Source organism: Oryza brachyantha, unplaced genomic scaffold, assembly GCF_000231095.2.
Source record: "Oryza brachyantha unplaced genomic scaffold, ObraRS2 ChrUN-Ctg66, whole genome shotgun sequence".
NCBI classification, from domain to species: domain Eukaryota; kingdom Viridiplantae; phylum Streptophyta; class Magnoliopsida; order Poales; family Poaceae; genus Oryza; species Oryza brachyantha.
In genome coordinates, this window is record NW_024427266.1 from 1 (window position 1) to 59948 (window position 59948).

General features: G+C 39.5%; 4 protein-coding genes across 4 annotated transcripts; all 4 read right to left on the reverse strand.

Moving 5' to 3' along the window:
• Nucleotides 1-4763: 4763 nt before the first annotated feature.
• Nucleotides 4764-16470, reverse strand: LOC121056699. Its single transcript, XM_040529964.1, has 6 exons — nucleotides 16191-16470; nucleotides 15987-16101; nucleotides 8477-8662; nucleotides 7430-7707; nucleotides 5991-6205; nucleotides 4764-5537 (listed from the first exon to the last, which is right to left on the reverse strand). The coding sequence occupies exons 1-6, from the start codon at nucleotides 16468-16470 to the stop codon at nucleotides 4956-4958; spliced, it is 1656 nt and encodes a 551-aa protein (XP_040385898.1). The 3' UTR covers nucleotides 4764-4955.
• Nucleotides 16471-19561: 3091 nt separating this feature from the next.
• LOC121056702 lies at nucleotides 19562-22510 on the reverse strand. The gene is made up of 3 exons (XM_040529967.1): nucleotides 22240-22510; nucleotides 20790-21004; nucleotides 19562-20335 (listed from the first exon to the last, which is right to left on the reverse strand). The coding sequence occupies exons 1-3, from the start codon at nucleotides 22508-22510 to the stop codon at nucleotides 19754-19756; spliced, it is 1068 nt and encodes a 355-aa protein (XP_040385901.1). The 3' UTR covers nucleotides 19562-19753.
• A 9737-nt stretch (nucleotides 22511-32247) lies between these two features.
• LOC121056700 lies at nucleotides 32248-38950 on the reverse strand. The gene is made up of 6 exons (XM_040529965.1): nucleotides 38671-38950; nucleotides 38470-38581; nucleotides 35962-36078; nucleotides 34915-35192; nucleotides 33476-33690; nucleotides 32248-33021 (listed from the first exon to the last, which is right to left on the reverse strand). The coding sequence occupies exons 1-6, from the start codon at nucleotides 38948-38950 to the stop codon at nucleotides 32440-32442; spliced, it is 1584 nt and encodes a 527-aa protein (XP_040385899.1). The 3' UTR covers nucleotides 32248-32439.
• A 3104-nt stretch (nucleotides 38951-42054) lies between these two features.
• On the reverse strand, nucleotides 42055-53769 carry LOC121056701. Its single transcript, XM_040529966.1, has 6 exons — nucleotides 53490-53769; nucleotides 53286-53400; nucleotides 45778-45963; nucleotides 44732-45009; nucleotides 43282-43496; nucleotides 42055-42828 (listed from the first exon to the last, which is right to left on the reverse strand). The coding sequence occupies exons 1-6, from the start codon at nucleotides 53767-53769 to the stop codon at nucleotides 42247-42249; spliced, it is 1656 nt and encodes a 551-aa protein (XP_040385900.1). The 3' UTR covers nucleotides 42055-42246.
• Nucleotides 53770-59948: the final 6179 nt, after the last annotated feature.

Genomic DNA, 59948 nt, shown 5'->3' on the forward strand with positions numbered 1-59948 from the left:
ATATATAAGAGAAACAAATAAGGAAGGAAAATAGGAAAAATGCGAATAGGTGTTTTTTTATACTAGAACTCACCAAATCACCTATTGGGAAATGGAACTGTAGTCTCCCGAGGGCACTCTTTCTCGATCTCGAAAACAGACATTAGGTTAGGACCATCAAGCTGTAAGTGCCTTATTGTATTCGTTAATCGTGATTCAGGTGAGGTGTAAAGACGTTAAATCATATTCGTTTTTTATCGCATCGTTTCATGCAGGGTTTCACTTATCGCGGAGGCCCTCCAAACCGCTCATGCGCAAAATAAGACAATAGATTTTAGCTATATAGTAGTTAATTTCATTATTTATAATATTAAATAGCTATTAAAAATAAGACAATATTTTATCTTTTATCATTTATCAGCAAAAGAAAAACAATTCTGGTAATTATAGATAAAACCTTTTATATCTATGTTATTAGTGATTCAAATATTAATACTACAAAATAGACTATGATGAAAGACCATGCATGATAAGAGTTAAAATTCAATTATGGTTGTTGTTGTAAGTTACTCCGTCTGTCCCTAAATGTTTGACGCCATTGACTTTTTTATACACGTTTGGTCAATCATCTTATTCAATTTTTTTAAATATGTAAGCTATAAATAAAATGATATAAAAATATTTAATAATTTTGAATTTTTAAATAAGACGAATGGTTATAAAAATATCAACGGCGTCAAGTATTTAGGAACGGAGGCATAACAAGCAGACGTGGAAAGTTAATTAGCCAAAAAAAAAAGACTTGTGGGTTACATGACACGCGGACACAGTGGAGTAAACGGGAGAGCAATATTTCTTCCAACCTTAAAAAGCTGATTAGACGAGTTTCAAATAAAAAAGGAACTGATTAGACAAGCGGCCAACACACTAGTATGATAATTCAAAAATAAATACATAAATGCAATTAAAATTATGACTAAGCTGCCTCAGATCGCAGCTCAGCTTCATAGGCGATGAAATGGTGTCCAAATGGAGGTGTCCTATAATGTAACCACGTCGAGATGACATGCTCAGTTGCATATCCAGTTGAACGTGAATTTCAATAAACATATGTACAGAAATGAGACACTTTTAACGTAAAATGAATGAAACGCGGTCATTGACTCGTGGGCTCATAGATAATGGGATCTAATTATCGACGAACGCGTCAACGGTTAAGCCAGAAAATCTTAATCCAATAAAATGGAGGTGCATGTCAAGTAGGCAGGATTCTCATTTTTTTTTTACAGGGCAGGATTCTCAAGTTGTGTTTTGATTCCAAGTCAGATGTTTGATCAGATGTCAGAAGGGGTTTTTAGATACAAATAAAACAACAAATTACAGATTCCGCCAAGAAACTGCGTGACGAATTTTTTGAGACTAATTAATTTATTATGAGCACATGTTGGTCACTGTAGCACTTATGGCTAATCATGGTCTAATTAGACTCAAAAGATTCGTCTCACAATTTCTGTCATAACTGTGCAATTAGTTTTTTTACATCTATTTTAATGCTTTATTTATGTGTCCAAAGATTAGATGTGATGTTTTTAGGAAAAGATTTTAGGAACTGAACAGGGCTGGACGCAAACAAAGCAACATCACGCATTGGTGTTTCAGATAGCACCTAGGACGCGAGACAGAAGGGATAGATGCAACCGTATACTATTGTTCGAACGTACAAAGTACCCCAACGATGTACTGCTTATTAACTAATTTTGGAGAATCATGTGGACTCTTGCTTTAATTAATCAGCAGGTAATCAATAAACAAGGCAGCCACTTGCATATATAGAGTGAGAAATTTCACTGAAATTATGAGATTGGTTATGGCCATGTCGGTCTATGATTAAGTGTGTGCTTAACATGAGAGCTGATTTTAAATTTTAGAATTTGGTTTTGGATTAACTTTAGAGTTTGTTTTTGTCAGTTTGGTTGTCCAGCTCTGTTTTTATAGTTGCTAAATAAAAGTACAAACAAAAAGATCTATGGCTGCTTTAGTCTCGTTTTCTTGTCACCAGGAGGAATAGAGGAATTAGAGAACTGATTGGCGCAGAGCCATAAATTGTCACGTTAAAATTTAGGTATGCCACAATTGTTTAGGTAGTTCTTTGGATGGTTGCTACAACTATGACAAGTCATACTTCATTAACTAATTGGTCAATGCAGCCTACACTTTAGTTTTACTTTAAATCATGAGACTACTCAAGTCTCAAACATGGAATATTGGAGTAGGTTGTAGTTTTGTCATCCAGGATTTGAACTCAAGACCTTTGTCTTTGATACTATGTTAAGTTGCATGCATCGATCAATATAAAAGCATAAAAATACGGGCAGTTCACTTTATACACTCCAACGTATCCTAGTTAAGATGTGATTAATTGTCACGCAGTTGGTTATAAAAAACAGTGTACATACTAGTGCCGCACAAGATTTTCAAGATTTTTAATATAATAACTTTTATACCAAATATACCGTTTAGAAACTCAAAAAACGTACATCTATAATCGATAAACGACAATTAGAAAATATCGTTGCTACTACACAACATGCTCATTCGGACGATCGAGCAGCTAGCTATGGTCCAAGTTTGTGGGCTGATATCATATTGCAATTGATAATAGACACAAATGGATGGGATGTTATTGATGTTAAATTGGGAGTTCATTGCCTGGGAATCTGTAACAGTGCCAATGCCTTCTTTGAGCAAGTTCAATAGTATAGCAAATTACTAGCTCTAATTTATCTATAGTCAATCTAATTGTCAATTAATACAATAGTTATCTACAAAACATCAATTCATGGTCCCACATGTCATACACATATTTTGTCTTGGAGTCCACGTACAGCTAGCTATAAATTAGTAGCTCACATCTCTTCTCTCTCTACTCTTATCTCTCTAAATTATGCTTATAGTATGCTATTGTACCTGCTCTTAATCGTACTCCATTATTCTGGACATGACAGTGTTACATACAATTAAGCATGTGCCGGCACAGCATGATATTGCCGCCATTTGTCAACCGATCATGTGGAAAAACATGCAGGCATTGGTCGTGAAAAACCAGCGAATAGCCATCGCCATTTTGAAATGCACGAATTTTGGGCCAATAGGGATCAATATGGACCTTTGCAATAAACCTCGTGTGTTAAATCTGTAGCCCTATATTAAGTGAATCTAGACGCACACACTGACCATATACACCAATCAGTTGATGAATCTAGATAAAATCATAAATTCTTAAAATATGGAATGGAGTAAGTACTAGTTTAAATCTACGATGTTGTCAGCGTTTTGTCAAATTTTTTGCATTTCTATGAATTTAATCCTCAACACACCTGCTTTCTAGTATTAATCAAGTAAAAGTTTGTACGTCAGTTTGACAGTTGCTATGCTATATATGCTTTTGAGGTCCTGTTATTTATTAGGTCAGTAACCGGTATGAAAAACATAGCAGTAAATTAATATATTATTAATTAATTATTAGATATAAAAAATCAAAATTGATTTTAAAGAATTTTTATAAAAATTTTTAGTAAAAAAAATATACTTATTTTGTGTGCACGAAAAACAAGAGAATTTAGGTTACGAACGGCATGAATAGCCTTTAATATTAATATATAAAAAATACATATGCTACTCTAGAAATGTGTGGTATGCTCGAACACAGGAACACCTATCAAATTAGCCTTTAAAAAACTACAGGTAATCTCCTATCAGATCTCCCAAAAGAGAGAAAGGTCATGGCACTCTAATGAATAATGCCCACATTCTTCACCTAAAAGTTGCACCATGATTAATGATTATTAGTAGATCAGTGCTCATGGTTATTCCTTCATGTCCATCATATATCGTTGTGGCTCATCAAGGTGGACTAATCAACAAATTAACACCCATGCCTAATTGTCTAGGGCAATATGGGGTGTCTCACATGGATATATCTGGCACTATCTGCACTGCCACTTTACACTCCAGCTGATGACAGGGTTAGTACATGTTCAGCTGCCGTCGCTGTTTCGTTGCAAAGTTTACACTCCAATATCGTAGTGGTGGGGCCTCTCTCGTTAGCCGCCTCTTCACGCAGCGCGGATCATCGTTATTCGCCATTGAAAATTTATCGGTTCTCTTATTTGTCTCCCATGCATTGTCTAATACTACTTTCATATTTTTTATATGATACCATTAAAGTTTGGTCTATATTTGACCACTTAACTAAATAAACCAAATTTTAACACAAAACTAGTTCACCCGCGGTACCATCAGCGCCTATCTGTAGCCTCCGGTCTTTAATAGATAACGATAGCGATGACCATTTTGTTTTTGCCACAAAAGGCAAAAAGATGAGCAAATCATAAACATAGCCCTACTAGGGAAAAGATGAGCTCCCAATTATATATAACTAATACACAGATTTATGAAGTGCTTATTGCACCAAAAAAAACTTTTACAATAGTTTCCTATATATGAATGGTAGATATGAATGGTAGGTGACTAAATAAAATTGATGTTCCGTTTAATTTCCTAGAGTGATTTGGGTATTACACTAATTTTAAATTTATACATTTTACATTGGCGTAGAAAAGAATTTCATTTGTTTTTATATTAGTATAGATAGTTTTGTCAAAGTACTTGTTTGTTTCATGATATTTACTCTCTTAATCTCAGCTTTACATACGGGGAAATGATAACACGTGTTCAGTAACTATGGCGTCAAAAACAAACGCTATCAAAAAAACTGCCCTGTAACCACTTACATTCAATTTCGGCATGACAGCTAGCTTAAAAGTTTAATTATTTACACCACCGAGTTTAGCATAAGCTACAAGATCTGTGAAAAATATTCCCAATAGCGTATAATTCTAATTCATCTCAAAGTTGTTAATTTACAAACAACTTTCACCCGCATCTTGTAAAAAGACTCTCAGTAGAGTATAATTCTAACCCATCAACAAGGTTGACCAAACAACTTTCACCCGCATCTTGTAAATACCACAGCTAATCTCGTCCTCATTAGAGCCTCTAGTGAATGGGGTGAACTTCAAACTGCGACTGACGACATGATTCTGATGAATATTATGGGCATGGATATTCAATATCAACATCTCTTTTCTGGACACTGCTACGACACGTCGCAGCAGCTGCACGACTCTGTCATCACCAACTGCGTTTGCAGAACCGACATCACTGTCATACAGTACAATATCATTCGGAACATCTGTTGTGCAAGCCGTAATTTTCCCATGAAAAACTTCAGAATCTGACAGAATCTTGATCTCAACAGTGCCCTCCAGTGCTTCCTTAACACAAGCAGTTACAAGTTCCACCTCACTGAGCCTACTCTCCAAGGTTTCAGTCACAATCTTAAACCGACGAGTGTAGACTTTCATTTCAAGCAATCCTTTACTAAATTCCTTGTCATTGCACTCTTCATTCTCCTTAATCTTCAAATTTATCTCAAAAAATATTTCACCATAAAAAACAATTCCTCTAGTTGGTCCTGTGAGAATTATATCTTCATTCTACAAGAAAAATTACACAAGACGTTAGCCATATGTCACACTAATGATATATATAAAATAAATGATAATTATCCATAGAATATAATAGTATTGTTATTATTTATTAACCACCTTAAACCTGCACGCAGATTCATATTAAATTGATTTGCTAGCAACCTAGGCAAGAATTTGGACTGAGCTCATCAAAATTCACACAATCATTTAATTGCAATAATTGTATATGATGACATGATCAATCAAATTAAAATATAATAACATGACTTAATATTTGAATACATAAAAAAAGTAGGTATTTGTGTTTTGTTTGAAACTAGTCCAAGTCATGCATATAGACAACTCAAATGTAGCTAGGTTTAGTATGCCTTTAACTGTACATAACTGTAAAGAAATTAGTTCGATGTATTATGTGAAATAGGAGAGATTAATAGTGTGAAGAGATACTCTTTAAAATACCTCTGACTGGATAACTTGGCAATTGTTCCTATTGCGCCGGAAGATGGTGATGCAGTTAAAATCTAATCCATCTCTGACTATCACAGTCCCATATAGATTGATAGGGTAGCCAACATCTGATGATTTTACTTTCAGAGATATTACATTTAACGAGCTAGTCAAAATGTGATCCTCTGGGATAATTGCGTCTGTAAAACGCATTGGACCATATTGCGCTGACAAAATTGAAAATGGAGTTAGTTTGCAACAGGGAAGAATAGTGTGTTAACAAAAGTATACGTTTGATAATGTCTCTAGAGGACAAAAGTTTTCATAAGGTAAACAGGGTTGTCCCTATCTTTTGAGCTGTTACGGAAATACAATTATGAAAATTATTTTAGTTGTTTCAGAAACAAAATTATTGCAGTTGAGAAAGTATCTGGCTACTTTTTAATCTTATATATACTTCAGAAAATCCAACCATACACCTGTCCATTTGCTAAATAAGATCTATGAGGTCAGAGAGAGTATATGTTCATTAGCATACTGCATGGGATATTTTACAACTAGGGAGAAACTGAACTAAATCCATCGCAATATCTGCTCATCTTAGCAAAACCTAAACAGTATGAGCTGTCTAATTCTTCATATAACAGCTTACCTGTGTTTGGCTTGGACCTGCCCGAAATGAGAAAATTGATCATTTGCATCTCATCCACAGGAGGCAAACTACAATTTATCTGCTTGGTACCCCCCCCCCCCAATGGCCCCATCATCCCTGACATCGCATGATCTCCCTCCTCATCCACCACCCTGGCTCAAGGACACTAACATTTCAGGCCCCCACACCTAAATGTCACTCACCGTCGGTGTCTAGCCCGTCCAGTGCAAGGTCTCCAAAGAGATATAATTTACTGCCAATTTGCATTTTGCAATCACTGGAAAAACAAGACCCTAGCTGCTGGTGGTACTAGCACTGACTATCTATGCCAAAAGTGACAAACAGTCCTTTTGGGCAGTGTGGCAAGTTATCAATTGCAAGATAAGGAGTGGCGAATGATCAAGAGCCACTGTGAAGAGTGGCACATGATCAAATTTCTCCAGTCAGTGAGGATCCCATCTAGTGAATTTTAAGGTAGTTTGCTCCACTAAAAACATCTCCCAAATAGATACATGATAAGATATGAATCGGATATCTTTGATAGAAGGTGAGCAAATCATTTTTTCTGTGCTTATTGCATTGTTTCCTGTTCATGTGCCTGAAACTATTGGCCTGCCTTCACTCCACGTGTTTGATTGGATTATCAAAATCATGTGCATAGTGGGTGTGCGTTGATTTATGGAATATTGCTAGAGATGAGCGTAATCTTGCAGTGTGCTAGAAAAAAAATTGCAGTGTATTGATAACAACAATATGATAGACTGGAGTAATAGATTGTTGATGTGGCCATGACACATACTCTCCTTGTCAAGGTCGAAGATGGTGAGGTTTCGGAAGCAGGCGCACGTGTAGTAGCTGATCCCTGTCTTGGGGTCATGCTCCCAATACTGGGAAGCCAGAGCACTACTCCTCGCCCACCTCTCCTTCATCTTCGGCGTGTCCCGATAACTCGTCGGCCTCGGCCACCGGGGCTTCAAGCTCTGCTCCCGTCGCTTCTGTTTCGCTGCTTCCGCCGCCGCCTCCTCGTCGTCCTCCTCCACAAACAATGGCAAATCGAAGACATCCTCCACGGTGGTTCTTCAAAACCTAATCCATATGTATATATATTAATAAAATTCATATGTATTTATACTAATAAAATTGAAACATATCGGAAAGTCGACGGATGGGAACGAAAAGGCTGGAGAAAGGAATTATTTATATCAAAATAGCAGCAATAGTCTCCCACCTCTTCCTCCTACACCGCCGCCACCGAGCTTGTGGTTGGGGTTAGGGAGCTCGTGGTTGGGGTTAGGGACTTAGGGCCTGTTTGGGGGAGCTGGAAATTCTGAGAAGCTAGCCGGAGATTCTGGAAACTTGAGATTCTAAAAAGTTGAGAGGGCTCTGTTTGGGGGAGCTTCTGAGAATTTGTTGGCTAGTGTCCTGAGAGGCTGAATTGTCTGAAATACCCTGAAGTAGATGGGGATTCTGCTTATTTCTACATTGGTTGGTTTAACTACATCAATGTACATAAATGTTTTTATACAATTTTTAAAAAAATGTAAATTGTCATAAAGGTAGTCAAGAAAATTATAATTTCCTTTTTGAAGGCAATAAGAAAGTTAAATTACTTATGTAATAGGTTCCGTGAATATTACTTTGCCACCGCGATGTGTTCATAAATAAAGCACATACAAAATATTGCACTTTGTTGTGTTCATCAAGCACATAGCAAAATACTACTTCGCCAATACCATATGTACACCAAGCACATAACAAAGAACAACCTAAACCACTTTCATATTTCTATATATTGCGTCCTCTGTCCGCCATCAAAGCATTTGCAATAAAATCTCGAAAGACGCACATATCACCATCATTGGATGTGGTGCTGACATAATTGTCTTCTTCTTCAGGTGTATTGATAGGTGGCATATACTCTTCATCATTGTCACATCTCTCAAAAAGAACATCAGCCAAAGCACTATCACGGATGAAATTACGAAGGGCTATGCAAGCAATTATAATCAACTTTTGCTTCTCCACAGGGTAGCTAGGCATGTGCAACAGAATTCGCTATTTCATCTTCAACACTCCAAATGCACGTTCAATCACATTACGAGGAGAGGAGTGAGCATGATTGAATACCAAACTATTGGAATGTATATGTACAATAGGTGTATTGTTTGTGCTAGGTGAACATGGATTTTCAGCATAACTAGCATAAAAAGAACCCTATACCTGAACAAGTTCCATTTGAATCATCAAAATAACTAGCAGCAATTTGAGTAACCAAACCAGTTCACCACACATAAAAAATTTCAGATCCGAGCTAAGTGCAAAATAACACTAAAATAGATAAAAGGGGAAGAAGGAAAAAGGAACTCACCCTGTCCAGGTGTAGCACCGGAGGTGGAGGGGGCGAGAGAGGGAGTCACTGAACTCCGGCGAGGGGGACAGGCCCTAACAGCCGGCTAGAGGAGGAGGCCGCTCGTCGAAACTGAAGGAGGACGCCGCGCTCCGACAGAGGAAGGCTCGCCGCGCCCGCGGATCCTGCGCTGGAGAGGTGGCGTCCCGAACTGGGGAAAGAGGAGGCTGCCTGCCCCCGGCAACAGGAGAAGGCCGCCCGTCGCTAGTGGAAGAGACGCCGAGCTCCCTACTCCGGCGAGAGGGCGTGGGGAGGAGCAGGACGCCGTCGTCCAGATCCACGGACGAGAGGCCCTTAGGGCTAGGGTTACTCCGGACTTATAAAAGAGAGAGAGAGACGGATGAGGTTGGGGTTCGTAAGTTGAAACCATAACGATATCTGGGCTCGCTAAGGCCCACGGGATTGGAGAAAATAGAAAGAAAAAAAAAGGTAGGGAAATATTTGGGATTCGGAATATATATAAGAGAAACAAAATAAGGAAGGAAAATAGGAAAAAATGCGAATAGGTGTTTTTTATACTAGAACTCACCAAATCACCTATTGGGAAATGGAACTTGTAGTCTCCCGAGGGCACTCTTTCGATCTCGAACAAACATTAGGTTAGGACCATCAAGCTGTAAGTGCCTTATTGTATTCGTTAATCGTGATTCAGGTGAGGTGTAAAGACGTTTCATCATATTCGTTTTTTATCGCATCGTTTCATGCAGGGTTTCACTTATCGCGGAGGCCCCCCAAACCGCTCATGCGCAAAATAAGACAATAGATTTTAGCTATATAGTAGTTAATTTCATTATTTATAATATTAAATAGCTATTAAAAATAAGACAATATTTTATCTTTTATCATTTATCAGCAAAAGAAAACAATTGTGGTAATTATAGATAAAACCTTTTATATCTATGTTATTAGTGATTCAAATATTAATACTACAAAATAGACTAGGATGAAAGACCATGCATGATAAGAGTTAAAATTCAATTATGGTTGTTGTTGTAAGTTACTCCGTCTGTCCCTAAATGTTTGACGCCATTGACTTTTTTATACACGTTTGGTCAATCATCTTATTCAATTTTTTTAAATATGTAAGCTATAAATAAAATGATATAAAAATATTTAATAATTTTGAATTTTTAAATAAGACGAATGGTTATAAAAATATCAACAGCGTCAAGTATTTAGGAACGGAGGCATAACAAGCAGACGTGGAAAGTTAATTAGCCAAAAAAAAAAGACTTGTGGGTTACATGACACGCGGACACAGTGGAGTAAACGGGAGAGCAATATTTCTTCCAACCTTAAGAAGCTGATTAGACGAGTTTCAAATAAAAAAGGAACTGATTAGACAAGCGGCCAACACACTAGTATGATAATTCAAAAATAAATACATAAATGCAATTAAAATTATGACTAAGCTGCCTCAGATCGCAGCTCAGCTTCATAGGCGATGAAATGGTGTCCCAATGGAGGTGTCCTATAATGTAACCACGTCGAGATGACATGCTCAGTTGCATATCCAGTTGAACGTGAATTTCAATAAACATATGTACAGAAATGAGACACTTTTAACGTAAAATGAATGAAACGCGGTCATTGACTCGTGGGCTCATAGATAATGGGATCTAATTATCGACGAACGCGTCAACGGTTAAGCCAGAAAATCTTAATCCAATAAAATGGAGGTGCATGTCAAGTAGGCAGGATTCTCAATTTTTTTTTTACAGGGCAGGATTCTCAAGTTGTGTTTAGATTCCAAGTCAGATGTTTGATCAGATGTCAGAAGGGGTTTTTAGACACAAATAAAACAACAAATTACAGATTCCGCCAAGAAACTGCGTGACGAATTTTTTGAGACTAATTAATTTATTATGAGCACATGTTGGTCACTGTAGCACTTATGGCTAATCATGGTCTAATTAGACTCAAAAGATTCGTCTCACAATTTCTGTCATAACTGTGCAATTAGTTTTTTTACATCTATGTTTAATGCTTTATTTATATGTCCAAAGATTAGATGTGATGTTTTTAGGAAAAGATTTTAGGAACTGAACAGGGCTGGACGCAAACAAAGCAACATCACGCATTGGTGTTTCAGATAGCACCTAGGACGCGAGACAGAAGGGATAGATGCAACCGTATACTATTGTTCGACCGTACAAAGTACCCCAACGATGTACTGCTTATTAACTAATTTTGGAGAATCATGTGGACTCTTGCTTTAATTAATCAGCAGGTAATCAATAAACAAGGCAGCCACTTGCATATATAGAGTGAGAAATTTCACTGAAATTATGAGATTGGTTATGGCCATGTCGGTCTATGATTAAGTGTGTGCTTAACATGAGAGCTGATTTTAAATTTTAGAATTTGGTTTTGGATTAACTTTAGAGTTTGTTTTTGTCAGTTTGGTTGTCCAGCTCTGTTTTTATAGTTGCTAAATAAAAGTACAAACAAAAAGATCTATGGCTGCTTTAGTCTCGTTTTCTTGTCACCAGGAGGAATAGAGGAATTAGAGAACTGATTGGCGCAGAGCCATAAATTGTCACGTTAAAATTTAGGTATGCCACAATTGTTTAGGTAGTTCTTTGGATGGTTGCTACAACTATGACAAGTCATACTTCATTAACTAATTGGTCAATGCAGCCTACACTTTAGTTTTACTTTAAATCATGAGACTACTCAAGTCTCAAACGTGGAATATTGGAGTAGGTTGTAGTTTTGTCATCCAGGATTTGAACTCAAGACCTTTGTCTTTGATACTATGTTAAGTTGCATGCATCGATCAATATAAAAGCATAAAAATATGGGCAGTTCACTTTATACACTCCAACGTATCCTAGTTAAGATGTGATTAATTGTCACGTAGTTGGTTATAAAAAACAGTGTACATACTAGTGCCGCACAAGATTTTCAAGATTTTTAATATAAAAACTTTTATACCAAATATACCGTTTAGAAACTCAAAAAACGTACATCTATAATCGATAAACGACAATTAGAAAATATCGTTGCTACTACACAACATGCTCATTCGGACGATCGAGCAGCTAGCTATGGTCCAAGTTTGTGGGCTGATATCATATTGCAATTGATAATAGACACAAACGGATGGGATGTTATTGATGTTAAATTGGGAGTTCATTGCCTGGGAATCTGTAACAGTGCCAATGCCTTCTTTGAGCAAGTTCAATAGTATAGCAAATTACTAGCTCTAATTTATCTATAGTCAATCTAATTGTCAACTAATACAATAGTTACCTAGAAAACATCAATACATGGTCCCACATATCATACACATATTTTGTCTTGGAGTCCACGTACAGCTAGCTATAAATTACTAGCTCACATCTCTTCTCTCTCTACTCTTATCTCTTTAAATTATGCTTATAGTATGCTATTGTACCTGCTCTTAATCGTACTCCATTATTCTGGACATGACAGTGTTACATACAATTAAGCATGTGCCGGCACAGCATGATATTGCCGCCATTTGTCAACCGATCATGTGGAAAAACATGCAGGCATTGGTCGTGAAAAACCAGCGAATAGCCATCGACATTTTGAAATGCACGAATTTTGGGCCAATAGGGATCAATATGGACCTTTGCAATAAACCTCGTGTGTTAAATCTGTAGCCCTATATTAAGTGAATCTAGACGCACACACTGACCATATACACCAATCAGTTGATGAATCTAGATAAAATCATAAATTCTTAAAATATGGAATGGAGTAAGTACTATTTTAAATCTACGATGTTGTCAGCGTTTTGTCAAATTTTTTGCATTTCTATGAATTTAATCCTCAACACACCTGCTTTCTAGTATTAATCAAGTAAAAGTTTGTACGTCAGTTTGACAGTTGCTATGCTATATATGCTTTTGAGGTCCTGTTATTTATTAGGTCAGTAACCGGCACGAAAAACATAGCAGTAAATTAATATATCATTAATTAATTATTAGATATAAAAAATCAAAATTGATTTTAAAGAATTTTTATAAAAATTTTTAGTAAAAAAAATATACTTATTTTGTGTGCACGAAAAACAAGAGAATTTAGGTTACGAACGGCATGAATAGCCTTTAATATTAATATATAAAAAATACATATGCTACTCTAGAAATGTGTGGTATGCTCGAACACAGGAACACCTATCAAATTAGCCTTTAAAAAACTACAGGTAATCTCCTATCAGATCTCCCAAAAGAGAGAAAGGTCATGGCACTCTAATGAATAATGCCCACGTTCTTCACCTAAAAGTTGCACCATGATTAATGATTATTAGTAGATCAGTGCTCATGGTTATTCCTTCATGTCCATCATATATCGTTGTGGCTCATCAAGGTGGATTAATCAACAAATTAACACCCATGCCTAATTGTCTAGGGCAATATGGGGTGTCTCATATGGATATATCTGGCACTATCTGCACTGCCACTTTACACTCCAGCTGATGACAGGGTTAGTACATGTTCAGCTGCAGTCGCTGTTTCGTTGCAAAGTTTACACTCCAATATCGTAGTGGTGGGGCCTCTCTCGTTAGCCGCCTCTTCACGCAGCGCGGATCATCGTTATTCGCCATTGAAAATTTATCGGTTCTCTTATTTGTCTCCCATGCATTGTCTAATACTACTTTCATATTTTTTATATGATACCATTAAAGTTTGGTCTATATTTGACCACTTAACTAAATAAACCAAATTTTAACACAAAACTAGTTCACCCGCGGTACCATCAGCGCCTATCTGTAGCCTCCGGTCTTTAATAGATAACGATAGCGATGACCATTTTTCACATGTAGACAATTACATTATTATTTATTTTCTTGTTTATGAACAAATGTACTTTAAGTATAAATTATTATATATTTGCATTAAATTTTAAATAAGATAAACGATCAAGCATATACTTAAAATTTAGTTAATGGTGCCATCTATTAGAATTGAAGGGGTATCTTTCACTAGGTTTTTAACTCTAGCCACAATTTTCCGTATAAATGTTCTAATGTTATGTGTTTTGTCTAAAACAATGATTATTGTAGTAAAATGTGTAGTACTAAACTTCTCTAGAATCTTAGTCCTCGTTTTTGACGCTTATAAGCCAAAATTTAAATTTTATAACTTAAATTTTGATTTAACTTTTGGGGAGTTTTCACCGTAATTTCTCTTTTAAGTCGTTACCTGAAAAGGTTTACCTAAAATCATTTTTAGTCATTACTAAATTGCTTTACTTATGTTTAATTTCAGCAAAAAGCAATGAAGCTGTCACAAGAAATTCAACTGGACTCTTCGGAGGCCCGGTGAAAAAGATATTTTTCACGTCAATCTTCATCAGTAACGATCGGGCCGGCGCGTGGCCTGCAGGCTAGAATTGGGCTGCATTTCAGACTTTCCTTCTACAAGGGGAGCTAGATTGGGCTGCTTTGTTTTGACTGTCTAAAACATAAATCCCAACTCGATTGATCTATCCATACAAAAGTCCAGAATCCACACCAGGATGTCAGCACCCTGTTCATCCCAAAACAGAAGCATCCTGCTCGCAGCAGGATGAAAATGATCGGAAATGGTACAGCGTTTTTTATGTTTATAAATTTAAATGTTTGTTTTCGCTGAAATTAAGTATACAATTATGGGTACAACTCTTTATACATGATCTTATTGAGTATTTTGTTATGATTTGATTTATTACTATAGGAACTTTAAGCAAAATATTTCAAGAAACTCCGGATTTATGTCAAATAGTCATTCTCACATTGCATGATGATAAAAAAAACATAGCTATTAATGATAGATTGACCATTTATATATATGTGTGTAAACTTTCTATGCAGAAACTGTATATAGGTTACGTGTAATGAAGGTCCAATGAAATCAGATTGATCTATGTAATGTAAGCATGCACATGCACGTGCAAGAGAAAAACACAGTCGGTTTTGTGGATTTTGCGCGTGTAGTGCAGGGCCACTGTGGCTTGGTGCTACAATGGCCGTGCACTCCAATCAACTTTTGCTATCGAATTCAAATCAGCTAGTTGTGGCGGAGTTCATCGGGAATAGCCAAAATAGAACCAGGGTTGAGAAAATTTTGAATAACAGATGAAACAGTAGTATTTTGAGATGGAGGGTGGTACCGTGGTAGTATATAGCACCATCAAGAATTCAAGATGACTTACGCTTAGGGGAAAACCATATCTTCAGTTTCAAAGGACGAGGGCCAAAATGCCAAAAAGAAGGGTGAAATCACAATTGTATTCCAAAGCAGGGTTAAGAACACAATTATCCCTATCATAGAGAGTAGTTAAGGAGAGATATCAGATTTTCCAAGCACATTTAAGTTTAACAATCCAGAGCAACACAATAATGTAAATGTCCAGTAAATGTTCTTAATTTCTACATATAAATGCATGGTTTTCGTTAATTAATTGTACTATGTATCAACATGCATGCATGCATCAACACGCACGGACACTTATGTTCAGTTATATACCTACCTTTTCTCAACAAGCAAGATAGTTCTTCATACCTACGTATATAGCTAGAGAGCGTATGCAAAGCAACGACGTAATAGTTGGCTTATCTTGCAGAATGCACAAACAGCACCAACATAATATGTATTATGTATGCATGTACGTCGCAAATGGCAATACTAGCCTGCAACAAGATCTTTGGTGCGTACTGAAATGGATAATCTCTAGGAGTATTTTGTCTCAAAAAAGAGGTAGCGATAGACGTGTCAATATGTACAGTTTCCTTCGAGTAAAAGACAACAGGTATATCAAATGGGCAAAACAACACCAATCGCAGCAAGCAACTCGTCGAACGTGTGTATGTCTAGATTAGGCATCACCTCGAAAGCTTGTCTTCCTTCTCTAAGAGCCTTGCAGCAACTACTCCACCGCTGAACGAGAACTGTGTGCTCCTTCCTGACTTTACTCTTATCATTCACTGACCTACCTATCAGGTATACAGCCTACTTCTTCATAAGAGGGAACCTGAGCACCTCTGAAAATACAGCGCAGGACATAAATAGCATCTTCTGTAGGTCGGGTATTTTGACTCTTCCAACTTGCTGAACAGAATCATATAGGCTCAATGTCTTGTATATGCGGATTGGAGTTTCTTTGCTAATTTTCAGTTCAGATATATCGGCTGACATACCTCTAACACCATAGTTGGACTCAAAGGGAATGTTCTTCACCTTGTAATACTTCTTTCGCTCATTGCTTGCATAGTCTGGAACAATCTTAGGATCGAGGTCCGGGAATTTGTGCCACATCCCGTGTGACTTAAAAGCAACCAGATACAGATTGTGGTAATCAAAAAGGATGCGGACACGGCCATTAGCATGATTCAAGGCTAAATCACTTCCAGTTTTAGGAAATAGCACGATCTCATAATAGCCTTGCATGCACACAGGCTTTCCCTCAACGGTTTCCATTGCTCTAGTTGTGATTCGAGAGATGATGCTGTTAATCAGAGAGGAATAGGTGTTTTTTATACTAGAACTCACCAAATCACCTATTGGGAAATGGAACTTGTCCGTCGCCATCCACTCCTCTCTTGATATATAATCCAGTTTCTGCTATGGCCCCCAATAGCATATCCTCTCAATCGATCGATCTTCAATTAGCCTGCATCATCACCACATCAATATAATGAATAGACGGATCATATCAAATATCACCATCATCATCGACTAAACTGTACTGCATCACTGTCATGCATGCATGGCACATCTAGAATATATATTAAATTATAATGGTATATTTACAAATAGATGAACTGTAATGGTATATTTCAAAACCTTAAAAATTGTAATGACATGGATCCAATTAACCCTAAATTGTAATGGCATATCTATAAATATATGAATTGTAATGGTATATTTTAAAACCGTAAAAAATATAATAGCATGGACTATCCAATTAACCATATTGAAGGGTTAATTGGGTCAGGTCATCGTCATCAGACGACGACAAGGAGATCAGTATATCAAAATGTATGTACGATGATCAATCAAATGATAAACATTACAATGAAGCATGCATATGGATTATTACTTAGGTGTTAACCCCCCTACCCAGCGACCAGCGAGCTTGGCACGGCGCGGCCATGCCACACCTCGAAGCACACATCCTCGACGGCGCGAAGATGCGGTCGGCGCCGGCGCACGCCGCGTCGTTGCTGCCGTCGACGTCTGGTCACTGGAGGCGTAGGTCGCAGGCGTGACGATAGCCCATGGTGCGAGCAGCAAGGGGCTAGCGCGTGGTCGGCGCGGACGCACGGACACACGGAGGCGGTGCGGCCGCTCAGGGGAAGGCCGTCCGCCGCCGGCAGCTGCGCACCAAAGTCTCAGGCGGCATGCCACACCTCGAAGCACGCATCCTCGACGGCGCGAAGATGCGGTCGGATCCGGCGCACGCCGCGTCGTTGCTGCCGTCGACGCCCGGTCACTGGAGGCGTAGGTCGCAGCCGTGACGGTAGGCCATGGCGCGAGCAGCAAGGGGCTAGGGCGTGGTCCGCGCGGACGCACGGACACGCGGAGAAGTTGCGGCCGCGCAGGGGAAGGCCGTCCGCGCCGGCAACAGCGCACCAAAGTCTCAGGCGGATGCCACACCTCATGCACGCTTCCTCGACTGCGCGAAGATGTGGTCGGCGACGGCGCACGCCGTGTATGCATGCACGATGCTGCCGGCTGTGGATCTGGCCGGACGAACGGGAAGATCGAATAGCTAGCAGGTAAGTAACCCTAGCGAGCGGTACGGTGTGGAGAGCACCGTGAAGGTAAGCTAGGGCTCTGGCCTACCTGGATCTAATTAAGCTGCGGAACAAACCTCGATCGATTTCGCGAAATGGAAGCAACCAGCCAGAACAAGAGGAAAAAAATGGTGCGAAAAAATAAAGAGAGAGAGAGAAGTACCGGAGGCGGAGGAGGAGAGGAGGAGACGGCGGCGTGCCATGGCCATGCCGCACGCACGCACTGCGAGTGTTTGTTTAATTGTTTATGTGCTCTACCCCTACCCAAGCAACGAATAGCAGTAGGCTGTCCGTGAGCGTGCTTGCTCAGTTAGTTGGACCGGGCCTTCCCAGAACAACCTTCCTTTTGTTTCGGCCCATTTCGGGTTAACACTTTATTATTTATATTTATAAAGTATTTACTTACTTCCTCAGAACTGTAATCTACGCACTCGCTAACTGCTGCTCCCTCCGTTTCATAATATTAGATGTTTGACTTTTTGCTTCCCATGTTTGATCATTTGTCTCATTCAAAAAAATTATGAAATATTATTTATTTTGCTTGTGACTTACTTTATTATCAAAATAAATTTAAGCACGATTTGTTTTTTTTTTATATTTGTACTAAATTTTTAAATAAGACGAATGGTCAAACGTTGCAACTAAAAAAATCAAACATCTTACATTATGAAACGGAGGTAGTAATGTTTAGGTCTGGTATTGTTCTTTCTAAAAAAATTATGTTTAACTTAAAATACATTTAAAAAATAAGTTCAATATTAAATATGCTTTTGAGTAACTTAACCATCAACATAAATGAAAATTCATTTTCATGAAATTACAAGTACTGCATTGTGGAAGAGTAAAAATAAGTAACTATGTGAATAAAAATTCACAGGTAAACACAGCACTTTTTTTTTCTAATACAAGTAAATTCACATCATACAGTTACTAACTAGTTTTCATGTTATTACAAGCAGCTACAGTACTAGAGTACCTCTAAAAAATTGATAGAAATTCTAGTAATTTTTCATAATAACTACGTCCCTAGAGAAGTAAAGAACAAGAATAAATCTAAATAATTTGATGGACATAGTAAATCCAAAGTCAAACATATACTAAAAAAGTTAATAATGTCATTTATTAAATACGAAGGGAGTACTTCTCGACGAGCTCATCTTTTGGTTTTGCTTATACTTATAAGCTAAAATTTAAATATTTAATCTTAAATTTAGAGTTGATTTTAGAGTTTTTTTATTTTAGTTTATTTTTCAGTCTTTGCTTTTAGGTCATAAGAACACATGTCTATAAAAGTTTTAATCATAAATCAATTATCATATCTAAATACGTCATGTTGTTTTTGCCACAAAAGGCAAAAAGATGAGCAAATCATAAACATAGCCCTACTAGGGAAAGATGAGCTCCCAAATATATATAACTAATACACAGATTTATGAAGTGCTTATTGCACCAAAAAAAACTTTTACAATAGTTTCCTATATATGAATGGTAGATATGAATGGTAGGTGACTAAATAAAATTGATGTTCCGTTTAATTTCCTAGAGTGATTTGGGTCATTTAGTTATTACACTAATTTTAAATTTATACATTTTACATTGGCGTAGAAAAGAATTTCATTTGTTTTTATATTAGTATAGATAGTTTTGTCAAAGTACTTGTTTGTTTCATGATATTTACTCTCTTAATCTCAGCTTTACATACGGGGAAATGATAACACGTGTTCAGTAACTATGGCGTCAAAAACAAACGCTATCAAAAAAACTGCCCTGTAACCACTTACATTCAATTTCGGCATGACAGCTAGCTTAAAAGTTTAATTATTTACACCACCGAGTTTAGCATAAGCTACAAGATCTGTGAAAAATATTCCCAATAGCGTATAATTCTAATTCATCTCAAAGTTGTTAATTTACAAACAACTTTCACCCGCATCTTGTAAAAAGACTCTCAGTAGAGTATAATTCTAACCCATCAACAAGGTTGACCAAACAACTTTCACCCGCATCTTGTAAATACCACAGCTAATCTCGTCCTCATTAGAGCCTCTAGTGAATGGGGTGAACTTCAAACTGCGACTGACGACATGATTCTGATGAATATTATGGGCATGGATATTCAATATCAACATCTCTTTTCTGGACACTGCTACGACACGTCGCAGCAGCTGCACGACTCTGTCATCACCAACTGCGTTTGGAGAACCGACATCACTGTCATACAGTACAATATCATTCGGAACATCTGTTGTGCAAGCCGTAATTTTCCCATGAAAAACTTCAGAATCTGACAGAATCTTGATCTCAACAGTGCCCTCCAGTGCTTCCTTAACACAAGCAGTTACAAGTTCCACCTCACTGAGCCTACTCTCCAAGGTTTCAGTCACAATCTTAAACCGACGAGTGTAGACTTTCATTTCAAGCAATCCTTTACTAAATTCCTTGTCATTGCACTCTTCATTCTCCTTAATCTTCAAATTTATCTCAAAAAATATTTCACCATAAAAAACAATTCCTCTAGTTGGTCCTGTGAGAATTATATCTTCATTCTACAAGAAAAATTACACAAGACGTTAGCCATATGTCACACTAATGATATATATAAAATAAATGATAATTATCCATAGAATATAATAGTATTGTTATTATTTATTAACCACCTTAAACCTGTACGCAGATTCATATTAAATTGATTTGCTAGCAACCTAGGCAAGAATTTGGACTGAGCTCATCAAAATTCACACAATCATTTAATTGCAATAATTATATATGATGACATGATCAATCAAATTAAAATATAATGACATGACTTAATATTTGAATACATAAAAAAAAGTAGGTATTTGTGTTTTGTATGAAACTAGTCCAAGTCATGCATATAGACAACTCAAATGTAGCTAGGTTTAGTATGCCTTTAACTGTACATAACTGTAAAGAAATTAGTTCGATGTATTATGTGAAATAGGAGAGATTAATAGTGTGAAGAGATACTCTTTAAAATACCTCTGACTGGATAACTTGGCAATTGTTCCTATTGTGCCGGAAGATGGTGATGCAGTTAAAATCTAATCCATCTCTGACTATCACAGTCCCATATAGATTGATAGGGTAGCCAACATCTGATGATTTTACTTTCAGAGATATTACATTTAACGAGCTAGTCAAAATGTGATCCTCTGGGATAATTGCGTCTGTAAAACGCATTGGACCATATTGCGCTGACAAAATTGAAAATGGAGTTAGTTTGCAACAGGGAAGAATAGTGTGTTAACAAAAGTATACGTTTGATAATGTCTCTAGAGGACAAAAGTTTTCATAAGGTAAACAGGGTTGTCCCTATCTTTTGAGCTGTTACGGAAATACAATTATGAAAACTATTTTAGTTGTTTCAGAAACAAAATTATTGCAGTTGAGAAAGTATCTGGCTACTTTTCAATCTTATATATACTTCAGAAAATCCAACCACATACCTGTCCATTTGCTAAATAAGATCTATGAGGTCAGAGAGAGTATATGTTCAATAGCATACTGCATGGGATATTTTACAACTAGGGAGAAACTGAACTAAATCCATCGCAATATCTGCTCATCTTAGCAAAACCTAAACAGTATGAGCTGTCTAATTCTTCATATAACAGCTTCCCTGTGTTTGGCTTGGACCTGCCCGAAATGAGAAAATTGATCATTTGCATCTCATCCACAGGAGGCAAACTACAATTTATCTGCTTGGTACCCCCCCCAATGGCCCCATCATCCCTGACATCGCATGATCTCCCTCCTCATCCACCACCCTGGCTCAAGGACACTAACATTTCAGGCCCCCACACCTAAATGTCACTCACCGTCGGTGTCTAGCCCGTCCAGTGCAAGGTCTCCAATGAGATATAATTTACTACCAATTTGCATTTTGCAATCACTGGAAAAACAAGACCCTAGCTGCTGGTGGTACTAGCACTGACTATCTATGCCAAAAGTGACAAACAGTCCTTTTGGGCAGTGTGGCAAGTTATCAATTGCAAGATAAGGAGTGGCGAATGATCAAGAGCCACTGTGAAGAGTGGCACATGATCAAATTTCTCCATTCAGTGAGGATCCCATCTAGTGAATTTTAAGGTAGTTTGCTCCACTAAAAACATCTCCCAAATAGATACATGATAAGATATGAATCGGATATCTTTGTCTAATCTTTGATAGAAGGTGAGCAAATCATTTTTTCTGTGCTTATTGCATTGTTTCCTGTTCATGTGCCTGAAACTATTGGCCTGCCTTCACTCCACGTGTTTGATTGGATTATCAAAATCATGTGCATAGTGGGTGTGCGTTGATTTATGGAATATTGCTAGAGATGAGCGTAATCTTGCAGTGTGCTAGAAAAAAAATTGCAGTGTATTGATAACAACAATATGATAGACTGGAGTAATAATTAGATTGTTGATGTGGCCATGACACATACTCTCCTTGTCAAGGTCGAAGATGGTGAGGTTTCGGAAGCAGGCGTGCGTGTAGTAGCTGATCCCTGTCTTGGGGTCATGCTCCCAATACTGGGAAGCCAGAGCACTACTCCTCGCCCACCTCTCCTTCACCTCCGGCGTGTCCCGATAACTCGTCGGCCTCGGCCGCCGGGGCTTCAAGCTCTGCTCCCATCGCTTCTGTTTCGCTGCTTCCGCCGCCGCCTCCTCGTCGTCCTCCTCCACAAACAATGGCAAATCGAAGACATCCTCCATGGTGGTTCTTCAAAACCTAATCCATATGTATATATATTAATAAAATTCATATGTATTTATACTAATAAAATTGAAACATATCGGAAAGACGACGGATGGGAACGAAAAGGCTGGAGAAAGGAATTATTTATATCAAAATAGTAGCAATAGTCTCCCACCTCTTCCTCCTACACCGCCGCCACCGAGCTTGTGGTTGGGGTTAGGGAGCTCGTGGTTGGGGTTAGGGACTTAGGGCCTGTTTGGGGAGCTGGAAATTCTGAGAAGCTAGCTGGAGATTCTGGAAACTTGAGATTCTAAAAAGTTGAGAGGGCTCTGTTTGGGGGAGCTTCTGAGAATTTGCTGGCTAGTGTCCTGAGAGGCTGAATTGTCTGAAATACCCTGAAGTAGATGGGGATTCTGCTTATTTCTACATTGGTTGGTTTAACTACATCAATGTACATAAATGTTTTTATACAATTTTTAAAAAATTGTAAATTGTCATAAAGGTAGTCAAGAAAATTATAATTTCCTTTTTGAAGGCAATAAGAAAGTTAAATTACTTATGTAATAGGTTCCGTGCATATTACTTTGCCACCGCCATGTGTTCATAAATAAAGCACATACAAAATATTGCACTTTGTTGTGTTCATCAAGCACATAGCAAAATACTACTTCGCCAATACCATATGTACACCAAGCACATAACAAAGAACAACCTAAACCACTTTCATATTTCTATATATTGCGTCCTCTGTCCGCCATCAAAGCATTTGCAATAAAATCTCGAAAGACGCACATATCACCATCATTGGATGTGGTGCTAACATAATTGTCTTCTTCTTCAGGTGTATTGATAGGTGGCATATACTCTTCATCATTGTCACATCTCTCAAAAAGAACATCAGCCAAAGCACTATCACGGATGAAATTACGAAGGGCTATGCAAGCAATTATAATCAACTTTTGCTTCTCCACAGGCTAGCTAGGCATGTGCAACAGAATTCGCTATTTCATCTTCAACACTCCAAATGCACGTTCAATTACATTACGAGGAGAGGAGTGAGCATGATTGAATACCAAACTATTGGAATGTATATGTACAATAGGTGTATTGTTTGTGCTAGGTGAACATGGATTTTCAGCATAACTAGCATAAAAAGAACCCTATACCTGAACAAGTTCCATTTGAATCATCAAAATAACTAGCAGCAATTTGAGTAACCAAACCAGTTCACCACACATAAAAAATTTCAGATCCGAGCTAAGTGCAAAATAACACTAAAATAGATAAAAGGGGAAGAAGGAAAAAGGAACTCACCCTGTCCAGGTGTAGCACCGGAGGTGGAGGGGGCGAGAGAGGGAGTCACTGAACTCCGGCGAGGGGGACAGGCCCTAACAGCCGGCTAGAGGAGGAGGCCGCTCGTCGAAACTGAAGGAGGACGCCGCGCTCCGACAGAGGAAGGCTCGCCGCGCCCGCGGATCCTGCGCTGGAGAGGTGGCGTCCCGAACTGGGGAAAGAGGAGGCTGCCTGCCCCCGGCAACAGGAGAAGGCCGCCCGTCGCTAGTGGAAGAGACGCCGAGCTCCCTACTCCGGCGAGAGGGCGTTGGGAGGAGCAGGATGCCGTCGTCCAGATCCACGGACGAGAGGCCCTTAGGGCTAGGGTTACTCCGGACTTATAAAAGAGAGAGAGAGACGGATGAGGTTGGGGTTCGTAAGTTGAAACCATAACGATATCTGGGCTCGCTAAGGCCCACGGGATTGGAGAAAATAGAAAGAAAAAAAAGGTAGGGAAATATTTGGGATTCGGAATATATATAAGAGAAACAAAATAAGGAAGGAAAATAGGAAAAAATGCGAATAGGTGTTTTTTATACTAGAACTCACCAAATCACCTATTGGGAAATGGAACTTGTAGTCTCCCGAGGGCACTCTTTCGATCTCGAACAAAACAAGCAACGGATTGAGCGCGCTAGCGCGAAAGCGTTAGCACGCACATCCGTTTTCTTGCTTCTAATCCAAAATGCTAGTTGCCTTGTAACGCATACACTTCCGTGTTTGTCCCATCGACGAAGGCCAATGAGACTACTATAACCACTGAGATTGTAGAGCAGGTACTAGTATTGTGGATTGATTCATTTCAGTTAAAAGACCCGACGTGGCAAAGCCTTGCGTTAAAATAGTACTCGGTGTAGTTCGTCGCCATCCACTCCTCTCTTGATATATAATCTAGTTTCTGCCATGGCCCCCAATAGCATATCCTCTCAATCGATCGATCTTCAATTAGCCTGCATCATCACCACATCAATATAATGAATAGACGGATCATATCAAATATCACCATCATCATCGACTAAACTGTACTGCATAACTATCATGCATGCATGGCATATCTAGAATATATATTAAATTATAATGGTATATCTACAAATAGATGAACTGTAACGGTATATTTCAAAACCTTAAAAATTGTAATGACATGGATCCAATTAACCCTAAATTATAATGGCATATCTATGAATATATGAATTGTAATGGCATATTTTAAAACCGTAAAAAATATAATAGCATGGACGATCCAATTAACCATATTGAAGGGTTAATTGGGTCAGGTCATCATCATCAGACGACGACAAGGAGATCAGTATATCAAAATGTATGTACGATGATCAATCAAATGATAAACATTACAATGAAGCATGCATATGGATCGGTACTTAGGTGTTAAGCCCCCTACCCAGCGACCAGCGAGCTTGGCACGGCGCGGCCATGCTCAAAGCAGACATGCGGCGTCGCGGTGATATGGGCTGGTCCGCGAGTAGCGCGGGCGTGAGAGATGGAGGGGAGGCAGATCATTGTCTGGGCAGAGCCACATCACGTAGCCGCGACTTTCTTAGCAACCTCTGTCGTCCGCTGCTCTGCTGCTGCAGGCTCCAAGTGTAGCTGGCTCGCCGCCGCCGGTCACCCGGGGCACGGCGCTAGCGTAGACGACCGGTGGCGGATCCAACATGGGAGCGGCGGGGTCTCGAGCCCCTGCTACCCCCGTTAAATCTATTGGAGCCCCCATAAAGACCCCCCTAAAATTTTATGGTGAAGATTAGTAGAAACGGGGGCTGAAACTCTATCTAATTTGTTCAGACCCCCCTAATCTCGTTGGCTAGATCCGTCAATGTAGATGACTGACTCGTTGAACGCCGCTCCCGTCGCCAGATCCTTCCGAAGCACGCTGTCAGCGAACTACTTGACAGTGAGGCGAGCGGCATCGCGAAGACGGCTGAGAAGATGGGAGCGGAGGGTGTGCCGGATACGCTACAGTCAACACTGCAAGGCGAGGAGAATATGGCCCGTCCAGAGCAGGTGGGTCGGCCCAACAAGCGCTACGGTGGCGGGTGCATGTGTAATAATTTTTTGGAATTTTGAATTTTATTTATTAAATAATTTACAAATTTAATTTTGCATTTCAAAAATCACAAAACTAACATTCTGCCGCTCTCTATGAGGGCGGAAAGGTGACGTGGCAAACGGTCACTCGGTCGCGAGCAATAGCCGTAACAGCGACACGGCGAATTTTGCTTTTAGGCCCTTTCCGCCGGCAAGGGCCTAAATGCAAATTTGCCGCGCTGCCAAGGAAAAGGAATTCTACGATTGAACCAAGAATTTTTCGATTAAACCGTGGTTTGATACATATATGTATATCGTACGTAATTGTTTAATAACAAGAACTAGCTTAGCTCAGTGGCCACCATTTCACTCTTTCATTTAGAAGACTAAGGGTCGAATTCAACCAAGAGCATATTTTTTTTGATTTTTTCTCAGGCTTGCAAAAAATAGGAAGAAATATCCTTTGGCAAGGATTTGATCTCGAGTCTTCTAGATAGGAGAAGAAGAGGATGACCACTGAGCTAAGTAGTAGTATTGATCAAAAAACTTCATACATCATAGATATATGTATTAAACCACGGTTAAATCGTGAAATTTTCGGACGGTGTGGCAAATTTTGCACTTAGGTCCTTGCCGCCCTTACAGAGGGCAGAAAGGGTCTAAAAGCAAAATTCACCGTGTCGCCGTTTACGGCCGTTGCTCGCTACCGAGTGGTCGTTTGCCACGTCACCTTTCCGCCCTCCTAGAGGGCGGCAGGAGGTTAGTTTTGTGATTTTTTTGAAATGCAAAATTAAATTTGTAAATTATTTAATAAATAAAAAATTCAAAAAATTCTAATAGCTAGACTAGTGAAGAGGAGAAAATGGACATTTGACCACATTCAAAAGGCGGTTTCGCCAGAATGCCATCCCGAAAACGCGTTTCGGTAAAATGCCATACCGAGCGAAGGCTTACAGCCATTTTGCCATTTTTCTGGTTTTATTCAATTTCTTAATTTTTTTGCCTCATCCACCGGATGGGCTAACCAAATTGTCCCTCGGTCGATCTGTTACAAAACAGACCGACGTCGCGGCGCCTCCCGGTGGTGGGTGAAGGAGACGTCGACGTCACCGCCGGCTGCGAGCGCGGCGAGGGGTTGCTAGCCTAGATAGCCGCTGCCGCTGCTGACGAGTACGCGCCTCCTCTCCTCCATCTCTCTCTCTCTTCATGAGGGGAGCGTGAGATCTGCAATAGCATCGCAGCTTCAATGGCGAAGTACCTAGCCGAAGGATTCGAAGACGGCGTGGAGGCCATAGCCGATGGAGTGGATGTCTACCCGGAAGGCGCGGAGGCCGGGCAGTGCGTGGAGGAGCCGCGGCAGCCCATCTGAGGGCCAATTTGGTCGACCCATCCAGTGGACGAGGCCAAAAAATTGAGAAATTGAATAAAATGAGAAAAATGGCAAAATGGCTGTAAGCAGCTTGGAATGGTATTTTAGCGAAACGCGTTTTCAGGATGGCATTATGGTAAAACCGCTTTTTGAACGTGGCCAAATGTCTATTTTCTCAGTGAACAGGGTATAAATATGTAACAGAACAGGGAGAGGAGGCTGGCGGGGAACACGCGGTGGCGTAGGCAGCGGCAGCTCGATCCGGTCGGATTGAGATGTTCTTGTATCGTGTTCTTACCGGTTCATCAATACCATCTGCTATTTTCCCTCTGGTTTCTCACACATGCATCCTCGACGGCGCAAGCCGCGTGGTTGCTGCCGGCGACGCCCGGTCACTGGAGGCGTAGGTCGCAGGCCGCTGAAACTCTATCTAATTTGTTCAGACCCCCCTAATCTCGTTGGCTAGATCCGTCAATGTAGATGACTGACTCGTTGAACGCCGCTCCCGTCGCCAGATCCTTCCGAAGCACGCTGTCAGCGAACTACCTGACAGTGAGGCGAGCGGCATCGCGAAGACGGCTGAGAAGATGGGAGCGGAGGGTGTGCCGGATACGCTACAGTCAACACTGCAAGGCGAGGAGAATATGGCCCGTCCAGAGCAGGTGGGTCGGCCCAACAAGCGCTACGGTGGCGGGTGCATGTGTAATAATTTTTTGGAATTTTGAATTTTATTTATTAAATAATTTACAAATTTAATTTTGCATTTCAAAAATCACAAAACTAACATTCTGCCGCTCTCTATGAGGGCGGAAAGGTGACGTGGCAAACGGTCACTCGGTCGCGAGCAATAGCCGTAACAGCGACACGGCGAATTTTGCTTTTAGGCCCTTTCCGCCGGCAAGGGCCTAAATGCAAATTTGCCACGCTGCCAAGGAAAAGGAATTCTACGATTGAACCAAGAATTTTTCGATTAAACCGTGGTTTGATACATATATGTATATCGTACGTAATTGTTTAATAACAAGAACTAGCTTAGCTCAGTGGCCACCATTTCACTCTTTCATTTAGAATACTAAGGGTCGAATTCAACCAAGAGCATATTTTTTTTGATTTTTTCTCAGGCTTGCAAAAAATAGGAAGAAATATCCTTTGGCAAGGATTTGATCTCGAGTCTTCTAGATAGGAGAAGAAGAGGATGACCACTGAGCTAAGTAGTAGTATTGATCAAAAAACTTCATACATCATAGATATATGTATTAAACCACGGTTAAATCGTGAAATTTTCGGACGGTGTGGCAAATTTTGCACTTAGGTCCTTGCCGCCCTTACAGAGGGCAGAAAGGGTCTAAAAGCAAAATTCACCGTGTCGCCGTTTACGGCCGTTGCTCGCTACCGAGTGGTCGTTTGCCACGTCACCTTTCCGCCCTCCTAGAGGGCGGCAGGAGGTTAGTTTTGTGATTTTTTTGAAATGCAAAATTAAATTTGTAAATTATTTAATAAATAAAAAATTCTAATAGCTAGACTAGTGAAGAGGAGAAAATGGACATTTGACCACATTCAAAAGGCGGTTTCGCCAGAATGCCATCCCGAAAACGCGTTTCGGTAAAATGCCATACCGAGCGAAGGTTTACAGCCATTTTGCCATTTTTCTGGTTTTATTCAATTTCTTAATTTTTTTGCCTCATCCACCGGATGGGCTAACCAAATTGTCCCTCGGTCGATCTGTTACAAAACAGACCGACGTCGCGGCGCCTCCCGGTGGTGGGTGAAGGAGACGTCGACGTCACCGCCGGCTGCGAGCGCGGCGAGGGGTTGCTAGCCTAGATAGCCGCTGCCGCTGCTGACGAGTACGCGCCTCCTCTCCTCCATCTCTCTCTCTCTTCATGAGTGGAGCGTGAGATCTGCAATAGCATCGCAGCTTCAATGGCGAAGTACCTAGCCGAAGGATTCGAAGACGGCGTGGAGGCCATAGCCGATGGAGCGGATGTCTACCCGGAAGGCGCGGAGGCTGGGCAGTGCGTGGAGGAGGAGCCGCGGCAGCCCATCTGAGGGCCAATTTGGTCGACCCATCCAGTGGACGAGGCCAAAAAATTGAGAAATTGAATAAAATGAGAAAAATGGCAAAATGGCTGTAAGCCGCTTGGAATGGTATTTTAGCGAAACGCGTTTTCAGGATGGCATTATGGTAAAACCGCTTTTTGAACGTGGCCAAATGTCTATTTTCTCAGTGAACAGGGTATAAATATGTAACAGAACAGGGAGAGGAGGCTGGCGGGGAACACGCGGTGGCGTAGGCAGCGGTAGCTTGATCCGGTCGGATTGAGATGTTCTTGTATCGTGTTCTTACCGGTTCATCAATACCATCTGCTATTTTCCTTCTGGTTTCTCACACATGCATCCTCGACGGCGCAAGCCGCGTGGTTGCTGCCGGCGACGCCCGGTCACTGGAGGCGTAGGTCGCAGGCCGGCGTGACGGTAGGCCATGGCGCGAGCAGCAAGGGGCTAGGGCGTGGTCCGCGCGGACGCACGGTCACGCGGGCCGCGCAGGGGAAGGCCGTCCGCCGCCGGCAGCAGCGCACCAAAGTCCCAGGCGGCATGCCACACCTCGAAGCACACATCCTCGACGGCGCGAAGATGCGGTCGGCGCCGGCGCACGCCGCGTCGTTGCTGTCGTCGACGTCTGGTCACTGGAGGCTTAGGTCGCAGGCGTGACGATAGCCCATGGTGCGAGCAGCAATGGGCTAGCGCGTGGTCGGCGCGGACGCACGGACACGCGGAGGCGGTGCGGCCGCTCAGGGGAAGGCCGTCCGCTGCCGGCAGCTGCGCACCAAAGTCTCAGGCGGCATGCCACACCTCGAAGCACGCATCCTCGACGGCGCGAAGATGCGGTCGGATCCGGCGCACGCCGCGTCGTTGCTGCCGTCGACGCCCGGTCACTGGAGGCGTAGGTCGCAGCCGTGACGGTAGGCCATGGCGCGAGCAGCAAGGGGCTAGGGCATGGTCCGCGCGGACGCACGGACACGCGGAGGCGTTGCGGCCGCGCAGGGGAAGGCCGTCCGCGCCGGCAACAGCGCACCAAAGTCTCAGGCGGATGCCACACCTCATGCACGCTTCCTCGACTGCGCGAAGATGTGGTCGGCGACGGCGCACGCCGTGTATGCATGCACGATGCTGCCGGCTGTGGATCTGGCCGGACGAACGGGAAGATCGAATAGCTAGCAGGTAAGTAACCCTAGCGAGCGGTACGGTGTGGAGAGCACCGTGAAGGTAAGCTAGGGCTCTGGCCTACCTGGATCTAATTAAGCTGCGGAACAAACCTCGATCGATTTCGCGAAATGGAAGCAACCAGCCAGGACAAGAGGAAAAAAATGGTGCGAAAAAATGAAGAGAGAGAGAGAAGTACCGGAGGCGGAGGAGGAGAGGCGGAGACGGCGGCGTGCCATGGCCATGCCGCACGCACGCACTGCGAGTGTTTGTTTAATTGTTTATGTGCTCTACCCCTACCCAAGCAACGAATAGCAGTAGGCTGTCCGTGAGCGTGCTTGCTCAGTTAGTTGGACCGGGCCTTCCCAGAACAACCTTCCTTTTGTTTCGGCCCATTTCGGGTTAACACTTTATTATTTATATTTATAAAGTATTTACTTACTTCCTCAGAACTGTAATCTACGCACTCGCTAACTGCTGCTCCCTCCGTTTCATAATATTAGATGTTTGACTTTTTGCTTCCCATGTTTGATCATTTGTCTCATTCAAAAAAATTATGAAATATTATTTATTTTGCTTGTGACTTACTTTATTATCAAAATAAATTTAAGCACGATTTGTTATTTTTTTATATTTGTACTAAATTTTTAAATAAGACGAATGGTCAAACGTTGCAACTAAAAAAATCAAACATCTTACATTATGAAACGGAGGTAGTAATGTTTAGGTCTGGTATTGTTCTTTCTAAAAAAATTATGTTTAACTTAAAATACATTTAAAAAATAAGTTCAATATTAAATATGCTTTTGAGTAACTTAACCATCAACATAAATGAAAATTCATTTTCATGAAATTACAAGTACTGCATTGTGGAAGAGTAAAAATAAGTAACTATGTGAATAAAAATTCACAGGTAAACACAGCACTTTTTTTTTCTAATACAAGTAAATTCACATCATACAGTTACTAACTAGTTTTCATGTTATTACAAGCAGCTACAGTACTAGAGTACCTCTAAAAAATTGATAGAAATTCTAGTAATTTTTCATAATAACTACGTCCCTAGAGAAGTAAAGAACAAGAATAAATCTAAATAATTTGATGGACATAGTAAATCCAAAGTCAAACATATACTAAAAAAGTTAATAATGTCATTTATTAAATACGAAGGGAGTACTTCTCGACGAGCTCATCTTTTGGTTTTGCTTATACTTATAAGCTAAAATTTAAATATTTAATCTTAAATTTAGAGTTGATTTTAGAGTTTTTTTATTTTAGTTTATTTTTCAGTCTTTGCTTTTAGGTCATAAGAACACATGTCTATAAAAGTTTTAATCATAAATCAATTATCATATCTAAATACGTCATGTTGTTTTTGCCACAAAAGGCAAAAAGATGAGCAAATCATAAACATAGCCCTACTAGGGAAAGATGAGCTCCCAAATATATATAACTAATACACAGATTTATGAAGTGCTTATTGCACCAAAAAAAACTTTTACAATAGTTTCCTATATGAATGGTAGATATGAATGGTAGGTGACTAAATAAAATTGATGTTCCGTTTAATTTCCTAGAGTGATTTGGGTCATTTAGTTATTACACTAATTTTAAATTTATACATTTTACATTGGCGTAGAAAAGAATTTCATTTGTTTTTATATTAGTATAGATAGTTTTGTCAAAGTACTTGTTTGTTTCATGATATTTACTCTCTTAATCTCAGCTTTACATACGGGGAAATGATAACACGTGTTCAGTAACTATGGCGTCAAAAACAAACGCTATCAAAAAAACTGCCCTGTAACCACTTACATTCAATTTCGGCATGACAGCTAGCTTAAAAGTTTAATTATTTACACCACCGAGTTTAGCATAAGCTACAAGATCTGTGAAAAATATTCCCAATAGCGTATAATTCTAATTCATCTCAAAGTTGTTAATTTACAAACAACTTTCACCCGCATCTTGTAAAAAGACTCTCAGTAGAGTATAATTCTAACCCATCAACAAGGTTGACCAAACAACTTTCACCCGCATCTTGTAAATACCACAGCTAATCTCGTCCTCATTAGAGCCTCTAGTGAATGGGGTGAACTTCAAACTGCGACTGACGACATGATTCTGATGAATATTATGGGCATGGATATTCAATATCAACATCTCTTTTCTGGACACTGCTACGACACGTCGCAGCAGCTGCACGACTCTGTCATCACCAACTGCGTTTGGAGAACCGACATCACTGTCATACAGTACAATATCATTCGGAACATCTGTTGTGCAAGCCGTAATTTTCCCATGAAAAACTTCAGAATCTGACAGAATCTTGATCTCAACAGTGCCCTCCAGTGCTTCCTTAACACAAGCAGTTACAAGTTCCACCTCACTGAGCCTACTCTCCAAGGTTTCAGTCACAATCTTAAACCGACGAGTGTAGACTTTCATTTCAAGCAATCCTTTACTAAATTCCTTGTCATTGCACTCTTCATTCTCCTTAATCTTCAAATTTATCTCAAAAAATATTTCACCATAAAAAACAATTCCTCTAGTTGGTCCTGTGAGAATTATATCTTCATTCTACAAGAAAAATTACACAAGACGTTAGCCATATGTCACACTAATGATATATATAAAATAAATGATAATTATCCATAGAATATAATAGTATTGTTATTATTTATTAACCACCTTAAACCTGTACGCAGATTCATATTAAATTGATTTGCTAGCAACCTAGGCAAGAATTTGGACTGAGCTCATCAAAATTCACACAATCATTTAATTGCAATAATTATATATGATGACATGATCAATCAAATTAAAATATAATGACATGACTTAATATTTGAATACATAAAAAAAAGTAGGTATTTGTGTTTTGTATGAAACTAGTCCAAGTCATGCATATAGACAACTCAAATGTAGCTAGGTTTAGTATGCCTTTAACTGTACATAACTGTAAAGAAATTAGTTCGATGTATTATGTGAAATAGGAGAGATTAATAGTGTGAAGAGATACTCTTTAAAATACCTCTGACTGGATAACTTGGCAATTGTTCCTATTGTGCCGGAAGATGGTGATGCAGTTAAAATCTAATCCATCTCTGACTATCACAGTCCCATATAGATTGATAGGGTAGCCAACATCTGATGATTTTACTTTCAGAGATATTACATTTAACGAGCTAGTCAAAATGTGATCCTCTGGGATAATTGCGTCTGTAAAACGCATTGGACCATATTGCGCTGACAAAATTGAAAATGGAGTTAGTTTGCAACAGGGAAGAATAGTGTGTTAACAAAAGTATACGTTTGATAATGTCTCTAGAGGACAAAAGTTTTCATAAGGTAAACAGGGTTGTCCCTATCTTTTGAGCTGTTACGGAAATACAATTATGAAAATTATTTTAGTTGTTTTAGAAACAAAATTATTGCAGTTGAGAAAGTATCTGGCTACTTTTTAATCTTATATATACTTCAGAAAATCCAACCACATACCTGTCCATTTGCTAAATAAGATCTATGAGGTCAGAGAGAGTATATGTTCAATAGCATACTGCATGGGATATTTTACAACTAGGGAGAAACTGAACTAAATCCATCGCAATATCTGCTCATCTTAGCAAAACCTAAACAGTATGAGCTGTCTAATTCTTCATATAACAGCTTCCCTGTGTTTGGCTTGGACCTGCCCGAAATGAGAAAATTGATCATTTGCATCTCATCCACAGGAGGCAAACTACAATTTATCTGCTTGGTACCCCCCCCAATGGCCCCATCATCCCTGACATCGCATGATCTCCCTCCTCATCCACCACCCTGGCTCAAGGACACTAACATTTCAGGCCCCCACACCTAAATGTCACTCACCGTCGGTGTCTAGCCCGTCCAGTGCAAGGTCTCCAATGAGATATAATTTACTGCCAATTTGCATTTTGCAATCACTGGAAAAACAAGACCCTAGCTGCTGGTGGTACTAGCACTGACTATCTATGCCAAAAGTGACAAACAGTCCTTTTGGGCAGTGTGGCAAGTTATCAATTGCAAGATAAGCAGTGGCGAATGATCAAGAGCCACTGTGAAGAGTGGCACATGATCAAATTTCTCCAGTCAGTGAGGATCCCATCTAGTGAATTTTAAGGTAGTTTGCTCCACTAAAAACATCTCCCAAATAGATACATGATAAGATATGAATCGGATATCTTTGATAGAAGGTGAGCAAATCATTTTTTCTGTGCTTATTGCATTGTTTCCTGTTCATGTGCCTGAAACTATTGGCCTGCCTTCACTCCACGTGTTTGATTGGATTATCAAAATCATGTGCATAGTGGGTGTGCGTTGATTTATGGAATATTGCTAGAGATGAGCGTAATCTTGCAGTGTGCTAGAAAAAAAATTGCAGTGTATTGATAACAACAATATGATAGACTGGAGTAATAATTAGATTGTTGATGTGGCCATGACACATACTCTCCTTGTCAAGGTCGAAGATGGTGAGGTTTAGGAAGCAGGCACGCGTGTAGTAGCTGATCCCTGTCTTGGGGTCATGCTCCCAATACTGGGAAGCCAGAGCACTACTCCTCGCCCACCTCTCCTTCATCTCCGGCGTGTCCCGATAACTCGTCGGCCTCGGCTGCCGGGGCTTCAAGCTCTGCTCCCGTCGCTTCTGTTTCGCTGCTTCCGCCGCCGCCTCCTCGTTGTCCTCCTCCACAAACAATGGCAAATCGAAGACATCCTCCACGGTGGTTCTTCAAAACCTAATCCATATGTATATATATTAATAAAATTCATATGTATTTATACTAATAAAATTGAAACATATCGGAAAGTCGACGGATGGGAACGAAAAGGCTGGAGAAAGGAATTATTTATATCAAAATAGTAGCAATAGTCTCCCACCTCTTCCTCCTACACCGCCGCCACCGAGCTTGTGGTTGGGGTTAGGGAGCTCGTGGTTGGGGTTAGGGACTTAGGGCCTGTTTGGGGGAGCTGGAAATTCTGAGAAGCTAGCCGGAGATTCTGGAAACTTGAGATTCTAAAAAGTTGAGAGGGCTCTGTTTGGGGGAGCTTCTGAGAATTTGCTGGCTAGTGTCCTGAGAGGCTGAATTGTCTGAAATACCCTGAAGTAGATGGGGATTCTGCTTATTTCTACATTGGTTGGTTTAACTACATCAATGTACATAAATGTTTTTATACAATTTTTAAAAAAATGTAAATTGTCATAAAGGTAGTCAAGAAAATTATAATTTCCTTTTTGAAGGCAATAAGAAAGTTAAATTACTTATGTAATAGGTTCCGTGCATATTACTTTGCCACCGCGATGTGTTCATAAATAAAGCACATACAAAATATTGCACTTTGTTGTGTTCATCAAGCACATAGCAAAATACTACTTCGCCAATACCATATGTACACCAAGCACATAACAAAGAACAACCTAAACCACTTTCATATTTCTATATATTGCGTCCTCTGTCCGCCATCAAAGCATTTGCAATAAAATCTCGAAAGACGCACATATCACCATCATTGGATGTGGTGCTAACATAATTGTCTTCTTCTTCAGGTGTATTGATAGGTGGCATATACTCTTCATCATTGTCACATCTCTCAAAAAGAACATCAGCCAAAGCACTATCACGGATGAAATTATGAAGGGCTATGCAAGCAATTATAATCAACTTTTGCTTCTCCACAGGCTAGCTAGGCATGTGCAACAGAATTCGCTATTTCATCTTCAACACTCCAAATGCACGTTCAATCACATTACGAGGAGAGGAGTGAGCATGATTGGATATAAATTATTATATATCCAATCATGTAGCCTCCGGTCTTTAATAGATAACGATAGCGATGACCATTTTTCACATGTAGACAATTACATTATTATTTATTTTCTTGTTTATGAACAAATGTACTTTAAGTATAAATTATTATATATTTGCATTAAATTTTAAATAAGATAAACGATCAAGCATATACTTAAAATTTAGTTAATGGTGCCATCTATTAGAATTGAAGGGGTATCTTTCACTAGGTTTTTAACTCTAGCCACAATTTTCCGTATAAATGTTCTAATGTTATGTGTTTTGTCTAAAACAATGATTATTGTAGTAAAATGTGTAGTACTAAACTTCTCTAGAATCTTAGTCCTCGTTTTTGACGCTTATAAGCCAAAATTTAAATTTTATAACTTAAATTTTGATTTAACTTTTGGGGAGTTTTCACCGTAATTTCTCTTTTAAGTCGTTACCTGAAAAGGTTTACCTAAAATCATTTTTAGTCATTACTAAATTGCTTTACTTATGTTTAATTTCAGCAAAAAGCAATGAAGCTGTCACAAGAAATTCAACTGGACTCTTCGGAGGCCCGGTGAAAAAGATATTTTTCACGTCAATCTTCATCAGTAACGATCGGGCCGGCGCATGGCATGCAGGCTAGAATTGGGCTGCATTTCAGACTTTCCTTCTACAAGGGGAGCTAGCTTGGGCTGCTTTGTTTTGACTGTCTAAAACATAAATCCCAACTCGATTGATCTATCCATACAAAAGTCCAGAATCCACACCAGGATGTCAGCACCCTGTTCATCCCAAAACAGAAGCATCCTGCTCGCAGCAGGATGAAAATGATCGGAAATGGTACAGCGTTTTTTATGTTTATAAATTTAAATGTTTGTTTTCGCTGAAATTAAGTATACAATTATGGGTACAACTCTTTATACATGATCTTATTGAGTATTTTGTTATGATTTGATTTATTACTATAGGAACTTTAAGCAAAATATTTCAAGAAACTCCGGATTTATGTCAAATAGTCATTCTCACATTGCATGATGATAAAAAAAACATAGTTATTAATGATAGATTGACCATTTATATATATGTGTGTAAACTTTCTATGCAGAAACTGTATATAGGTTACGTGTAATGAAGGTCCAATGAAATCAGATTGATCTATGTAATGTAAGCATGCACATGCACGTGCAAGAGAAAAACACAGTCGGTTTTGTGGATTTTGCGCGTGTAGTGCAGGGCCACTGTGGCTTGGTGCTACAATGGCCGTGCACTCCAATCAACTTTTGCTATCGAATTCAAATCAGCTAGTTGTGGCGGAGTTCATCGGGAATAGCCAAAATAGAACCAGGGTTGAGAAAATTTTGAATAACAGATGAAACAGTAGTATTTTGAGATGGAGGGTGGTACCGTGGTAGTATATAGCACCATCAAGAATTCAAGATGACTTACGCTTAGGGGAAAACCATATCTTCAGTTTCAAAGGACGAGGGCCAAAATGCCAAAAAGAAGGGTGAAATCACAATTGTATTCCAAAGCAGGGTTAAGAACACAATTATCCCTATCATAGAGAGTAGTTAAGGAGAGATATCAGATTTTCCAAGCACATTTAAGTTTAACAATCCAGAGCAACACAATAATGTAAATGTCCAGTAAATGTTCTTAATTTCTACATATAAATGCATGGTTTTCGTTAATTAATTGTACTATGTATCAACATGCATGCATGCATCAACATGCACGGACACTTATGTTCAGTTATATACCTACCTTTTCTCAACAAACAAGATAGTTCTTCATACCTACGTATATAGCTAGAGAGCGTATGCAAAGCAACGACGTAATAGTTGGCTTATCTTGCAGAATGCACAAACAGCACCAACATAATATGTATTATGTATGCATGTACGTCGCAAATGGCAATACTAGCCTGCAACAAGATCTTTGGTGCGTACTGAAATGGATAATCTCTAGGAGTATTTTGTCTCAAAAAAGAGGTAGCGATAGACGTGTCAATATGTACAGTTTCCTTCGAGTAAAAGACAACAGGTATATCAAATGGGCAAAACAACACCAATCGCAGCAAGCAACTCGTCGAACGTGTGTATGTCTAGATTAGGCATCACCTCGAAAGCTTGTCTTCCTTCTCTAAGAGCCTTGCAGCAACTACTCCACCGCTGAACGAGAACTGTGTGCTCCTTCCTGACTTTACTCTTATCATTCACTGACCTACCTATCAGGTATACAGCCTACTTCATAAGAGGGAACTTGAGCACCTCTGAAAATACAGCGCAGGACATAAATAGCATCTTCTGTAGGTTGGGTATTTTGACTCTTCCAACTTGCTGAACAGAATCATATAGGCTCAATGTCTTGTATATGCGGATTGGAGTTTCTTTGCTAATTTTCAGTTCAGATATATTGGCTGACATACCTCTAACACCATAGTTGGACTCAAAGGGAATGTTCTTCACCTTGTAATACTTCTTTCGCTCATTGCTTGCATAGTCTGGAACAATCTTAGGATCGAGGTCCGGGAATTTGTGCCACATCCCGTGTGACTTAAAAGCAACCAGATACAGATTGTGGTAATCAAAAAGGATGCGGACACGGCCATTAGCATGATTCAAGGCTAAATCACTTCCAGTTTTAGGAAATAGCACGATCTCATAATAGCCTTGCATGCACACAGGCTTTCCCTCAACGGTTTCCATTGCTCTAGTTGTGATTCGAGAGATGATGCTGTTAATCAGAGAGGAATAGGTGTTTTTTATACTAGAACTCACCAAATCGCCTATTGGGAAATGGAACTTGTCCGTCGCCATCCACTCCTCTCTTGATATATAATCCAGTTTCTGCTATGGCCCCCAATAGCATATCCTCTCAATCGATCGATCTTCAATTAGCCTGCATCATCACCACATCAATATAATGAATAGACGGATCATATCAAATATCACCATCATCATCGACTAAACTGTACTGCATCACTGTCATGCATGCATGGCACATCTAGAATATATATTAAATTATAATGGTATATTTACAAATAGATGAACTGTAATGGTATATTTCAAAACCTTAAAAATTGTAATGACATGGATCCAATTAACCCTAAATTGTAATGGCATATCTATAAATATATGAATTGTAATGGCATATTTTAAAACCGTAAAAAATATAATAGCATGGACTATCCAATTAACCATATTGAAGGGTTAATTGGGTCAGGTCATCGTCATCAGACGACGACAAGGAGATCAGTATATCAAAATGTATGTACGATGATCAATCAAATGATAAACATTACAATGAAGCATGCATATGGATTATTACTTAGGTGTTAACCCCCCTACCCAGCGACCAGCGAGCTTGGCACGGCGCGGCCATGCCACACCTCGAAGCACACATCCTCGACGGCGCGAAGATGCGGTCGGCGCCGGCGCACGCCGCGTCGTTGCTGCCGTCGACGTCTGGTCACTGGAGGCGTAGGTCGCAGGCGTGACGATAGCCCATGGTGCGAGCAGCAAGGGGCTAGCGCGTGGTCGGCGCGGACGCACGGACACGCGGGGGCGGTGCGGCCGCTCAGGGGAAGGCCGTCCGCCGCCGGCAGCTGCGCACCAAAGTCTCAGGCGGCATGCCACACCTCGAAGCACTCATCCTCGACGGCGCGAAGATGCGGTCGGATCCGGCGCACGCCGCGTCGTTGCTGCCGTCGACGCCCGGTCACTGGAGGCGTAGGTCACAGCCGTGACGGTAGGCCATGGCGCGAGCAGCAAGGGGCTAGGGCGTGGTCCGCGCGGACGCACGGACACGCGGAGGCGTTGCGGCCGCGCAGGGGAAGGCCGTCCGCGCCGGCAACAGCGCACCAAAGTCTCAGGCGGATGCCACACCTCATGCACGCTTCCTCGACTGCGCGAAGATGTGGTCGGCGACGGCGCACGCCGTGTATGCATGCACGATGCTGCCGGCTGTGGATCTGGCCGGACGAACGGGAAGATCGAATAGCTAGCAGGTAAGTAACCCTAGCGAGCGGTACGGTGTGGAGAGCACCGTGAAGGTAAGCTAGGGCTCTGGCCTACCTGGATCTAATTAAGCTGCGGAACAAACCTCGATCGATTTCGCGAAATGGAAGCAACCAGCCAGGACAAGAGGAAAAAAATGGTGCGAAAAAATGAAGAGAGAGAGAGAAGTACCGGAGAGGAAGTACCGGAGGCGGAGGAGGAGAGGCGGAGACGGCGGCGTGCCATGGCCATGCCGCACGCACGCACTGCGAGTGTTTGTTTAATTGTTTATGTGCTCTACCCCTACCCAAGCAACGAATAGCAGTAGGCTGTCCGTGAGCGTGCTTGCTCAGTTAGTTGGACCGGGCCTTCCCAGAACAACCTTCCTTTTGTTTCGGCCCATTTCGGGTTAACACTTTATTATTTATATTTATAAAGTATTTACTTACTTCCTCAGAACTGTAATCTACGCACTCGCTAACTGCTGCTCCCTCCGTTTCATAATATTAGATGTTTGACTTTTTGCTTCCCATGTTTGATCATTTGTCTCATTCAAAAAAATTATGAAATATTATTTATTTTGCTTGTGACTTACTTTATTATCAAAATAAATTTAAGCACGATTTGTTATTTTTTTATATTTGTACTAAATTTTTAAATAAGACGAATGGTCAAACGTTGCAACTAAAAAAATCAAACATCTTACATTATGAAACGGAGGTAGTAATGTTTAGGTCTGGTATTGTTCTTTCTAAAAAAATTATGTTTAACTTAAAATACATTTAAAAAATAAGTTCAATATTAAATATGCTTTTGAGTAACTTAACCATCAACATAAATGAAAATTCATTTTCATGAAATTACAAGTACTGCATTGTGGAAGAGTAAAAATAAGTAACTATGTGAATAAAAATTCACAAGTAAACACAGCACTTTTTTTTTCTAATACAAGTAAATTCACATCATACAGTTACTAACTAGTTTTCATGTTATTACAAGCAGCTACAGTACTAGAGTACCTCTAAAAAATTGATAGAAATTCTAGTAATTTTTCATAATAACTACGTCCCTAGAGAAGTAAAGAACAAGAATAAATCTAAATAATTTGATGGACATAGTAAATCCAAAGTCAAACATATACTAAAAAAGTTAATAATGTCATTTATTAAATACAAAGGGAGTACTTCTCGACGAGCTCATCTTTTGGTTTTGCTTATACTTATAAGCTAAAATTTAAATATTTAATCTTAAATTTAGAGTTGATTTTAGAGTTTTTTATTTTAGTTTATTTTTCAGTCTTTGCTTTTAGGTCATAAGAACACATGTCTATAAAAGTTTTAATCATAAATCAATTATCATCTCTAAATACGTCATGTTGTTTTTGCCACAAAAGGCAAAAAGATGAGCAAATCATAAACATAGCCCTACTAGGGAAAGATGAGCTCCCAAATATATATAACTAATACACAGATTTATGAAGTGCTTATTGCACGAAAAAAAACTTTTACAATAGTTTCCTATATATGAATGGTAGATATGAATGGTAGGTGACTAAATAAAATTGATGTTCCGTTTAATTTCCTAGAGTGATTTGGGTCATTTAGTTATTACACTAATTTTAAATTTATACATTTTACATTGGCGTAGAAAAGAATTTCATTTGTTTTTATATTAGTATAGATAGTTTTGTCAAAGTACTTGTTTGTTTCATGATATTTACTCTCTTAATCTCAGCTTTACATACGGGGAAATGATAACACGTGTTCAGTAACTATGGCGTCAAAAACAAACGCTATCAAAAAAACTGCCCTGTAACCACTTACATTCAATTTCGGCATGACAGCTAGCTTAAAAGTTTAATTATTTACACCACCGAGTTTAGCATAAGCTACAAGATCTGTGAAAAATATTCCCAATAGCGTATAATTCTAATTCATCTCAAAGTTGTTAATTTACAAACAACTTTCACCCGCATCTTGTAAAAAGACTCTCAGTAGAGTATAATTCTAACCCATCAACAAGGTTGACCAAACAACTTTCACCCGCATCTTGTAAATACCACAGCTAATCTCGTCCTCATTAGAGCCTCTAGTGAATGGGGTGAACTTCAAACTACGACTGACGACATGATTCTGATGAATATTATGGGCATGGATATTCAATATCAACATCTCTTTTCTGGACACTGCTACGACACGTCGCAGCAGCTGCACGACTCTGTCATCACCAACTGCGTTTGCAGAACCGACATCACTGTCATACAGTACAATATCATTCGGAACATCTGTTGTGCAAGCCGTAATTTTCCCATGAAAAACTTCAGAATCTGACAGAATCTTGATCTCAACAGTGCCCTCCAGTGCTTCCTTAACACAAGCAGTTACAAGTTCCACCTCACTGAGCCTACTCTCCAAGGTTTCAGTCACAATCTTAAACCGACGAGTGTAGACTTTCATTTCAAGCAATCCTTTACTAAATTCCTTGTCATTGCACTCTTCATTCTCCTTAATCTTCAAATTTATCTCAAAAAATATTTCACCATAAAAAACAATTCCTCTAGTTGGTCCTGTGAGAATTATATCTTCATTCTACAAGAAAAATTACACAAGACGTTAGCCATATGTCACACTAATGATATATATAAAATAAATGATAATTATCCATAGAATATAATAGTATTGTTATTATTTATTAACCACCTTAAACCTGTACGCAGATTCATATTAAATTGATTTGCTAGCAACCTAGGCAAGAATTTGGACTGAGCTCATCAAAATTCACACAATCATTTAATTGCAATAATTATATATGATGACATGATCAATCAAATTAAAATATAATGACATGACTTAATATTTGAATACATAAAAAAAGTAGGTATTTGTGTTTTGTATGAAACTAGTCCAAGTCATGCATATAGACAACTCAAATGTAGCTAGGTTTAGTATGCCTTTAACTGTACATAACTGTAAAGAAATTAGTTCGATGTATTATGTGAAATAGGAGAGATTAATAGTCTGAAGAGATACTCTTTAAAATACCTCTGACTGGATAACTTGGCAATTGTTCCTATTGCGCCGGAAGATGGTGATGCAGTTAAAATCTAATCCATCTCTGACTATCACAGTCCCATATAGATTGATAGGGTAGCCAACATCTGATGATTTTACTTTCAGAGATATTACATTTAACGAGCTAGTCAAAATGTGATCCTCTGGGATAATTGCGTCTGTAAAACGCATTGGACCATATTGCACTGACAAAATTGAAAATGGAGTTAGTTTGCAACAGGGAAGAATAGTGTGTTAACAAAAGTATACGTTTGATAATGTCTCTAGAGGACAAAAGTTTTCATAAGGTAAACAGGGTTGTCCCTATCTTTTGAGCTGTTACGGAAATACAATTATGAAAATTATTTTAGTTGTTTCAGAAACAAAATTATTGCAGTTGAGAAAGTATCTGGCTACTTTTTAATCTTCTATATACTTCAGAAAATCCAACCATACACCTGTCCATTTGCTAAATAAGATCTATGAGGTCAGAGAGAGTATATGTTCAATAGCATACTGCATGGGATATTTTACAACTAGGGAGAAACTGAACTAAATCCATCGCAATATCTGCTCATCTTAGCAAAACCTAAACAGTATGAGCTGTCTAATTCTTCATATAACAGCTTACCTGTGTTTGGCTTGGACCTGCCCGAAATGAGAAAATTGATCATTTGCATCTCATCCACAGGAGGCAAACTACAATTTATCTGCTTGGTACCCCCCCCAATGGCCCCATCATCCCTGACATCGCATGATCTCCCTCCTCATCCACCACCCTGGCTCAAGGACACTAACATTTCAGGCCCCCACACCTAAATGTCACTCACCGTCGGTGTCTAGCCCGTCCAGTGCAAGGTCTCCAATGAGATATAATTTACTGCCAATTTGCATTTTGCAATCACTGGAAAAACAAGACCCTAGCTGCTGGTGGTACTAGCACTGACTATCTATGCCAAAAGTGACAAACAGTCCTTTTGGGCAGTGTGGCAAGTTATCAATTGCAAGATAAGGAGTGGCGAATGATCAAGAGCCACTGTGAAGAGTGGCACATGATCAAATTTCTCCAGTCAGTGAGGATCCCATCTAGTGAATTTTAAGGTAGTTTGCTCCACTAAAAACATCTCCCAAATAGATACATGATAAGATATGAATCGGATATCTTTGTCTAATCTTTAATAGAAGGTGAGCAAATCATTTTTTCTGTGCTTATTGCATTGTTTCCAGTTCATGTGCCTGAAACTATTGGTCTGCCTTCACTCCACGTGTTTGATTGGATTATCAAAATCATGTGCATAGTGGGTGTGCGTTGATTTATGGAATATTGCTAGAGATGAGCGTAATCTTGCAGTGTGCTAGAAAAAAAATTGCAGTGTATTGATAACAACAATATGATAGACTGGAGTAATAATTAGATTGTTGATGTGGCCTTGACACATACTCTCCTTGTCAAGGTCGAAGATGGTGAGGTTTAGGAAGCAGGCACGTGTGTAGTAGCTGATCCCTGTCTTGGGGTCATGCTCCCAATACTGGGAAGCCAGAGCACTACTCCTCGCCCACCTCTCCTTCATCTCCGGCGTGTCCCGATAACTCGTCGGCCTCGGCCACCGGGGCTTCAAGCTCTGCTCCCGTCGCTTCTGTTTCGCTGCTTCCGCCGCCGCCTCCTCGTCGTCCTCCTCCACAAACAATGGCAAATCGAAGACATCCTCCACGGTGGTTCTTCAAAACCTAATCCATATGTATATATATTAATAAAATTCATATGTATTTATACTAATAAAATTGAAACATATCGGAAAGTCGACGGATGGGAACGAAAAGGCTGGAGAAAGGAATTATTTATATCAAAATAGTAGCAATAGTCTCCCACCTCTTCCTCCTACACCGCCGCCACCGAGCTTGTGGTTGGGGTTAGGGAGCTCGTGGTTGGGGTTAGGGACTTAGGGCCTGTTTGGGGGAGCTGGAAATTCTGAGAAGCTAGCCGGAGATTCTGGAAACTTGAGATTCTAAAAAGTTGAGAGGGCTCTGTTTGGGGGAGCTTCTGAGAATTTGTTGGCTAGTGTCCTGAGAGGCTGAATTGTCTGAAATACCCTGAAGTAGAAGGGGATTCTGCTTATTTCTACATTGGTTGGTTTAACTACATCAATGTACATAAATGTTTTTATACAATTTTTAAAAAATGTAAATTGTCATAAAGGTAGTCAAGAAAATTATAATTTCCTTTTTGAAGGCAATAAGAAAGTTAAATTACTTATGTAATAGGTTCCGTGCATATTACTTTGCCACCGCGATGTGTTCATAAATAAAGCACATACAAAATATTGCACTTTGTTGTGTTCATCAAGCACATAGCAAAATACTACTTCGCCAATACCATATGTACACCAAGCACATAACAAAGAACAACCTAAACCACTTTCATATTTCTATATATTGCGTCCTCTGTCCGCCATCAAAGCATTTGCAATAAAATCTCGAAAGACGCACATATCACCATCATTGGATGTGGTGCTAACATAATTGTCTTCTTCTTCAGGTGTATTGATAGGTGGCATATACTCTTCATCATTGTCACATCTCTCAAAAAGAACATCAGCCAAAGCACTATCACGGATGAAATTACGAAGGGCTATGCAAGCAATTATAATCAACTTTTGCTTCTCCACAGGGTAGCTAGGCATGTGCAACAGAATTCGCTATTTCATCTTCAACACTCCAAATGCACGTTCAATCACATTACGAGGAGAGGAGTGAGCATGATTGAATACCAAACTATTGGAATGTATATGTACAATAGGTGTATTGTTTGTGCTAGGTGAACATGGATTTTCAGCATAACTAGCATAAAAAGAACCCTATACCTGAACAAGTTCCATTTGAATCATCAAAATAACTAGCAGCAATTTGAGTAACCAAACCAGTTCACCACACATAAAAAATTTCAGATCCGAGCTAAGTGCAAAATAACACTAAAATAGATAAAAGGGGAAGAAGGAAAAAGGAACTCACCCTGTCCAGGTGTAGCACCGGAGGTGGAGGGGGCGAGAGAGGGAGTCACTGAACTCCGGCGAGGGGGACAGGCCCTAACAGCCGGCTAGAGGAGGAGGCCGCTCGTCGAAACTGAAGGAGGACGCCGCGCTCCGACAGAGGAAGGCTCGCCGCGCCCGCGGATCCTGCGCTGGAGAGGTGGCGTCCCGAACTGGGGAAAGAGGAGGCTGCCTGCCCCCGGCAACAGGAGAAGGCCGCCCGTCGCTAGTGGAAGAGACGCCGAGCTCCCTACTCCGGCGAGAGGGCGTGGGGAGGAGCAGGACGCCGTCGTCCAGATCCACGGACGAGAGGCCCTTAGGGCTAGGGTTACTCCGGACTTATAAAAGAGAGAGAGAGACGGATGAGGTTGGGGTTCGTAAGTTGAAACCATAACGATATCTGGGCTCGCTAAGGCCCACGGGATTGGAGAAAATAGAAAGAAAAAAAAAGGTAGGGAAATATTTGGGATTCGGAATATATATAAGAGAAACAAAATAAGGAAGGAAAATAGGAAAAAATGCGAATAGGTGTTTTTTATACTAGAACTCACCAAATCACCTATTGGGAAATGGAACTTGTAGTCTCCCGAGGGCACTCTTTCGATCTCGAACAGACATTAGGTTTGGACCATCAAGCTGTAAGTGCCTTATTGTATTCGTTAATCGTGATTCAGGTAAGGTGTAAAGACGTTTCATCATATTCGTTTTTTATCGCATCGTTTCATGCAGGGTTTCACTTATCGCGGAGGCCCTCCAAACCGCTCATGCGCAAAATAAGACAATAGATTTTAGCTATATAGTAGTTAATTTCATTATTTATAATATTAAATAGCTATTAAAAATAAGACAATATTTTATCTTTTATCATTTATCAGCAAAAGAAAACAATTGTGGTAATTATAGATAAAACCTTTTATATCTATGTTATTAGTGATTCAAATATTAATACTACAAAATAGACTAGGATGAAAGACCATGCATGATAAGAGTTAAAATTCAATTATGGTTGTTGTTGTAAGTTACTCCGTCTGTCCCTAAATGTTTGACGCCATTGACTTTTTTATACACGTTTGGTCAATCATCTTATTCAATTTTTTTAAATATGTAAGCTATAAATAAAATGATATAAAAATATTTAGTAATTTTGAATTTTTAAATAAGACGAATGGTTATAAAAATATCAACGGCGTCAAGTATTTAGGAACGGAGGCATAACAAGCAGACGTGGAAAGTTAATTAGCCAAAAAAAAAGACTTCTGGGTTACATGACACGCGGACACAGTGGAGTAAACGGGAGAGCAATATTTCTTCCAACCTTAAGAAGCTGATTAGACGAGTTTCAAATAAAAAAGGAACTGATTAGACAAGCGGCCAACACACTAGTATGATAATTCAAAAATAAATACATAAATGCAATTAAAATTATGACTAAGCTGCCTCAGATCGCAGCTCAGCTTCATAGGCGATGAAATGGTGTCCCAATGGAGGTGTCCTATAATGTAACCACGTCGAGATGACATGCTCAGTTGCATATCCAGTTGAACGTGAATTTCAATAAACATATGTACAGAAATGAGACACTTTTAACGTAAAATGAATGAAACGCGGTCATTGACTCGTGGGCTCATAGATAATGGGATCTAATTATCGACGAACGCGTCAACGGTTAAGCCAGAAAATCTTAATCCAATAAAATGGAGGTGCATGTCAAGTAGGCAGGATTCTCAATTTTTTTTTACAGGGCAGGATTCTCAAGTTGTGTTTAGATTCCAAGTCAGATGTTTGATCAGATGTCAGAAGGGGTTTTTAGACACAAATAAAACAACAAATTACAGATTCCGCCAAGAAACTGCGTGACGAATTTTTTGAGACTAATTAATTTATTATGAGCACATGTTGGTCACTGTAGCACTTATGGCTAATCATGGTCTAATTAGACTCAAAAGATTCGTCTCACAATTTCTGTCATAACTGTGCAATTAGTTTTTTTACATCTATGTTTAATGCTTTATTTATGTGTCCAAAGATTAGATGTGATGTTTTTAGGAAAAGATTTTAGGAACTGAACAGGGCTGGACGCAAACAAAGCAACATCACGCATTGGTGTTTCAGATAGCACCTAGGACGCGAGACAGAAGGGATAGATGCAACCGTATACTATTGTTCGACCGTACAAAGTACCCCAACGATGTACTGCTTATTAACTAATTTTGGAGAATCATGTGGACTCTTGCTTTAATTAATCAGCAGGTAATCAATAAACAAGGCAGCCACTTGCATATATAGAGTGAGAAATTTCACTGAAATTATGAGATTGGTTATGGCCATGTCGGTCTATGATTAAGTGTGTGCTTAACATGAGAGCTGATTTTAAATTTTAGAATTTGGTTTTGGATTAACTTTAGAGTTTGTTTTTGTCAGTTTGGTTGTCCAGCTCTGTTTTTATAGTTGCTAAATAAAAGTACAAACAAAAAGATCTATGGCTGCTTTAGTCTCGTTTTCTTGTCACCAGGAGGAATAGAGGAATTAGAGAACTGATTGGCGCAGAGCCATAAATTGTCACGTTAAAATTTAGGTATGCCACAATTGTTTAGGTAGTTCTTTGGATGGTTGCTACAACTATGACAAGTCATACTTCATTAACTAATTGGTCAATGCAGCCTACACTTTAGTTTTACTTTAAATCATGAGACTACTCAAGTCTCAAACGTGGAATATTGGAGTAGGTTGTAGTTTTGTCATCCAGGATTTGAACTCAAGACCTTTGTCTTTGATACTATGTTAAGTTGCATGCATCGATCAATATAAAAGCATAAAAATACGGGCAGTTCACTTTATACACTCCAACGTATCCTAGTTAAGATGTGATTAATTGTCACGCAGTTGGTTATAAAAAACAGTGTACATACTAGTGCCGCACAAGATTTTCAAGATTTTTAATATAAAAACTTTTATACCAAATATACCGTTTAGAAACTCAAAAAACGTACATCTATAATCGATAAACGACAATTAGAAAATATCGTTGCTACTACACAACATGCTCATTCGGACGATCGAGCAGCTAGCTATGGTCCAAGTTTGTGGGCTGATATCATATTGCAATTGATAATAGACACAAACGGATGGGATGTTATTGATGTTAAATTGGGAGTTCATTGCCTGGGAATCTGTAACAGTGCCAATGCCTTCTTTGAGCAAGTTCAATAGTATAGCAAATTACTAGCTCTAATTTATCTATAGTCAATCTAATTGTCAATTAATACAATAGTTACCTACAAAACATCAATACATGGTCCCACATGTCATACACATATTTTGTCTTGGAGTCCACGTACAGCTAGCTATAAATTAGTAGCTCACATCTCTTCTCTCTCTACTCTTATCTCTCTAAATTATGCTTATAGTATGCTATTGTACCTGCTCTTAATCGTACTCCATTATTCTGGACATGACAGTGTTACATACAATTAAGCATGTGCCGGCACAGCATTATATTGCCGCCATTTGTCAACCGATCATGTGGAAAAACATGCAGGCATTGGTCGTGAAAAACCAGCGAATAGCCATCGCCATTTTGAAATGCACGAATTTTGGGCCAATAGGGATCAATATGGACCTTTGCAATAAACCTCGTGTGTTAAATCTGTAGCCCTATATTAAGTGAATCTAGACGCACACACTGACCATATACACCAATCAGTTGATGAATCTAGATAAAATCATAAATTCTTAAAATATGGAATGGAGTAAGTACTAGTTTAAATCTACGATGTTGTCAGCGTTTTGTCAAATTTTTTGCATTTCTATGAATTTAATCCTCAACACACCTGCTTTCTAGTATTAATCAAGTAAAAGTTTGTACGTCAGTTTGACAGTTGCTATGCTATATATGCTTTTGAGGTCCTGTTATTTATTAGGTCAGTAACCGGCATGAAAAACATAGCAGTAAATTAATATATTATTAATTAATTATTAGATATAAAAAATCAAAATTGATTTTAAAGAATTTTTATAAAAATTTTTAGTAAAAAAAATATACTTATTTTGTGTGCACGAAAAACAAGAGAATTTAGGTTACGAACGGCATGAATAGCCTTTAATATTAATATATAAAAAATGCATATGCTACTCTAGAAATGTGTGGTATGCTCGAACACAGGAACACCTATCAAATTAGCCTTTAAAAAACTACAGGTAATCTCCTATCAGATCTCCCAAAAGAGAGAAAGGTCATGGCACTCTAATGAATAATGCCCACGTTCTTCACCTAAAAGTTGCACCATGATTAATGATTATTAGTAGATCAGTGCTCATGGTTATTCCTTCATGTCCATCATATATCGTTGTGGCTCATCAAGGTGGATTAATCAACAAATTAACACCCATGCCTAATTGTCTAGGGCAATATGGGGTGTCTCACATGGATATATCTGGCACTATCTGCACTGCCACTTTACACTCCAGCTGATGACAGGGTTACTACGTGTTCAGCTGCCGTCGCTGTTTCGTTGCAAAGTTTACACTCCAATATCGTAGTGGTGGGGCCTCTCTCGTTAGCCGCCTCTTCACGCAGCGCGGATCATCGTTATTCGCCATTGAAAATTTATCGGTTCTCTTATTTGTCTCCCATGCATTGTCTAATACTACTTTCATATTTTTTATATGATACCATTAAAGTTTGGTCTATATTTGACCACTTAACTAAATAAACCAAATTTTAACACAAAACTAGTTCACCCGCGGTACCATCAGCGCCTATCTGTAGCCTCCGGTCTTTAATAGATAACGATAGCGATGACCATTTTTCACATGTAGACAATTACATTATTATTTATTTTCTTGTTTATGAACAAATGTACTTTAAGTATAAATTATTATATATTTGCATTAAATTTTAAATAAGATAAACGATCAAGCATATACTTAAAATTTAGTTAATGGTGCCATCTATTAGAATTGAAGGGGTATCTTTCACTAGGTTTTTAACTCTAGCCACAATTTTCCGTATAAATGTTCTAATGTTATGTGTTTTGTCTAAAACAATGATTATTGTAGTAAAATGTGTAGTACTAAACTTCTCTAGAATCTTAGTCCTCGTTTTTGACGCTTATAAGCCAAAATTTAAATTTTATAACTTAAATTTTGATTTAACTTTTGGGGAGTTTTCACCGTAATTTCTCTTTTAAGTCGTTACCTGAAAAGGTTTACCTAAAATCATTTTTAGTCATTACTAAATTGCTTTACTTATGTTTAATTTCAGCAAAAAGCAATGAAGCTGTCACAAGAAATTCAACTGGACTCTTCGGAGGCCCGGTGAAAAAGATATTTTTCACGTCAATCTTCATCAGTAACGATCGGGCCGGCGCGTGGCCTGCAGGCTAGAATTGGGCTGCATTTCAGACTTTCCTTCTACAAGGGGAGCTAGCTTGGGCTGCTTTGTTTTGACTGTCTAAAACATAAATCCCAACTCGATTGATCTATCCATACAAAAGTCCAGAATCCACACCAGGATGTCAGCACCCTGTTCATCCCAAAACAGAAGCATCCTGCTCGCAGCAGGATGAAAATGATCGGAAATGGTACAGCGTTTTTTATGTTTATAAATTTAAATGTTTGTTTTCGCTGAAATTAAGTATACAATTATGGGTACAACTCTTTATACATGATCTTATTGAGTATTTTGTTATGATTTGATTTATTACTATAGGAACTTTAAGCAAAATATTTCAAGAAACTCCGGATTTATGTCAAATAGTCATTCTCACATTGCATGATGATAAAAAAAACATAGTTATTAATGATAGATTGACCATTTATATATATGTGTGTAAACTTTCTATGCAGAAACTGTATATAGGCTACGTGTAATGAAGGTCCAATGAAATCAGATTGATCTATGTAATGTAAGCATGCACATGCACGTGCAAGAGAAAAACACAGTCGGTTTTGTGGATTTTGCGCGTGTAGTGCAGGGCCACTGTGGCTTGGTGCTACAATGGCCGTGCACTCCAATCAACTTTTGCTATCGAATTCAAATCAGCTAGTTGTGGCGGAGTTCATCGGGAATAGCCAAAATAGAACCAGGGTTGAGAAAATTTTGAATAACAGATGAAACAGTAGTATTTTGAGATGGAGGGTGGTACCGTGGTAGTATATAGCACCATCAAGAATTCAAGATGACTTACGCTTAGGGGAAAACCATATCTTCAGTTTCAAAGGACGAGGGCCAAAATGCCAAAAAGAAGGGTGAAATCACAATTGTATTCCAAAGCAGGGTTAAGAACACAATTATCCCTATCATAGAGAGTAGTTAAGGAGAGATATCAGATTTTCCAAGCACATTTAAGTTTAACAATCCAGAGCAACACAATAATGTAAATGTCCAGTAAATGTTCTTAATTTCTACATATAAATGCATGGTTTTCGTTAATTAATTGTACTATGTATCAACATGCATGCATGCATCAACATGCACGGACACTTATGTTCAGTTATATACCTACCTTTTCTCAACAAACAAGATAGTTCTTCATACCTACGTATATAGCTAGAGAGCGTATGCAAAGCAACGACGTAATAGTTGGCTTATCTTGCAGAATGCACAAACAGCACCAACATAATATGTATTATGTATGCATGTACGTCGCAAATGGCAATACTAGCCTGCAACAAGATCTTTGGTGCGTACTGAAATGGATAATCTCTAGGAGTATTTTGTCTCAAAAAAGAGGTAGCGATAGACGTGTCAATATGTACAGTTTCCTTCGAGTAAAAGACAACAGGTATATCAAATGGGCAAAACAACACCAATCGCAGCAAGCAACTCGTCGAACGTGTGTATGTCTAGATTAGGCATCACCTCGAAAGCTTGTCTTCCTTCTCTAAGAGCCTTGCAGCAACTACTCCACCGCTGAACGAGAACTGTGTGCTCCTTCCTGACTTTACTCTTATCATTCACTGACCTACCTATCAGGTATACAGCCTACTTCTTCATAAGAGGGAACCTGAGCACCTCTGAAAATATAGCGCAGGACATAAATAGCATCTTCTGTAGGTCGGGTATTTTGACTCTTCCAACTTGCTGAACAGAATCATATAGGCTCAATGTCTTGTATATGCGGATTGGAGTTTCTTTGCTAATTTTTAGTTCAGATATATCGGCTGACATACCTCTAACACCATAGTTGGACTCAAAGGGAATGTTCTTCACCTTGTAATACTTCTTTCGCTCATTGCTTGCATAGTCTGGAACAATCTTAGGATCGAGGTCCGGGAATTTGTGCCACATCCCGTGTGACTTAAAAGCAACCAGATACAGATTGTGGTAATCAAAAAGGATGCGGACACGGCCATTAGCATGATTCAAGGCTAAATCACTTCCAGTTTTAGGAAATAACACGATCTCATAATAGCCTTGCATGCACACAGGCTTTCCCTCAACGGTTTCCATTGCTCTAGTTGTGATTCGAGAGATGATGCTGTTAATCAGAGAGGAATAGGTGTTTTTTATACTAGAACTCACCAAATCACCTATTGGGAAATGGAACTTGTCCGTCGCCATCCACTCCTCTCTTGATATATAATCTAGTTTCTGCTATGGCCCCCAATAGCATATCCTCTCAATCGATCGATCTTCAATTAGCCTGCATCATCACCACATCAATATAATGAATAGACGGATCATATCAAATATCACCATCATCATCGACAAAACTGTACTGCATCACTGTCATGCATGCATGGCACATCTAGAATATATATTAAATTATAATGGTATATTTACAAATAGATGAACTGTAATGGTATAATTCAAAACCTTAAAAATTGTAATGACATGGATCCAATTAACCCTAAATTGTAATGGCATATCTATAAATATATGAATTGTAATGGCATATTTTAAAACCGTAAAAAATATAATAGCATGGACTATCCAATTAACCATATTGAAGGGTTAATTGGGTCAGGTCATCGTCATCAGACGACGACAAGGAGATCAGTATATCAAAATGTATGTACGATGATCAATCAAATGATAAACATTACAATGAAGCATGCATATGGATTATTACTTAGGTGTTAACCCCCCCTACCCAGCGACCAGCGAGCTTGGCACGGCGCGGCCATGCCACACCTCGAAGCACACATCCTCGACGGCGCGAAGATGCGGTCGGCGCCGGCGCACGCCGCGTCGTTGCTGCCGTCGACGTCTGGTCACTGGAGGCGTAGGTCGCAGGCGTGACGATAGCCCATGGTGCGAGCAGCAAGGGGCTAGCGCGTGGTCGGCGCGGACGCACGGACACACGGAGGCGGTGCGGCCGCTCAGGGGAAGGCCGTCCGCCGCCGGCAGCTGCGCACCAAAGTCTCAGGCGGCATGCCACACCTCGAAGCACGCATCCTCGACGGCGCGAAGATGCGGTCGGATCCGGCGCACGCCGCGTCGTTGCTGCCGTCGACGCCCGGTCCACTGGAGGCGTAGGTCGCAGCCGTGACGGTAGGGCCATGGCGCGAGCAGCAAGGGGCTAGGGCGTGGTCCGCGCGGACGCACGGACACGCGGAGAAGTTGCGGCCGCGCAGGGGAAGGCCGTCCGCGCCGGCAACAGCGCACCAAAGTCTCAGGCGGATGCCACACCTCATGCACGCTTCCTCGACTGCGCGAAGATGTGGTCGGCGACGGCGCACGCCGTGTATGCATGCACGATGCTGCCGGCTGTGGATCTGGCCGGACGAACGGGAAGATCGAATAGCTAGCAGGTAAGTAACCCTAGCGAGCGGTACGGTGTGGAGAGCACCGTGAAGGTAAGCTAGGGCTCTGGCCTACCTGGATCTAATTAAGCTGCGGAACAAACCTCGATCGATTTCGCGAAATGGAAGCAACCAGCCAGGACAAGAGGAAAAAAATGGTGCGAAAAAATGAAGAGAGAGAGAGAAGTACCGGAGAGGAAGTACCGGAGGCGGAGGAGGAGAGGCGGAGACGGCGGCGTGCCATGGCCATGCCGCACGCACGCACTGCGAGTGTTTGTTTAATTGTTTATGTGCTCTACCCCTACCCAAGCAACGAATAGCAGTAGGCTGTCCGTGAGCGTGCTTGCTCAGTTAGTTGGACCGGGCCTTCCCAGAACAACCTTCCTTTTGTTTCGGCCCATTTCGGGTTAACACTTTATTATTTATATTTATAAAGTATTTACTTACTTCCTCAGAACTGTAATCTACGCACTCGCTAACTGCTGCTCCCTCCGTTTCATAATATTAGATGTTTGACTTTTTGCTTCCCATGTTTGATCATTTGTCTCATTCAAAAAAAATTATGAAATATTATTTATTTTGCTTGTGACTTACTTTATTATCAAAATAAATTTAAGCACGATTTGTTATTTTTTTATATTTGTACTAAATTTTTAAATAAGACGAATGGTCAAACGTTGCAACTAAAAAAATCAAACATCTTACATTATGAAACGGAGGTAGTAATGTTTAGGTCTGGTATTGTTCTTTCTAAAAAAAATTATGTTTAACTTAAAATACATTTAAAAAATAAGTTCAATATTAAATATGCTTTTGAGTAACTTAACCATCAACATAAATGAAAATTCATTTTCATGAAATTACAAGTACTGCATTGTGGAAGAGTAAATTAAGTAACTATGTGAATAAAAATTCACAAGTAAACACAGCACTTTTTTTTCTAATACAAGTAAATTCACATCATACAGTTACTAACTAGTTTTCATGTTATTACAAGCAGCTACAGTACTAGAGTACCTCTAAAAAATTGATAGAAATTCTAGTAATTTTCATAATAACTACGTCCCTAGAGAAGTAAAGAACAAGAATAAATCTAAATAATTTGATGGACATAGTAAATCCAAAGTCAAACATATACTAAAAAAGTTAATAATGTCATTTATTAAATACGAAGGGAGTACTTCTCGACGAGCTCATCTTTTGGTTTTGCTTATACTTATAAGCTAAAATTTAAATATTTAATCTTAATTTAGAGTTGATTTTAGAGTTTTTTTATTTTAGTTTATTTTTCAGTCTTTGCTTTTAGGTCATATGAATGTAGATATGATGGTAGGTGACTAAATAAAATTGATGTTCCGTTTAATTTCCTAGAGTGATTTGGGTCATTTAGTTATTACACTAATTTTAAATTTATACATTTTACATTGGCGTAGAAAGAATTTCATTTGTTTTTATATTAGTATAGATAGTTTTGTCAAAGTACTTGTTTGTTTCATGATATTTACTCTCTTAATCTCAGCTTTACATACGGGGAAATGATAACACGTGTTCAGTAACTATGGCGTCAAAAACAAACGCTAGCAAAAAAACTAACCCTGCCCTGTAACCACTTACATTCAATTTCGGCATGACAGCTAGCTTAAAAGTTTAATTATTTACACCACCGAGTTTAGCATAAGCTACAAGATCTGTGAAAAATATTCCAATAGCGTATAATTCTAATTCAATCTCAAGTTGTTAATTTACAAACACTTTCACACCCGCATCTTGTAAAAAGACTCTCAGTAGAGTATAATTCTAACCATCAACAAGGTTGACCAAACAACTTTCACCCGCATCTTGTAAATACCACAGCTAATCTCGTCCTCATTAGAGCCTCTAGTGAATGGGGTGAACTTCAAACTGCGACTGACGACATGATTCTGATGAATATTATGGGCATGGATATTCAATATCACATCTCTTTTCTGGACCTGCTACGACACGTCGCAGCAGCTGCACGACTCTGTCATCACCAACTGCGTTTGGAGAACCGACATCACTGTCATACAGTACAATATCATTCGGAACATCTGTTGTGCAAGCCGTAATTTTCCCATGAAAACTTCAGAATCTGACAGAATCTTGATCTCAACAGTGCCCTCCAGTGCTTCCTTAACACAAGCAGTTACAAGTTCCACCTCACTGAGCCTACTCTCCAAGGTTTCAGTCACAATCTTAAACCGACGAGTGTAGACTTTCATTTCAAGCAATCCTTTACTAAATTCCTTGTCATTGCACTCTTCATTCTCCTTAATCTTCAAATTTATCTCAAAAAATATTTCACCATAAAAAACAATTCCTCTAGTTGGTCCTGTGAGAATTATCTTCATTCTACAAGAAAAATTACACAAGACGTTAGCCATATGTCACACTAATGATATATATAAAATAAATGATAATTATCCATAGAATATAATAGTATTGTTATTATTTATTAACCACCTTAACCTGTACGCAGATTCATATTAAATTGATTTGCTAGCAACCTAGGCAAGAATTTGGACTGAGCTCATCAAATTCACACAATCATTTAATTGCAAATAATTATATATGATGACATGATCAATCAAATTAAAATATAATGACATGACTTAATATTTGAATACATAAAAAAAAGTAGGTATTTGTGTTTTGTATGAAACTAGTCCAAGTCATGCATATAGACAACTCAAATGTAGCTAGGTTAGTATGCCTTTAACTGTACATAACTGTAAAAAGAAATTAGTTCGATGTATTATGTGAATAGGAGAGATTAATAGTGTGAAGAGATACTCTTTAAAAATACCTCTGACTGGATAACTTGGCAATTGTTCCTATTGCGCCGGAAGATGGTGATGCAGTTAAAATCTAATCCATCTCTGACTATCACAGTCCCATATAGATTGATAGGGTAGGCCACATCCGATGATTTTACTTTCAGAGATATACATTTAACGAGCTAGTCAAAATGTGATACTCTGGGATAATTGCGTCTGTAAAACGCATTGGGACCATATTGCGCTGACAAAATTGAAAAATGGAGTTAGTTTGCAACAGGGAGAATAGTGTGTTAACAAAAGTATACGTTTGATAATGTCTCTAGAGGACAAAAAGTTTCATAAGGTAACAGGGTTGTCCTATCTTTTGAGCTGTTACGGAAATACAATTATGAAAATTATTTTAGTTGTTTCAGAAACAAAATTATTGCAGTTGAGAAAGTATCTGGCTACTTTTTAATCTTATATATACTTCAGAAAATCCACCACATACCTGTCCATTTGCTAAATAAGATCTATGAGGTCAGAGAGAGTATATGTTCAATAGCATACTGCATGGGATATTTTACAACTAGGGAGAAACTGAACTAAATCCATCGCAATATCTGCTCATCTTAGCAAAACCTAAACAGTATGAGCTGTCTAATTCTTCATATAACAGCTTACCTGTGTTTGGCTTGGACCTGCCCGAAATGAGAAAATTGATCATTTGCATCTCATCACAGGAGGCAACTACAATTTATCTGCTTGGTACCCCCCCCAATGGCCCCATCATCCCTGACATCGCATGATCTCCCTCCTCATCCACCACCCTGGCTCAAGGACACTAACATTTCAGGCCCCCACACCTAAATGTCACTCACCGTCGGTGTCTAGCCCGTCCAGTGCAAGGTCTCCAATGAGATATAATTTACTGCCAATTTGCATTTTGCAATCACTGGAAAAACAAGACCTAGCTGCTGGGGTACTAGCACTGACTATCTATGCCAAAAGTGACAAACAGTCCTTTTGGGCAGTGTGGCAAGTTATCAATTGCAAGATAAGGAGTGGCGAATGATCAAGAGCCATGTGAAGTGGCACATGATCAAATTTCTCCAGTCAGTGAGGATCCCATCTAGTGAATTTTAAGGTAGTTTGCTCCACTAAAAACATCTCCCAAATAGATACATGATAAGATATGAATCGGATATCTTTGATAGAAGGTGAGCAATCATTTTTTCTGTGCTTATTGCATTGTTTCCTGTTCATGTGCCTGAAACTATTGGCCTGCCTTCACTCCACGTGTTTGATTGGATTATCAAAATCATGTGCATAGTGGGTGTGCGTTGATTTATGGAATATTGCTAGAGATGAGCGTAATCTTGCAGTGTGCTAGAAAAAAATTGCAGTGTATTGATAACAACAATATGATAGACTGGAGTAATAGATTGTTGATGTGGCCATGACACATACTCTCCTTGTCAAGGTCGAAGATGGTGAGGTTTCGGAAGCAGGCGCACGTTGTAGTAGCTGATCCCTGTTTGGGGTCATGCTCCCAATACTGGGAAGCCAGAGCACTACTCCTCGCCCACCTCTCCTTCATCTCCGGCGTGTCCCGATAACTCGTCGGCCTCGGCCACCGGGGCTTCAAGCTCTGCTCCCGTCGCTTCTGTTTCGCTGCTTCCGCCGCCGCCTCCTCGTCGTCCTCCTCCACAAACAATGGCAAATCGAAGACATCCTCCACGGTGGTTCTTCAAACCTAATCCATATGTATATATATTAATAAAATTCATATGTATTTATACTAATAAAATTGAAACATATCGGAAAGTCGACGGATGGAACGAAAAGGCTGGAGAAAGGAATTATTTATATCAAAATAGTAGCAATAGTCTCCCACCTCTTCCCTCCTACACCGCCGCCACCGAGCTTGTGGTTGGGGTTAGGGAGCTTCGTGGTTGGGGTTAGGGACTTAGGGCCTGTTTGGGGAGCTGGAAATTCTGAGAAGCTAGCCGGAGATTCTGGAAACTTGAGATTCTAAAAAGTTGAGAGGGCTCTGTTTGGGGGAGCTTCTGAGAATTTGTTGGCTAGTGTCCTGAGAGGCTGA

Excerpts from the sequence above, each read along its gene's own strand:
- LOC121056702 (XM_040529967.1), bottom strand. The coding sequence starts at position 22,510 with ATGGAGGATGTCTTCGATTTGCCATTGTTTGTGGAGGAGGACGACGAG. Across the intron at positions 21,005-22,239 it reads CTTCGACCTTGACAAGGAGA|CGCAATATGGTCCAATGCGT; the intron begins GTATGTGTCATG and ends CAATTTTGTCAG. Across the intron at positions 20,336-20,789 it reads GCCAAGTTATCCAGTCAGAG|AATGAAGATATAATTCTCAC; the intron begins GTATTTTAAAGA and ends TTTTTCTTGTAG.
- LOC121056699 (XM_040529964.1), bottom strand. The coding sequence starts at position 16,470 with ATGGAAACCGTTGAGGGAAAGCCTGTGTGCATGCAAGGCTATTATGAG. Across the intron at positions 7,708-8,476 it reads ACATCCAATGATGGTGATAT|AACCACCGTGGAGGATGTCT; the intron begins GTGCGTCTTTCG and ends TAGGTTTTGAAG. Across the intron at positions 6,206-7,429 it reads CTTCGACCTTGACAAGGAGA|CGCAATATGGTCCAATGCGT; the intron begins GTATGTGTCATG and ends CAATTTTGTCAG.
- LOC121056700 (XM_040529965.1), bottom strand. The coding sequence starts at position 38,950 with ATGGAAACCGTTGAGGGAAAGCCTGTGTGCATGCAAGGCTATTATGAG. Across the intron at positions 36,079-38,469 it reads GTAGGCTGTATACCTGATAG|TGCTTTGGCTGATGTTCTTT; the intron begins GTAGGTCAGTGA and ends CATCCGTGATAG. Across the intron at positions 35,193-35,961 it reads ACATCCAATGATGGTGATAT|AACCACCGTGGAGGATGTCT; the intron begins GTGCGTCTTTCG and ends TAGGTTTTGAAG.
- LOC121056701 (XM_040529966.1), bottom strand. The coding sequence starts at position 53,769 with ATGGAAACCGTTGAGGGAAAGCCTGTGTGCATGCAAGGCTATTATGAG. Across the intron at positions 53,401-53,489 it reads GTCCAACTATGGTGTTAGAG|CAAGTTGGAAGAGTCAAAAT; the intron begins GTATGTCAGCCG and ends GATTCTGTTCAG. Across the intron at positions 43,497-44,731 it reads CTTCGACCTTGACAAGGAGA|TGCAATATGGTCCAATGCGT; the intron begins GTATGTGTCAAG and ends CAATTTTGTCAG.